The 59,085-nt window shown below is 48.5% G+C and overlaps 1 protein-coding gene across 1 annotated transcript; it reads left to right on the top strand.

The window, feature by feature from the left end:
• The first annotated feature begins 1,891 nt into the window (after positions 1 to 1,891).
• On the top strand, positions 1,892 to 57,590 carry LOC144934144 (very long chain fatty acid elongase 6-like). The gene is made up of 4 exons (XM_078859622.1): positions 1,892 to 2,145; positions 44,655 to 44,786; positions 50,492 to 50,643; positions 53,141 to 57,590. The coding sequence occupies exons 1-4, from the start codon at positions 2,063 to 2,065 to the stop codon at positions 53,563 to 53,565; spliced, it is 792 nt and encodes a 263-aa protein (XP_078715748.1). The 5' UTR covers positions 1,892 to 2,062; the 3' UTR covers positions 53,566 to 57,590.
• The last annotated feature ends 1,495 nt before the right edge of the window (positions 57,591 to 59,085 follow it).

Below are 59,085 nucleotides of genomic sequence, written 5' to 3'. Positions count from 1 at the left end.
ATCGATACATAAGCTCACATCGCAAGCACGCATCGAAAAATCGAATGTTTTCAGTCTCGTGCACGTTATAACACATTCCTGCGGAGGGAGCTGGTAGGAACGTTGGGTTGCTCGGTCAATGGCCAGGGTCAACGGCGGCGTGGTGTATTCCGCAAATATGCCCGACTGTGAGGGCGGGCACAAGCCGGCGTGAGTAGGTTAAACGTTGAGTTTTATAAGGGTACCATGGGGTGACCAGCCCCTCCTCACCCCGCCCCACCCCTCCCACCCCCCACCCAGCCCCACCCTCCCCCACCCAGCCCCACCCCTCCTACCCCCCACCCAGCCCCACCCTCCCCACCCAGCCCCTCCCCACCCTCCCCACCCAGCCCTACCCCTCCCACCACTCCCACCCCCCACCCAGCCCCACCCTCCCCTCTCAACCCAGCCCCACCCCTCCCATTTTTGGATGCACGACGGACGGACGGACACAATAATCCCCCTGTGGGCTGGTGTAACCAGGAGGTTCCTACCAGTATAATGGCTTAATGTGACCAGCACCCACTAGAGGCCGCTACATTCAAACAGCAATGTCATACAACAACAAGAAAATCATTTTTTCGGGTTTAATCCCCAAGTCCGAATTCTTCGCGCATCGCTTAAGGGCGAGATGGAAGGGGTGTCGGGGGGTTGTTGAATACTTTCACCCTGGTGACCAACAGGCTCACACGAACACACGAGCACACACGTGTCTGTGGCGGACGCGATCTTGCGTGGCAGAGCCACACCTCGCCCCGAGCCAAACGAGGCAGCGGCAGCAGCGTGGAGCCGTCCCAAGGCGTGCCCACGTGTAGCAGCAGGAGGAACAGCAGCAGGAGGAACAGCAGCAGGAGGAACAGCAGCAGGAGGAACAGCAGCAGGAGGAACAGCAGCAGGAGGAACAGCAGCAGGAGGAACAGCAGCAGGAGGAACAGCAGCAGGAGGAACAGCAGCAGGAGGAACAGCAGCAGCAGGAGGAACAGCAGCATAAGAGGAGGAACAGCAGCAGCAGGAGCAGCAACAGCAGCAGGAGGAACAGCAGCGGGAGGAACAGCAGCAGGAGGAACAGCAGCAGGAGGAACAGCAGCAGCAGGAGCAGCAGCAGGAACAGCAGCAGGAGCAGCAGGAAGAGGAAGAAGACGCAGAATGTTTTTTTTTCTGTTACTCGACTGTGTCAGACGAGACCAACACGCGGGGCCCGGCAGTGGCTGTGCGGGGTGGGATATGCGTCCGGTTTCCAACCCCCCACCCCCCACGTCTCTCCCCTTCCCCTCATCGATCTTCAAAACGAACCTCGTGTGATGCAAATGAAAGATTCCAACATGTGATTGTGAAATTGAGCCCGTGGATTCATTCGAGTGTCAACCCCGCGTGATATTGTGCAGGGGCGGGATGTTCGAACGTGAACCCCTCCCCCCCGTCACAAGTGCTCGCAATGGTATCGCCCACGAGTATATAAGCAGCGTGCAAGTGGGCGCGCCTCTCGTCCCGTCACTCGAGGGAGGATTTTCTTTGCGGCTTTCTCGAGGAAGCGCGGCCACCACCCCCCCCCTCCTCCACCACTACCCCCCTAACCGAGACATTCACAGCCGCCGCCGCCGCCATCCACCACCCCCTTCTCTCTCTCTCTTGTGCCGTCGACGTTCTTTCGGCTTTCATTTAACACGCAGCAAATACATTTATTTTTATGTCGCTACACTAAAGTCGCCAGGCGATTTCTCATTTGCTGCCTCCCCCCCCCCGCCCCCCAACATTTTTGCTGTTTAAAAATTGTTCGCGAACGCGCACGCGGGAGGGCGGGCGGGCACGTGGCATCGCTTATAGCAGAGAGAAGAATAAGGGGGGGGGGCTGTCGTGCTCGGCGCTTAAAGATTTTTTTTTGGGGGGGGGGGGCAGTTTTTTGTGTTTGTAAATTTAATTTCTTTAACAAAAAAAATTCAAATTTTTTTTTTTTCTTTCAAATTTCAAATCTCACGTCTCTTTTTCTCTGCGTTGGTGACGAAGCGCCCACCCCCCTCCTTCTCCCCACCCGCACGGCGTTACGATGTCAGTCATTTCTCTTCAAGAATACGAGTTCGAAAGGGTCTTCAATGAAGCGGAGGCTATTGAATGGATGCAGGACAACTGGTAAGGAAGAAAGGGGGCTCAACACCATCTTCGTACATTCGCTACCCCAGGACCGTCCGTGCGTTACGAACATTGCTGTATTATCATCCACGCCGCTTGTAGCCCTCTTCATGATACATTCTGTCCTGTCTATACATTTGTAACACTTTGATTAAGTGTGTGTGTATAGACACACCGCTTAATGTATTGTGGTACGTGTCTACACGTTGTGTGAACTCTGTACGTGCCTTGTGTGTGTCAACGCCGGTGACGATTTAACCGAGCCGGGCCTCCCCTAGGTTGACTCGGCCTTAAATTAGCTTGTGCTGTGTGTAAAATGTCAGTATCGGGGGGGGGGGGAGAGAGACAAAGGCGGTCAGGGCGTGGTGCTTTCCACCCAGCCAGCCAGCCCCGGTCTTCATGGTCGCACTTGCCCCTGCAGTCTGTTAGAGGCTACACGGGGGAGCTTTGTCTGAGCCGGTGTATTGTATCCGGTCTCGATGTGATCCCACCACCGGGTTGTGTGTTGTGCATCGTGAGGATGTGATGCGGTGAAACGTCACGCTATAGGCAGCATTGTTTCCGCTGTACACTCTAATCCCCGGTACATTTATGTTTTTGTAAAAAAACTCAAACTCATTGTCTGCAGTTGACGCGTTCAATGTAATCGGCCGGTACGATACTCTGTGTGCGCACTCGACTCGCATACCCCGTACGTGCTGCGCATGCTCTAACAAAACATATTGTGGTAATGGTTGTGCCCTTGCGTTAAGAGCCATTGTAACAACAACAACAACAACCGCGGTGCGTTGTTGCAATGCGACGAGCTACCGGTAACGTGGTGGTGTGTGGCACTGTCTGGAGAACGCACGTGTGTGTGCACATGTGTGTATGTGTGTCTGCACGTGTGTGTGTGTGTACGTACGTATGTGTGTGTGTGTGTCTGCACGTATGTGTGTGTGTGTCTGCACGTATGTGTGTGTGTGTACGTACGGTATGTGTGTGTGTCTGCACGTTATGTGTGTGTGTCTGCACGTTATGTGTGTGTGTCTGCACGTTATGTGTGTGTGTCTGCACGGTATGTGTGTGTGTCTGCACGTTATGTGTGTGTGTGTCTGCACGTTATGTGTGTGTGTGTGTACGTACGTATGTGTGTGTGTCTGCACGGTATGTGTGTGTGTGTCTGCACGGTATGTGTGTGTGTGTCTGCACGGTATGTGTGTGTGTGTGTGTCTGCACGGTATGTGTGTGTGTCTGCACGGTATGTGTGTGTGTCTGCACGGTATGTGTGTGTGTCTGCACGGTATGTGTGTGTGTACGCACGTATGTGTGTGTGTGTACGCACGTATGTGTGTGTGTGTCTGCACATATGTGTGTGTGTGTCTGCACGTATGTGTGTGTGTGTCTGCACGTATGTGTGTGTGTGTACGCACGTATGTGTGTGTGTGTCTGCACATATGTGTGTGTGTGTCTGCACGTATGTGTGTGTGTGTCTGCACGTATGTGTGTGTGTGTCTGCACGTATGTGTGTGTGTGTCTGCACGTTATGTGTGTGTGTCTGCACGTTATGTGTGTGTGTGTCTGCACGTTATGTGTGTGTGTGTCTGCACGTTATGTGTGTGTGTGTCTGCACGTATGTGTGTGTGTGTGTCTGCACGTATGTGTGTGTGTGTCTGCACGTATGTGTGTGTGTGTCTGCACGTATGTGTGTGTGTGTCTGCACGTATGTGTGTGTGTGTCTGCACGTATGTGTGTGTGTGTCTGCACGTATGTGTGTGTGTGTCTGCACGTATGTGTGTGTGTGTCTGCACGTATGTGTGTGTGTGTCTGCACGTATGTGTGTGTGTGTCTGCACGTATGTGTGTGTGTGTCTGCACGTATGTGTGTGTGTGTCTGCACGTATGTGTGTGTGTGTCTGCACGTATGTGTGTGTGTGTCTGCACGTATGTGTGTGTGTGTCTGCACGTATGTGTGTGTGTGTCTGCACGTATGTGTGTGTGTGTGTGTCTGCACGTATGTGTGTGTGTGTGTGTCTGCACGTATGTGTGTGTGTGTGTGTCACGTATGTGTGTGGTGTGTGTGTCTGCACGTATGTGTGTGTGTGTGTGTCTGCACGTATGTGTGTGTGTGTGTGTCTGCACGTATGTGTGTGTGTGTGTGTCTGCACGTATGTGTGTGTGTGTGTCTGCACGTATGTGTGTGTGTGTGTGTCTGCACGTATGTGTGTGTGTGTGTGTCTGCACGTATGTGTGTGTGTGTGTGTCTGCACGTATGTGTGTGTGTGTGTGTCTGCACGTATGTGTGTGTGTGTGTGTCTGCACGTATGTGTGTGTGTGTGTGTCTGCACGTATGTGTGTGTGTGTGTGTCTGCACGTATGTGTGTGTGTGTGTGTCTGCACGTATGTGTGTGTGTGTGTGTGTCTGCACGTATGTGTGTGTGTGTGTCTGCACGTATGTGTGTGTGTGTGTGTCTGCACGTATGTGTGTGTGTCTGTGTCTGCACGTATGTGTGTGTGTCTGTGTCTGCACGTATGTGTGTGTGTCTGTGGGTCTGCACGTATGTGTGTGTGTCTGTGGGTCTGCACGTATGTGTGTGTGTGCACAATATACTAAATGTTAACGCACGTGTGCTATGATTACACGCATAGAAGCACCACACGTCGTATAGTGAGTAGCAGTGCATGCTTTGTTTCCGGTGTAAGGAGATGTGGTGTACGCTGTGTGTGTTTGAGTACAAAGACAAATGTCCCCCGTATAGCCTGTCGGGGCAAGTGCTGCTAGCGAGTAGCACCTATGAAGGCCGGTGACTGGCGAAGCGCCATGCCCGACCGCCTTTGTCGTGCCAGGTACTCATTTGAGGCCGAGTCGACCTAGGGGAGGACCGGCACCGGCTCAGAGAGCCCGTCCTCTGGGGTGTTGGCCGTGAGCGGGAATCGAACAGTGAAGTCGTTCTCGCTCCATCGCATCCTCCAGTACTCGATGCACACACGCACACGTGCAGACTACCGATTATAAAGAATCTATTGTGCCGGTGGCTTCAACATGATGCTGATGTTGTTGTGGAACGCGTGCTGTGCACGTGTGTTTCATTCATGTGTGTGATGGCACTTCGGGTGGCAAGGAGGTGGAGTGGGTGGCGCAGTGTGTTAGCACGTCCCATCCAGCACTGAAGTATGAACAAACATAGTTGTAGCCGGTGCGGTTATTGTATCGAGATGTAACGTGGCAGTGTGTGGGTATCGGTCCTCTAGACGATGGCTATGCATGGAGGCATGTAATGATGCATCAAGAACGTCGGCGGAATTGTGTGTACACTACAACATTGATGTGTGTGTGTGTTTCTGTTAATGCGTACTTCCAGTATAAGCAAAGCTCTCTGGAACGCGTGCCGGTCTTGTCAGATATCCTGAAACTTTGGCAGGTGGGATAGTCCTTGGGTGGTTTGAGCCACAACTCCACAGATGCCCCTGGTCGACAGAGGGCAGTGCGGTGAAAATCCATTGTTGTATTGTACCGCACGCTGCTTCCATGCTCCCAAGTCTTTGACACGTGTGTGTGTGTGTGTGCCACACTTAATTTACCAGCTCGATGAATTGATTGCGGTCGTATAAGCGCTCTGATCCTAACGAGGTGTGATGAGATACACCTCGTCGAGCAGTGGATTGGCAATTGGGGCAAATGTGTACACAGTGCTGCCTGTTACGGCCCTCTTATCATGTGCACTGCAGGATTGTAAACGCGCACACACTACGTACATAGAGATGGCCGTTAATGATAATCGCATAGCCCATTGAAATCGGCAATCTTGCGCTCTCCTCGTTACACGCGATTTTACTCTAGGAATGTGATGTCAATCTCACTGCTGAATGAAGGTGCTCGTAGATTTATTTGAAATCTTATAGATGGACGCTACGTGTAAGACCTTGTGCGAACGCTCATCGTTGCTATTAGCCTACATGAATAAAAAAAAATGGCTCGCGAATAATGACCACATTTCTCATTCAAGGGGCCTTTCATCTGAATTTAGTTATGTCCATTAACATTCCTGGCAGTGTGTGTGTGTATATATATACACACACACTGCCAATTTATATAATTTATATTACTTTTAATGATTGTGTGACCAATTTCATTTACAGCCATTTGTCGTCTTGTCAGCTGTCGTGGCGGTGATTCTTTGACTGACCCATCCCTCTCCATGTTGACCTCTCCACGCTGGTCGGTGCCCTAGACGGTGAAGTGGTCGGTGGGGTTTGGGGGCTATTCACGGCTAACATGAGTGGCGAGAGATCTCTGGTCGGTCCTGGACGCCCTCGCCCCCCACTACGCCAATCGGCACGCACCGGCGTGGTGAAGTATGGTCAAGGAACATCCACAACTGACCTCCAACGGTGGATTGAGAAAGGGCAGAAACATATTTTTTCTCCCCCATTATTGTTATTATATTTCTACACGGTACACACATTCGTTTATAGTAAGACGCACTGTGTGTCCAGCACACGTTCTTTCACAATGTGTCTCAATAAGCGCCCCCTTGCAGGGAGCTCAATGGGGTTATCTGTATGTCACACACACACACATGTGCGTGTGTTTGTGTGATGCATTGCTGTATGTGCATGTAAGATATACGCTATTAACTACTGTATATTATACAGAACTCTTCCCAGTAAGCGAACACATTTTATGTGTACGTGCAGAGTACTGTATACACATTTGCATACATTCAGGCGCCTTTGAGAGAAATATGGGGGGCCCCTTATATGTAATGTTGAATCGGAATCTTTATTTAGACAGGAGGAATCTGATGAGCTATGAAGCTCTTCAATTATTTTTTTTCACAGATTGCCAGGGGCCTTCCCCATTCCCATCCTGTGTCAATGAGAAAATTGAGATTTTTTTTTCTCCAATAAATATTGGGGTGGGGGGGGGGGGGACCCCCATTGATTTTGGTACCACTTGGCCTGCCCCCCCCCCCCCCGGTCATCCACCCCTCTCTCATCAAGCCTTGGCACGCTCACCGTAGTTTAAATCTACAATGGGCACCGCCATACCTATGTTTTATAAACATTCGTGCTCCATCGCAAAACACTGTACCGACTGTTCTTATGTAACCACGCTCACAAGCGACTCCCTCACAAAGAGATTCTAAATCTGGACCGAACGTCTTGGCTCTCTGCATCCCGAGTCCAAAGCAATTATCTTCACACCTAGGTCTCCATTAAAACATTACTGTACCGGATCCCAGCCAGTGAGATGAGAGGCATATACTGAATGTGTAGGCTCGATTTTAAAAATGATACGAGGTTTTTTTTTTTATCCGCTCACGACGTTTCGCCCCACGGTTCTTAGTTGGAGTGGGGGGGGGAATTTTTTTTAATATCTTAGCCCGTCTGTGGCAATATATGTTATGTAGTACTGTACACTCTACAGGCAGCCAATGTCGAATTGCAGAGATTTGCTGCCCCGATCGGTGGACAGAGCTGTGTATGAAGCGTGCATCATTGGCCGAGGCATGCACAGCATAGAGATGGGATCCGGATGGTGTGGGTCATTTGTCCTTTATGCACGAAGGAACAAATCCCGAGGGATGCAGACACGCGTTTACCCATCCCTGCCATCCCACCCAGCCCTGCTACTAGCTTGCCTTCTATCTGCTGCCCCTGCCCTCCCTGCCTATCATCACTCAAACTCCGTCCGTCCCTCCGTAATATTTACTGAATCGTCACGTAAAAAAAGTACGCGTGTTTGCGCATGAGTGGGTGTTGGTGGTCATTTGTAGGAAGTGGTTGTGTAGTGGTTGGCACACTGCTACGAACCCGGCGACCCGAGTTCGGTTTCCGCTTACGGCCAACATCGGTGACGATTATCTAAACCAGTCCCTGGTGCTCTTCTGTCTTAAATGAGTTACCTGGTGGGGTGTATAAACATCGCCACTGGGGAGACAAAGGCAGCCGGGTGTGGTGCTGGCCACCCCTACTCCCGTGTGTGCTATTCCGGCCTTCATAGGTGCTCGCTAACAGCACTTGCCCCAACAGTCGGTTAAGGCTACACGGGGGATCTTTGTCTTTGTAGTGGTCAGTAAATGCAGGGTCAGGTTGCTTTAACAGTCACGCCTTGAATGCGTTTGGTGGCGTTTAGCTCGTGGTTGTGAAATCTGAATATGCACAGCGCCGCTGCGGGATTTCCATGTCACTGGTGTAGCCTTGCCATGTGTACAGTAGTGTAATTCACGCGCTTGGCTGCTGGGGCAGTCTAGTGAAATGCAAGGTGGGAGGATGAGAGAGAGAGTTGTTGAACTCGGCCTAAAAATGCGCTGAACATTTGTACGTTTCCGTGGTCGCGTAGGAACCATTTACACGTGATAAGCCACTACGTTGAGCTATCATTTGTGGCCAAGTCACTTCTGAAAGAGAACTTGTGTGTGTGTATATAGCTCAGTGGGCCTTGCCTGGTAAAATAAAATTGGTCAGCTTTGCAAGCAATAACATAATTGTCAACCATGGATGAAGATATCCCCACATTGGTTTACCCCACATGGTTCTGCGATTCCACAATCCCATCTCCTGCGTATCGGTAGATCTCATCAACTTGTGCTTGGACGGCGATCACCCTCGATGTGGCTTCCCTCCCTTGGCCGCCATTCCACCACAGTCTCGTCCACTTACCACATACTTCTTTCAGCGCTGTGTACACATTGCAATATGACGTCTCTGATTTCCCTTCGTTTTATTAGTCATAAGTTTCCCTTCCTCTTTCTCATGCTGTGTTGCAATGGATGCATGTTGAACTTCTTTCGCACCGTACGTAGACAGCCGTGCTGGTAGGAGGTGCGGGGGAAGGACAACAAACCAACAACACAAATCAGTTTTAAAGAAATTAGTTTTCAATCTAAAGCCCAGCATCTATTTCTCCACGGTTTTCATTCTTATCAGCATTTGATTCATTTTCTGCATCAGAATCTTGCATTATGGATCCATGTCGTAGTTAATTTGTACCGATTGAAAGCGTGCACGCATGCTGTGCGTGTATCGCGTTGCATTTGGTATCTCGTACAGTGTTGAGATTCAAGTTTAAGATTCCGTGTTGGCAGTGATGCACATGCGCAAAAATGTACCAGCTTCGTCACAAATATCGACTTGTAACATCACAACATAACTCAGAGTCTACATCTCTTATCACATGACATGTAGAGTGTTCATATCAATGTTACCCGTGAAAGAATAATTTGATTTTGCATAAATACAGGACGGTGAGTTAAAACGGTCTCTACAGCTGTATAGTTTTTGCCACGTTTCCTAGACGGTTAATCGCGTTCCTCTATTAATAAATATTCTGATTCTGATACATGCAGCGTGCGGAGAGAGAGTTAACACCGTCTCTGTTTTAGAGTGCCGAATTTAAATTTGGAAAGCGTGAATGGCTTTTGGATGGTAGCACGTTCTGTGCGAAATTCGTACCGTGCGTGCCCGACTTGCGTCAACTTGTGTCAACTTGTGCCCGTCGACTTGCGTGCGCCCTCCGGTGTTGCGCCTGCGCTTGCCAGGCTGTTTCGCGACGCTGCCCATGAAAAACACGTGGGTCTTGCACACCAAGGTGCACACGCTGGCTCCACTTGCAGGAAAAAACCGCATCGGGTCGTCATTCCCTCCCCGGGCGATCACTCGGCCGCCACCCCTCATCAATTTCGGGGGCCCTCCCTCGCAATGTCGCACGTGGCTGGCACAGATGGTGGGTGGGTTGTGCTTTGGCAGATACCGTCCAATTTCGTAATGATAAAATTAATAAAAATGTATGAAAAATTTACATCCCGATTGTAAAGCTTTCGTGACTGCAGGGATTCGTCTTCTTGGTTCTTTCAGTAAAGTCACGTAGAATGGAAATAATAAAATAAATATATTATTTTTTTTATTTTATTATGTTTTATTATTTTCTTATTTCCCTTCTACGTGACTTTACCGAAAGAACCAAGAAGATGAATTTACATCCCCTTTTTATTTTGCCAAATCCCCATTTGCTGGATGGCGAGTCTGACCGCACCGTATTGATGATCACGGGAGTTATTTTGACCGTACCTCACCACACCGGTAAGAGGCGGCTGCCCACGGCTCGCATCGGTGGCAAGTTACTTCATCGGTCCTGGACCCCCATTCCCTCTTGAAGGTAAAATTAGGTAGGAGTAACGATGCGTGGATTCTGCGAGTGGTTAGCTCGCGATAACAACGAATAATAGCAACCAAACAGCCCTTGGCTGATCGGCTGATGGATGAAGGACTTCTCCAGTGCGTGTCGGCCACGGTCGTCGTTTTCTATGCATGTTGAACTTCTTTCGCACCATACGTAGCCAAACGGAGTTTGTATATTGAACTTCTTTCTCAACCGTGCTCATACTTCACCACACTCGGTCGTGTGTGGATTTGGTGAAACCGGGGGATGGAGGGGGGGGATGGTTGTGGGGCGTGGTGGGGGGGGGGGTTACCCACGACTGTTTCCTGTATAAGTCGCCCACTGACGGTAGCCGCTGTCGGAAATCGAACTCCGGTCACCGATTTCGCAGCGCAGAGGCGCCATCCGCCACGTCGCTGCCCCGCCGCTCTCCACGCCACTCCCAGATTATTTCCGGTTGTTTAATCGGCTCAGGGGCTGCAGTTAGCCAGCATCTATCGGGCAGCGTGGGTAGCATTTCCCCTGCTAAGCCTCGGGTTAAGCCGCTGTTCGCCCCGTGGACACGGCGCTTACGCTGCCGCTCGCAGCGGTCGCTCCCGTGTCGTTGCTTGACCTGCACACACCTGCACACACAGCTGCACACACACCTGCACACACAGCTGCACACACACCTGCACACACCTGCACACACCTGCACACACCGGGCCCCCGTGCGGCATTAACCGGGGAATTGGTGGCAGAGATGACGGCGGAAGTGAGAATCCCGTGGGAGGAAAGAAAGGCCCAAAAGCTGGTCCTTTCCACTCGCATTTACTGCGTGTCCAATTGCCAGTGCCCTGCTTGGTAGCGGTGGCTAAAGATTCTCAGCAGAGGGAGAAACAACGTCTTCTTAGCCGCTGCTCTTTCCGGAACGGTTGTGTGTGTCGTACAACCCGGGTTGATATATCTGCTTATGTTTTAGAGTCTCTGTTGAATTGACTCCAACATCCGTTCACTGTCGGTCACGTATTTTTGTTAACGTAGAGTGTGTAACTCGGGAGTAAAAACAACAAAAAACTTGATATACTCCCTTTCCAATTGTCACTTAATATTACGAATGGATGTCACTCGTCGCGTCGTTAAATCGGAGCGTGCTTGCAGAACGCGAAGAATCTCCATTGCAACAAAAAAAGGTCCGCGCCCGGTTTTGCACGTCGTAAGCAATTTCTGGCACCGACTTGACACGGGGATGGCAGCCGAGCTTGCAGTAAACTGGGACGCCGGTGAAATCCTGACACTTGTCACCGAGAACACGAGTACACGGTGGGGTCGAGCCTGAGCACGCCGTCGGGATTGAGACAAACTTGTCAAACCTGAAGGGGTGGTACTCCTCTGCAGTTCTTGTTGCCATACCGAGAAAGGCCCTTTTTTGAAGTACTGTAAATTGATACGTTACTGTGCTTTTTTTTTAAGCGAGTGGTGCTGGTGCTGGTGAATTGGCTGATTATATAATTATAGGTGGGGCATTGGTGAACCCAGCCGCACTGAGTTTTTGAGTCCCAGTCACGGCTCATGTCGGTGCAAGGGAGAGCTCTGAACCGGTGCTGGGTTGAAAAGTGTGGCCAAAACAACCGTCGTGACTGACGCAGTGTGGGGAATAGGGGGGGTCTTGAACCAGCAGTGGATTTGTAAATGGCTGCAACGGCAATCGTAAAAGATGTATTTCAAATTGTCCCAAGGGTTGGTAATTACAGTTGAGCGCACGGCTGACAAAAATGGACAGCGAAATTGTCCAAAGATGATTTCCCAACTGCATCGTGGCATGATTCACTATTGCGATTCAAGACTCGGATTGTTTGTCGCGCTTTTAATCCTTGTTTGCATTGTTTCTCATTAATTGTGTGTGTTGCGTGTGGTTGTGTTGCCTCTGTTTAGACCAAGCCTATGGTTTGAATTAATTTACATAAATTCAGAAACCATTTGTCGCAGGCACCTGTACCGTGAGCGAGGGGTTGGATTGAATCTATTCGTAGTTATTGCGCCAAAAGCGCCAGCATTTTGTGACTGATGATAACTTTATCTCGACGTTGATTTGGCCTGAAATTGAAATCATTGCTCCGTCACGGCCTCTGGATCGATTTTTGTAAAAAAAAAATATTTGTGTTATGTACATCCCTTAAACACCCACTGTTTTGAAAGCTTTTCTATCACCTTTTAGACGCGTGGTTTTTTTTCTTTAACCATACTTCACCACACTGGTGAAGGTGTGTGTGGGGGAGGGGGGGCCCAGGACTGGTTCACATCACTTCGTCAGTGGCATCAGCTGTGGCCAGGATTTGGTCTAATACACTGGTCAACTAAAAAATGATTTTTTTTCTGGCCTGGACTTTTGCAGCTGTTTTAGACCAATTTCAGGGTGCCGATTCCAAATCTGATTTCAGATTTGCTCTATCACATCTCATTTGTATGCTATCGGCATACCCCATTTTCATTGATTTTACCCGAAATTAACACCGTCACTTATGATTGCAAGTTGTTGCGAGTCAGTGACTGCTTTAGTGTTAAAATATGGTGCTGTATTTTTAGGATAGTGTGTTTATAATATCCTTTTATGTAGATATCCACATTTATTTAATATTTTTCTTCCGCAGCTTTTATTGAAAATGCAATATTTGATATCTCACAAACCTGATGTGATAGACAAAAACTGATGTCAGATTTGGAATCGGCACCCCAAAATTACATTAGAACCGTTGGAATACCTTATGCCAAAAAAAATGTGACCGGTGATATCTGCCCGGTCACATGGTGCAGGGGTGTTCAACGCACTGCTTCTCTCTTTACTATAAAAGTCTCATCATTTCGGCACCGTTTCCAACCACAATTTCACGCTTATTCTCGCGGTTCTTGAAGAGTGCCGCCTTGTGAAGTTTTTTTGTTCTTGCTGCCACCGAGACCAACGACACAAATCGTCCTGAGAACGATTGTAGAAGGGTGCTTTTTTACATTTAAATTATGATTGTTTACAATTGGTCATCTTGACAAACGAAACCCATTGTTACGTATTGCCATGGCGGTGAATTTACACGGTAGTGGCCACTTAAAAACGGCCCCAATTGCAGACTGTGCTCCATGCCAAGAACATTATCTCGTTCCACTCGTATCCTCCAGTAAAAAAAGAAATTGTCATCGTCCCGTGTTCACAAAGTGGCGCAAAGCTTGGCCGTCAGGATGCTATTTTGGTTGGCGTAGGCGTTATAAGCATTTTCCTTGATCTGGCCCCACAATATAAGTGCTCACGTCACTGTTTCGTTATGGCACAACAAATGAAGCACTCAGATATATCCCCGTGTGTGCATGTGGGGAGCGATTATAGTAGCGGCTAGCACGCTGCCCTATGAATTCAGCGACCCCGAGTTCAATTCCCGCTCACGGCCAACACCAGTGACGATTATCTGAACCGGTTTTAGTCCTCCCCTAGGTCGACCATGAATACCTGGTGCTGGCCACCCACCCCCTCGTGTGCCAGTGCCGGCTTTCAAAGGTGCTGCTCGCTAACAGCACTTGCCCGAAAACTTTTAAGGCTATACGGGGGATCTTTGTCTGTGTGTCAGTGTGTGTGGGATAGTGGGGCGCGGTGGAGTAGCGGTTAGCGCGCTGCGCTATGAACCCGGCGACCCGAGTTCGATTTCCCGCTCACGGCCAACACCAGAGACGATTATCTGAACCGGTCCCGGGCCTCCCCTAGGTCGACTCAGCCTCAAATGAGTACCTGGTGCGGTGTGTAAACATCGCCACTAGGGAGACAAAGGCGGTCGGGCGTGGTGTTGGCCACCCACCCCCTCGTGTACCGTTGCGGCCTTCATATGTGCTCGCTAACAGCACTTGCCCCTACAGTCTGTTAAGGCTATATGGGGGATCTTTGTCTTTATCTTTGTGGGATAGGCGTCATCGTGGTGACAACTGTTGACACGTACCATGCATGCCGGGACTCGTCCGTGGCCGCAATGTGCAGACATGCATGCGACTGGCACGGCCTTTTCTTTAATGTTTGCTTTCAATAAATAAATAAAAGTGTACGTCTAATATATCACCCGAAGTATTACTTTGGCGAGGTCGTGTGTGTGAAAGTATAAACTCGTGAGTGTCACTTTTTTTGTTGTTGAAAAAGGGAAAATAATTCAACAGAAAAAGTAGTAAAAGTTATTTGTCAACTTCCCATATACCACTCTGAAGAAGCACGTTTTGGTTTGTCTGTTGCCAAGAAATCCATTATGATGGGATCTCGGTGGACTCACCCCTCTCTATCTCTCCCCACTTCCCTCCACGTGCTTTTTCAACTCCAGCGAAAAATGTATTTCTGTTGAAGGGCCCCATTCGACCCGGGAGGTGACTCCTCCTCTGCTGCTGTTGCCTCCGTGGTCTGGAACTCCCTTCCCCAAAGCCATCTGTGCTGTCAACTCCCCTGTCTGCCTGCTCAAGTCCAGGCAGAATACCTGTTTTAAACCCCTCTGGCTAACACTGACTGACTCTTTCGGTGAAATGAATGTGTGCCCACGTCATTTTTGAGATGCAGCTGCATTTCGACACTATTTATATCATGCCGAGTATTGCATTGGTATAACAGCCGAATACATATTTTCAAATGTTCACTTCAAAGGCAATGCCCCCTACTGGATCGCCCTGTGCTGTAATTCCCTCTTTGGCTGGCACTTCGTACCCTTTTAAGCGGTGTGTGTGTGTGTTGCAATGGAGGTTTAAGTTGGAAGACCTCGACAATCTGTACACGCCAGTTGGTAATGTACTTTTTGTTCAACTGATAATTGTTGTGACGGCTTTCACATTGCGGTCATTATTTCGTCATGTACCCCTGAAGTAAAAGGCTTGAACCAGTTCCAGCTCAACGCACGCGGCATAAGCCAGCCACCAAATGCAGTTTTAAATGTATACGCGAAATTCCACGGTTTCAAACTTTAGAAAACTTTCCATGTCCTCACGGCGCGGCTGCCGAACATTCGTGAAGCCAAACGTTTCAGAAGCAACACGCGTGCGATTGCGCAATTCGTTAACCACCGTGATTGATCCTGCGGCGAGTGGCTGTAACAGTGCGGCTATGTCGCTACGCTGGTGCACTAACGAGGTAGCCTGGGACTTGGACAGCCACTTCTCTGTACCTTGAACTTTTTTCGCACAGTACATTGCCAACCGCGCAAATCGGAGGTGGGGGGGGGGGGAAGGTCGACAAATTAAATGCAAAAAAGCAGTTTTAAATAAATGAGTTTTCAACCTAGAGACACGTGCTAATGCAGATGATGAAGACTAAGAAGCCAATTGAGGTGTTGCGTTGTAAGGTGGAGTTAACATTTTAATGAGATATTCGCTCAAAATTCAGCCAGGATTAGGATTTTCCATCCTGTAATGTACCCAGTGGCTCCGGGCCACGTGGTGGACAGCAGAGGACAGCGTAGCTAAATCATTAAATTAATTACTCAAATTAATAAATGTGTTCCATTTACGCTCGAATTTCTTTGTTGCAGTGTTTCTGTGGCTCCCCCGTGCATTCACCATCCCTCGCTGACCAGCGAGGGATGAATCGTCACTGATGTGTTTCGGGTTGCTACTACCGCGTGTTATTTGGCACCGATTCTCTCCACGTGCTCGGAGCCTCTTCAGTTCCTGTAGCAGCTCGCGAGCCCGTGGCCTTCGCGCCGAAAGACATGCGGTACAACTCCAAAACGCATCGGAAAGATGTGCAGCACGACCGCTGAAACCTCGACAGTATTACGGCCAAATGACCCTCGAGACCTGCGAAGCGGTGGATTGATTAAAGTGCCTGAACATGCACGTGTGTACCCAGTGGCTCGAGAGTTTTAAACGTGAACTGTTTTTTATTTAACCAGGTAAGGCCCGCTGAGCTATATATAGCAATTTTTTTTAGAAGCTACCTGGCCACAAATGATAGCTCAACAAAAGTGGCTTATCACTTGGAAATTTATAGCAGCCAAAAAATCTAAACGAGAGTGTTATTCATTGCTAGGCCAGCGTGGCCCTTGGTGGCCTTTAGTGCGGCCTCTGACGTGCGGCCTCTGACACGACACAAACACGTGAGAGAACCCCCCTTCGCAGGCGGTGTGGCGGCCCTCGCACCGATGTCCTCTTCGGCGAAAGTGCCCCCCTCCCCACGCACCTCCGTTTGAAAATTAGTGAAGAACAATTCCCTGAATGCGTGACGTTGATTATAAATGCGGTGGGGGGGGGGGGAAACCGGGGAACCCAGAGAAAAATCCACGCTCAAACATTGACCTCAACGTGATGGGGGTCGCTCGGCTATCGAGCGCCGGTGCTCAGCGGGTTGGAACGTATCGGCCGAAACTGCCCCCCCCCCCCCGGCTCGTTTTGTCCGGCGTGCTCTCTGCTTGCTCCCTCCGTGTGCTGGCGCACGGTGCGAGCTCCAACTGGGCGTAGTCCTCCGCCCGGTATCGGATGGCCACCACGCCATGTGCGCGTGCGGTCACCGCCCACCGCCGCCGTCAACCCGCGCGCACGCCGACGACGGTCCAAGGGTCGCGCCTTTGAAGCCTTCGGTTGGACACTGCGGAGGTGTGGCAGGTGCGGGGGGCAGGTGGTTGGGGGGGGGGGTTCGGGTTCGGATGATGGCGCGCTGGTGGGCGGGAGTTGGCTGCTGTCGGGTTTGCACGCACGTGCCTGCAACACGCGCGTGCGTGTATTGCACGAGCGTGCAACGCGCACGTGCGTTTCACCCGTTGGCGGGTTTATGGCGCGGTCTGTGGTTTTGTTGCGCGTCCCCATGCCCAGTTTGCTGTTTATAGATGTACACTTGAAAAGTGTTTGACATTCTTTAAGTCCCAACGTCACCGCAGCAAAGATGACCCTAAATTCACCCGAGCTGATCAGATATGGAAAGCCAAGCAGGGTTTTTAAGCTTGCCTAAGATTTGTATGGGTGTTGAGGCTGCCATGGATCGAGATGAGCATTGAGTGCCACCTTCCCCCCCTCTCCCTCTTACATGCATGGTTGCATTTCTCCTCCCTCCTCATGCCACTTATCAATGGAATTGTCCAAACATCCCAATGCAGGACCCTCCTGAATGAGTCTTGAGGCCTAGTGAGCAGCGAGGCCTTTCCTTCGTGAATAAGTGGCATGTAATACTTATGAGGTCTCGCTCAGTCTCTGGACTTTTCCAGACTGCTACGCTTTGGATGTTTTTAGCCGATTCACATTTGGGTTTTGTTTTGAATAAAAATTTCTCGCACACACATACTGTAGGTCTTATTTCCTTGCGGATGGACGTTCTCTCTCTCTCACTACGAGGCCCCATTTCTGCGTGAACCACAGGGGAACCCACCGCACGCCAGGCTTTTTGCTTTATAGCTTTTGGGCGACCACGTCTCTTCTCGCGGGGTGCGTGTTTATGGCAGCGGTTTGCCGTTGCACGCAAGCGTTTTTAGCCACACGGTTGCGTGGCTACGCTGGCGTGCGATGGCCAGCTTGGGTGGCCACGACCGTCGGTCACCCTTGGCGTGAATAAAACATCAACACGTGAACACTTGGTTTGAACGCATAGGCCTTGGCGACCCAATGCTATTCATAATTAAGGTTTTCGGATTGGTTCGCGTAAATATAAATTGTGTCGTTAACCCACCACCACCCGACCATGGCTAAGTTAGTGAGGTTTGTCACGTGGACAACACGTGCCGATTAGCTATTACTTCAGCACGTCGGTGTGATGGCGAGGTAAACCCACAGCATGAATTGTAAATGTTGTGGGTTTAGCAATTAAGCGTCGGGTGATTGAGTTAACGACACATTTACGCGATCTAAACCAAAGACCTTTATTTTGAATAACATTTGGATCTTTGCCGTGAAATCTCAGAATGAGTCGTCTCCACCTTACACGGCAGCAAAGGTTCAGCCTGGCGTAGTTGCTGTGGTGACCTCGCCATCACTTTGTGCTAAATGGCGATGTTTTTTGTTCTTTATGGTAAGGGGGCACAGTCCAGCAGTTATTTATGGTGTGGGGAGGGGGAAGAACACGTTGGTATGATAGGTGGTCATTTAATATTCACTTTCTAATTTAAAGGTGAGTTTGCGTCATGCTAATGGTTCTCCCGTGTGAGAGAGACGCCCAGTTTAAGAAAGAATTATAACTGCAGCCAAAAAATACGATAAATCATAATGTGCGCTGCAATTAGACTTAAATTGGGATCGAGAGGTGAGAGTACAAACTGTGTGAATCTAAAGAAAATTTAAACAATATTCACATCACTAAACTATTGAATAGTACGACCCGAAATAACGAATGCATTTGTGTGAAAATGTACGTATTCATTAATGCAGACGGTAGCGTTAAAACGTTAAACGTGGTAGCGTTAAAACGTTAAACGTGGTCACTCGAACAACTTGTAATTTCACAGGAATCCCTCATTCATGAGTAAGGAAGATGGATGCGTGCAAGGAGCAATGAATCTTGGTGCTTGGTACATACGGAATGTTACTTCTTATTTTCTTACTACTCTCATTGTGCTGCCACTTCTGGGCTCAAGCCCAATGCACCGACGAATCGTGCGGTGTGGAATGTGCTGTGATGCATTAAATCATCGCCTGCGAGTGCACTTTGAAAAGTGTGGCCTCGTCGTGCAATGTTGCCACGTCGGCTGAAGGTCGCTTGGGACTTTCTCCAGGCACTGTCGACGGCCGCGTTTTTCCGATGTGTTACGACGTGTCGCGTGTGCCGTGCTAGCCAGCTGACGGTTCTGGCTGGCCGACTGATGTGCTGACTAACCGGCTGGCGTGCCGGCTGGCGTGCCGGCTGGCGTGCCGGCTGGCGTGCCGGCTGGCGTGCCGGCTGACCAGATTTGGTCCCTGGTGGGCTGACTGGCCCAGTGTCCTGGTGGGCCCTAGCGAGCCAGCCGGGTTACTCCGAGACAAACGGCTGCACTTGGTAGCCGGTGACACGTGCAGGGATGTCCCCGGTTGCCGCAGTGATGACATCCCCGCCTGACCTCTGCTGATTTCCAGGCAGCCAATCCGCGGGCTCGCTGCGCATGCCTCGCCATGCTTCTGCACGTCGCTGCCTCGCGTGGTGCCTCCTGGTTCGCTGTGAGCCGGCGCTGACTGCTCGTTGGGGAGGTGGGTGGGGTAGGGGGACCCGGCCCGGCCCAGCCAGCATCTGGGAGAGACGAGGAGGCAAACTGGGAGGGAACGAGCGGTGATGTGGGAGGTGGCGCGCGATGGTGTGACCGGCTCTCAAACATTGAAATATTAAAATAGACATGTAAATGACAAGCGTGGCATGGTGTGGAGGGGGCGGGCTGGCGGAAGAGATCGACGGCGTGTGTGGCTTGAAATCTGGTTTGCGGGCGAGCCAGAAATTTCCCGTGCTTTTGTCACTCACCGATAGTAGCCCCCACCCCACCACCACGTGTTCGTGAGCAAGCGGTGTTCCTAGTTTTCGGCCAGACGGCACTCGCTCCCCTGATGTGCTTGACCATGATTGGTAGGCGATTTAACCCCCACGATTATCAATGGAATAGAATGTTTTGTTGAGCTCGCGATACAGCGGTTGATTTACGCCACGCGTGTGCCAATTTATGTATCTACGATTCGTGCATACGGTATCCCAACATTACATTTCCGCTAACGACGCTGAAAAAACTTGTACAAGAGAGAGGCTGGTGGGGGGGGGGAACCCCTTGGCCGTGCGAATCGAGACGGTGAAAAATCGTACGTCGAGGAACCGGTGTATGTACGAATTTAATCGCGGCAACATGAATGGTGACGGTGAGCCGAAAGCTTTTGTCGGGCGAGATGAGAGGGGGGCGATGGTGAATTATCATGGCATACCTCCACGATCGGCACCCACAGCAGCGATTTTAAACGCGTGATTGATTGGTGATGTTGGCGCAGCACGGCTGGCAGTGTCAGCATTTCCCACAAATGTTGTAACTGTACACAGGGCAGTGTGCTATGGTGGATGGGGGTGGGAGGCACCGCAGCCTGTGCGGGTAAGGAGAGTGGCTGACGTGAGAGAGAAAGGTACGACTATGAATCTGGCCCCCACCCCAGATAAAATAATCGCTGACGATGCACCGTATGTTACTTTTTTTTGGCGGGGAGGGGGGGGAATTGCTGTTTGAACGGCCGATTTGCTGTAGAGTGTTGACCCACAGTGACATAGGAGACGATCTGGGTGGCCAGAGGTTTGTGGACTCGCGTCCGGTCTTTCGATGGTATCATTGATCGACAACGCAGACGCAAATAATCAGTTTGGAGGCAAACTGCTGTTGTGCAATAATAATAAGCGGCATAACGTGGCCCTATCTTATCTCCGTGCGTTAAAACTTCAAAGGCCGAGGTTTGAACCGTGTTTGCTTGCGTTGGCATTCCACACTTGAACTCAACCCAAAATAGGCACATGGCGCAATGAAAGTTCTCGTTCGATTTTAAAAGGCGGCCCAGACGCGTGCGTTGCAAAGTTTTTATTCTTTGTCATTTCTATTACTACCATGGTCGTCATCATCGGCCATGGTGAATCCACTGCTGAGTGAAGGCCTCTGACCCAAGCTGTCACCATCTCACACTGCTCGGCGATGTAACAATCCACCCCGCACCTGCACACGAGCTGATTTCATCGCTCCGTCTCCGTGGTGCATGTCCTCTGGGGAACGTCAGAACATTTATCCAGTCGGTTCCATCGTTAGGCTGCCACTCCAATGTGATTCTCGCCTACCGGCACGTCCCCCCTTCTAAAGCGGCATCTCCTGCCCAAGCCCGCCGCTTGTCTCTTTAACGGTCGGTATCTCATCTTGACTTGCGTACGGTTTCCTATTTCACGTGTTACTTCCCTACCCTCTCGTTTATGACTCCAAACACTGCCTTATGAGATTTTTCTGACCGCAAACAAAATCGGGTGGCCAGCCTCTGCGTTTATTCATAAATGGACGGGTTTTCATTAATTGAGTAATTGTGGCTAATGTCACCAAACTTTTCTTCTGGCACGAGCAGTTGTTGCGGCATGCCGTAACGCTTGATCTTTCACACGGAACGGAGGGGCACGGTCATGCGTTTAATGTGCATGTTGCCACAGTACAATGTTCCAGCTTAACCATTTCCCTTTCTGAAACGTCTGCAAGTTGCATTGTTAGGTCCCCGTTCACCACTGAATCTCGGAATGCGCAAGCGCCTTGGCGTTAATTTTATTCATAGGCATAGCGCCGTTGTTTTTGAAGACATTGTACTCGCCGCATAGAACTGTAGTGACACAACCGCACTCAGATAGCTGGTGCCAAATTGTCACACGCCCTCCCGCATGGCCTTGTGGGAGCCCATGGTCTCTTCCGATCTGAAGACGTACCGATAAAGTTATTTTATTTTTTCTTCCGATTTCGTTCCGACGACGTACACGGTACAAACACGTACGTCCATCGGAATGGGAAAGGGTTAAGTTAGCTCGGCCTAAAATGAGTCCGCTTTGTGGTGTGGAATAATGCAAATTCTTGCGCCATATGTGCTTGAAAGAAAAGACCCACGATTCTCTCTACATCTATCTCCTCTTATATATATTTATATTCCTAGCATTTGGGCAATTGCACACGTTTGTCTCTTTACAGGAATCTCTTTGACATTCCACTGCTAGATGAAGGCTTGCCCATGCCGTGTCAAGTCACGGGGTGGGGGGGGTAGTTTGGCCATACTTCACGCTGGTCAGTGCAGGTTGGCGAGGAGGGGGGTGCCCCCCCTGAACCCGTTCGGATCTCGTCCTCGCCGTTGATGTTTTAATCGAACTCTGTCGACCGGGTTCGTGGCGCAGTGCGATTTGCCTGTTCACGTTCACTTGCTCAATAATTAACCAAGCTTACATTGCGCCGGAAATGTTGAACTTCTTTGGCGCGCCGTACGTAGCCAACCGTGCTAATCGGAGGCGCGGGCGGTGCGGGGGGGGGGGCAAGAAACTGAACGCACAACAAAAGCGTTTGCTGCGTCATCACTGCACCGTCAAAGGGGGGGGGGTGTGAAATACATCGCCACAAGTGAAAAAATCACGGGCCTGTTGCGGACAACCAAACAGAAGTGCCGGACAAACAATTTCAAATAATTATTAATTGTGGCTTTTAAAAAGCGGTCTGATTTGCCCGCGCTAACCGCCAACACGGGGATGTGTTGTATATGTTGGGTGTGAAAATTTTGATGTGTTGTATGCGTGCGTGGGTGAAATTATTGTGTTGTATGTGTGGGTTATGAATATTCAGTGAAAATAATAATAATCAATTGAAATTTGGCCAAATGTGTAATTATCCGGAAATATGTTAATTGAGGTAATTATGCACATTTAATTATGCCAATTCGAGAGGTAATCGTAGTAATTATGCGAGTGGGTGGAATTATGATGATGCAAGTCGTTATGATAACCAGACCCCGCCTCGGTGACGAGGGTGGGTTATCGATCGGAATAAGGCAATTAATCGTATGCAGTTATGCAGGTGTGGTGTAAGTATACAAGATTAACTTAGATTAACTCGGCATCGTTGTCTAGGTTCGTCTCATTCTCGCTTATCTTAGGTCCCCGGTTCGCCCCGTTATCGCTTTAACATTTACTGAGTATGTGTTAGTGTGTTTATTAAGGTCACCAAGTTCAGATCTCAACGCAGAAGCAGATCTTATGCATAGACTTCAGGAAAGAATCACACAACCACTTCTGTATTAATCAATTTATTACTAATTCAACCTCAACTATGATATAGTATGCGAACTCTCAATCCCGGAACGTCAACACGGCATCAATACAGTATCATCAATGATTGTCTGATTTCACTTGACAACGGCACATGGATCCCGCGTAACGCGATGGTTGTTAGTGAGAGAGAGAGTCGTTAAAACGTGCAAATACTATGCTAAGAAAACCTTAACGTTAATGAATGAAAGATGCTTGAAAGATTATACGGCGATAAAACACAATCAAAACAGTTATTATTCTTAAAGGCACCAATCTCAACAGATACATCGCAGGTTATCTGACAACAGAGTGGCTCGGCGGAAGGAGGTGCCAAGAATCAATTCGTATTGATGGATCTGTTGGGAATTTATGCGATTAAGAGTACAGTCCACTAAATATTAAAGATAATACTCTTATAAATGACGGATGGCCATCACTCGGTCTCGAGTTTTTCTTCACAGCCACGGATGGCTTATGGGTTCGAGTGGGTTTGAGTGGTAAGAGTTGTCTTCAATAGTCAGTGTTCGGAGTCGGTTCTTTATGTCAAACAACGCCTGGTGGTCGTGTGGTGAGGGGGCGGTGCGCGTCATACGTATTAGTCGCTCCTCTGTCGCCGTGGGGAATTGGTTGGATGCCTGTTGATACGCTGTCGTAGTTCGGAACCCGGTCGGTAGGTGGCGCCCGCAGCTCGCTCGCAGCGCACCGTCGTCCTCTCGTCGCCAGACCGCGACCCTGGCTGCCAGCAGGGGCCTCTGACGCGGCAGGTTGAGCTGTCAAGCGGGTCTTGCCCGCCTGCAGAGGAGACGGGGAGCCGCTCGAGTCGAGCCCCGAGAGCCGGCTGAACTCGGCTGAGTCCCAGAAGCTGAAGAGTCGAGCCGACCCGCTCGGTCGAGCTCGCTCCGGAGCCGACCCGCTGTTCGAACTCGTGATGAGATGACTCCCCTGGTCGAACTCGGCTGATGAGTCGAGCCGACCCTTCCGGTCGAGCTCGCTCATGAGTCGACCCGTTGGTCGCCCTCGTGATGAGTTGACTCTCCTGGTCCAACTGGTTTCCAATGCTCAGGGTCCTTTCTTTTATGCCGAAAAATCCCTTTGGGTCCTGCCCACAAGGCGGGGTTTTCTTTTGATTTACTGTGTCAGGATCTGTCCGTGTGTAGGTGTGTTCATGTGTGTGTCCGTACGTCCGTGTGTCCTTGTGTGCATCACCCATGGTATTTTCCGTTGTCATACTCCCTCCATAAAATCCATGAGCAAACAATCAGATGTTACAATTGCCTCGAAGTCGTCTCTCTGTCTGGGTGCAATATTATCTCTTGTCTGGCCTCCTTCATGAACCAAAACACAGACGTTACAAACCGCCTCACAGGCACCTCTGTCCGTGTTGCACGACCTGGAGGGAGGGGCACACTCCCTCCGATCCTCACAGCACACAAAGACATGGTTAAAAAGTTTTAAATTAACACTTGTCCCTTACCATTTCCCAGTTATGATTCTGTATGTAGCCTAAGGTGTGTCGTTTCCCATCGTGGTGCTTGGCCCAAGTGGAGGTGCCTCCCCGAGCACATACACACTCCCATCCCGCGCTGCGGGGATACAAAGACGGCCGGGATCTCCCTTTCTCTCCGACCCTGGGTTTAACATCGCTCTTTTATTATGTATTTTATTTCGACCTGGTGGTGATTTATCCCGCTATCCTGGCTTTTCATAAGTTTTACTTTTGTCTTTCATGCATAGGCTTGTTATTATTAATTTATTTCCGATATCTTAGGTTAAGGGGTAAGTTTCTTGATCCTAGGAATTCGTATTCCTTGGTGTCTGCATGGTTATATAAGCGGAATATAGTTGACGGTGAATAGCGTTAACATTGATGTTATGTACGATATTATGTATTGTGATGTCATTAACTTAACTTGTTGGTCAGGCTTCACTGACATGAAGTTGCATTTCATAGCCTCGCAGGTTTTTGCCTCACTCTGTCTCTGCTCGCCGGTTGTTGTTGCTGTCCAGCTGACGCCGTTAACTCAAGGCCTCATTAATTTCCGTCACTCCTTGTAGGTGAGGGCGGTTGAACCTTGGAGTCAGTTCTGGTTTTTGTCTGCTTGCTTTTTCTGATGTCCCCTGACCCCGAGAGTTATTATTTCTACTTTTATGGCCTGTCGAAGCCCGACTCGCTGTTGCTGGCTGGTGTCGCTGGGTTGGTGTCGTTCCCGGCTTTTGCTTACGTTTGCAGTTCGCCGCGCTCTTATTGTTCATACCCTCTTCAACCTTATATCGACTATTCGCTCCTGTCTGGGTGCGATTCAATTTTGACTTAGGAAGGTTCTGATTGTCATATGCTTTGGGTCGAGTTGTATATTAAGGTATGGAAATAACATTTCATATTGACTTAATGATGGTGATGGTTCAGTAGGCGTAACTTGTGGCCTGGTTTAATTGGAGTGGGTGTGAATATCAATAACTTTAGCCTACCCTGTTGTTAAATTCTGATTTTAACGTTGCTTTAATAGCAATACAGAATAATTGAGCTTTTCGACTTAACTAGGCGAACACGAACTTTTGGTGACCTCCGCAGCCTTGTTATTCAGCTGAGTCTGCATCCTTGATATACAACGCTCTTATTCGTCTCACTGTGGTCATCCAACCTTCTGCTCTGGGAGTGTTATTCTTAATTTCAGGTCAAAGGCCCCCTCACGGTTCAGCCGGGCAGGGTTGTTAATCAGCTCCCTCCCCTGTGCACACAGCGTTGCTGACCCACTTCATTTGACCACTCACCCTGGATTTAATAATTTAATTCCTTAAAACCATGCAGGATGGTTGGCTTTTTGCCTTAATTATGTCTGGCTGACTCTCCCACTGTCTCTGCCGCCTGCACGGGTGACATATGCCCGTTCATCAGGCCCCCTCCTTCCTTGAAGCAAGGTTGCAAATTCTGTCATCCTAGCCCTCCTCCAGTTCATTACTTAACAACACCTGGTTTTTGCAGCCTGCTGCTTTTTGGGGTGTTTTCATTCATTATATATCAAGTAAAAAGATAATATATAAAAATATCAAGTTTGGAAGAAGGCTTAGGATACAACATTCCGCCCTTTTAAAAATGGCCAGTGGTCAAATGGCCACGGGTTATTTTTGAAAAAATGTATACCCTTCCATCATGAACCATCGATTGTCCTCAAGTTTTGCTGCTATTTCCTTACAACGCGCGCGTACGTGTCACAACTTACATGGTTATATGTGACAAGAGAGGAAAATGTTTTCCTAAAGGAAGGTAAAACGATAAGGAAGGGAGAAATTATTCTATTGACTACGTGTTATAGGAGATATCGTTAAAAATATAGTTTCTACGGTTATTCTTGGGTGGCATCATCAGGCCTTGGCTCCCTTCTAGCTTGGCAAGGTACGTTAGCAGGAGCGTGAGCAGGAGGGCTGCCATTTCCTGGAAAACATGTTACATATTATCGTAGTGTGATATGCCCATTAGTTTAGTTCCCCAGAGATTGGTGTTTTATTCTGAGTTAATTTTTTATGTCCTAAGGTTAAGTGTACTATGCACTTAAGCTTCCTGGAATTCGTATTCTTTAGTTTTTATTTTTTTTGGAAGGTCGTGTAGGTAGGAAACATATAATAATAGAAAAAAAAATATTATTGTTTGTTGGTTAATTATCTTTGTTAAGTTTCTACTTTTCGGTACGGAAAACGTTAAGAAACGCGAAGTTTCAACCGTTATTTATTCTGCCCTTATCTGTATCTCTAGATGTCTTGGGAGGCTAGTCCATACATCTTTTGTCCATTTGGATGTCCATGACCTCTTTGTGACCGAACTCTCAACACTTTAACCGCCCTCCATGTTTCATGGATTCCTGGTGTTCTTGTGAGGAGAAGTGAGTTGTTTTCATTAGTTAATTAAAAAAAAAAAGGTATATATATAAATTAAAAAAAAATATTATATTTTTTTGAATTGTTCTTAATTAAAAAAAAAATAGACACAACAATCCGGCCGTTTGAATAATTATCAGGGGTCGACTTGGCCACTGGCGAATTTCCAAACCAAGTAAATGCCCCTTTTTTGTGTTATGAATCTATAAGCCGCCCTCACTCGGCGGTTATTCTTACGACGCGCGCATATGTATCACCATCGTAACATGGTTACTTTGAAATAAGCAAAAAAAAAAATAAAACACCACGTTAAACATCGGTACTAATCCATAACGCATTCCTTCCAAAGCGCGCATGTATCACAATCTTAACAAGATTACATTTGAAATATCCAAAAAAAAAATACCACAAAACTTGAACATCGATATCACCAGTTACATGGTTCTCATCCCTCATAACTCCGACGGATATTAATTTTTCCCTGTTTTTGTTAAATCCTGGGAAACGCTATGTAGCGGTTTCGAACGCATTTTTGCGTTATTTCCCTCCTGTTACATCCTGGCAATCTTTTTACCAAGTTCTGAGTGTCTGGTTTACCACTTATCACTTTGATCATTCGATCACGGTTTTCCGGTTCGTTTTTGTAATTTCCCCTCTCACTCTCTCGCGTCGTGGGAGTGTGGGGTGTAAAATTGTGCTGCACATAATCAGAATTCGCGCACACAACCAACTTCTCTACTCCGTCATCACTGGCATTCGCTCTCTCTGCGATTACATGCACATTTGCCGAGTCAGTGTGTCGATTTAATTCTGTCCCTCGTAATGTTGCCCTCTTTGTTTTTACGAGTGTGTTGGATTCCAACACCATTCCCGATACGTCATGGACATTCGTCTCCATTTTAGCACTCCGATCCACATAAATTTTGGTTTCCCTTGGATATTTTCCATTCAAAGGCTCATGCCTGCGCTCCTCAGGGCGTGTCCCTGCTGTCGGTTTTTGTACTGTCCGATCACGCTTCAATGCAACCCTGTCCTTGTATTCAATCCGCGCGTCATTTACGGGAGTACTGTCCACGTTTCTGCCCGCCCTGTGACTTGCTGCCTGCCTGTATTCCTCATTGAGCTTCGGGTTTAATACCTCGACAGGTGGGGCGCGTGTTGGCCGCTTGCTCGCGCTCACTGTGGGTAGTTCATCATGTCTTTGGACCGCATTCTGTGTTATTCCTCTATTCCCTCCTGATATAGCCGGTGGAGGAATTGGTCGGAATTGGATCAATTGTGTTTGACCTCCCATCCTGCGATTCCTCTGAATGTTCGCATCCATACCTCCGCGGTCTGTGTAACCCCTTCCCGCTGGATGGTTATCTCGCCATCTCTGTGCGTAATTTTGGCCTCGTGTGTGTCGTGGGATGGGGTGTTGATATGGTTCTGCTCTGAACCTCTCCCCCCTACGATTCTCCTGCATGTTCGCATCCATACCTCCGCAGTCTGTGTACCTTCCCGCTGGATGGTTATCTCGCCATCTTAGTGTGCAACTTTGGCCTCGTGTGTGTCGTGGCATGGGGTGTTGATATGGTTCTGTTCTGAACCTCCCCCCCCTACGATTCTCCTGAATGTTCGGCTTTATGCCGCTCTCATTCTCGTGCCAACCTCTCTCTGGGTTATTTTGCCATGTGTGCGTGTTTGTTTGCTCCGCCCTGCATTGTGGGACTGCTCGGTGATTTTTATTCCTCTCTGAGAGGCTGGGTTCCTTATCCCTCTCCCTGTGTTCTGGATCCGAATTATGATTCTTAGCTCTGTATAACCACGCCATGTACGCCTTGCTCTCTATGCGGCGTAAGGATGCGGTTTCTGGATTCAAAACCATTCTCACCCTTTCTGTAATCTCTGGGCTCAAGGATTCAAAAAACATAATTTTGAACATTTTATCTCCTTCGTGGTATTGATTCACATCGCCTGCGTAATACGCTCTTTTAAATTGTACGAGGTAGTCACGTGGATCTTGGTCCATGCCCTGGGTCATCGATTTTACAGCATAAAACCCCTCAGTGAGTGTCGAATATTCTCCAAACTTCCGAATCACTGCCAGGCTCAGTTGTTTAAAATCATTCCTAACCTTGTGTGGTAGTGACTTTACCCATGTAATAGAATCTTTATTTAAGCTTCGTTTCAACAAACTCGCTTTTTCATCCCGTCTCATCAACCCTCTAATCATTGCCTCCTCTTCCACTGTCGCGATATGTGTGTGGATATCCATGGACTTATTGTGGGGGTCAAAATCGGGAATTCTGACTAGAGCCTTGTCCATCAATTTAAGGGTTTTACTGTTGAAAAAGTATTCCGAAAGTTGATCGCCGTCAGCGTCATCATCAAACAAGTTATCATCAGGCAATCTGTCACTTTTATCTGTTCTGTGTGGGGCGTGATTAAGCGGTGTGCATTTTCTGTGTGCGCGCCCAGTGCCGTGTCGCTCGTGTTGCCATTTCCCTTCAGTTTTTGCCTCTGCCCTTAGCGGAGCACGTCCCGTTAACTTTACTTTAACATTTTGCTTCCCTCTATCTGTGAAGTTGTCAATCTCACATGTTTTTGTTTGCATATGTATCTCTCCATCCCTTCTCTCGAATGAGTGTGATTTAATGTTACTTCCATATTTATTCTGTGGATCCACGTCTGTGAGTTCCGCTGGTGTCGCGAGCCCTGATTTCTCCTCCCTTACGATGGTGTGAGGACATTTTTCCTCGTTTATTAGAGACGATTTCTCTCCTGTTTCCTTTCCGAATTTTCCTTTATTCCACCATCCCTGACTGTATGCCTGTGTGAGGAGGAATGAGTCCTGTCCTGCCTTCTCTGCAGCTTTTGCATCGTGTTCGCCTCTGTTACATTTTATCCAGTCAATTAGTTTCCTCCGAGGTGTGTTCGTGTTATCGATACAGCTCCCTCCCCATATGTCTCTCTGACTGTACTGCTTTGTAACAGATTGGTCGGTACGTTTTAATACGAGCTCCCCGTACCCCGTCACCCATTCAAAAATTATTCTTAATCCTATCATCTCAAGTGGCAGGAGTTACTTTGACATTCCTTTTCAGAGTACTTATACACAATTGTATCACAGGATGCGTCAGTTCAACTCGAGCAAATAATTTCAGCCCAGCTGTCTTTGTTATACTCTGCTACTCTGGTATTTCCCTTCAGAGCGCGTGTATACCCCCGTTTATAATCACAAGGCAACGTTAGTTCACAACACTTTGATTAACACAACAGTGATTCGTTCCTGAATTCATGCATAAACTGTCTGCGAGAAATCCCGGACCCGAGCCCCCATTATGTTGTATATGTTGGGTGTGAAAATTTTGATGTGTTGTATGCGTGCGTGGGTGAAATTATTGTGTTGTATGTGTGGGTTATGAATATTCAGTGAAAATAATAATAATCAATTGAAATTTGGCCAAATGTGTAATTATCCGGAAATATGTTAATTGAGGTAATTATGCACATTTAATTATGCCAATTCGAGAGGTAATCGTAGTAATTATGCGAGTGGGTGGAATTATGATGATGCAAGTCGTTATGATAACCAGACCCCGCCTCGGTGACGAGGGTGGGTTATCGATCGGAATAAGGCAATTAATCGTATGCAGTTATGCAGGTGTGGTGTAAGTATACAAGATTAACTTAGATTAACTCGGCATCGTTGTCTAGGTTCGTCTCATTCTCGCTTATCTTAGGTCCCCGGTTCGCCCCGTTATCGCTTTAACATTTACTGAGTATGTGTTAGTGTGTTTATTAAGGTCACCAAGTTCAGATCTCAACGCAGAAGCAGATCTTATGCATAGACTTCAGGAAAGAATCACACAACCACTTCTGTATTAATCAATTTATTACTAATTCAACCTCAACTATGATATAGTATGCGAACTCTCAATCCCGGAACGTCAACACGGCATCAATACAGTATCATCAATGATTGTCTGATTTCACTTGACAACGGCACATGGATCCCGCGTAACGCGATGGTTGTTAGTGAGAGAGAGAGTCGTTAAAACGTGCAAATACTATGCTAAGAAAACCTTAACGTTAATGAATGAAAGATGCTTGAAAGATTATACGGCGATAAAACACAATCAAAACAGTTATTATTCTTAAAGGCACCAATCTCAACAGATACATCGCAGGTTATCTGACAACAGAGTGGCTCGGCGGAAGGAGGTGCCAAGAATCAATTCGTATTGATGGATCTGTTGGGAATTTATGCGATTAAGAGTACAGTCCACTAAATATTAAAGATAATACTCTTATAAATGACGGATGGCCATCACTCGGTCTCGAGTTTTTCTTCACAGCCACGGATGGCTTATGGGTTCGAGTGGGTTTGAGTGGTAAGAGTTGTCTTCAATAGTCAGTGTTCGGAGTCGGTTCTTTATGTCAAACAACGCCTGGTGGTCGTGTGGTGAGGGGGCGGTGCGCGTCATACGTATTAGTCGCTCCTCTGTCGCCGTGGGGAATTGGTTGGATGCCTGTTGATACGCTGTCGTAGTTCGGAACCCGGTCGGTAGGTGGCGCCCGCAGCTCGCTCGCAGCGCACCGTCGTCCTCTCGTCGCCAGACCGCGACCCTGGCTGCCAGCAGGGGCCTCTGACGCGGCAGGTTGAGCTGTCAAGCGGGTCTTGCCCGCCTGCAGAGGAGACGGGGAGCCGCTCGAGTCGAGCCCCGAGAGCCGGCTGAACTCGGCTGAGTCCCAGAAGCTGAAGAGTCGAGCCGACCCGCTCGGTCGAGCTCGCTCCGGAGCCGACCCGCTGTTCGAACTCGTGATGAGATGACTCCCCTGGTCGAACTCGGCTGATGAGTCGAGCCGACCCTTCCGGTCGAGCTCGCTCATGAGTCGACCCGTTGGTCGCCCTCGTGATGAGTTGACTCTCCTGGTCCAACTGGTTTCCAATGCTCAGGGTCCTTTCTTTTATGCCGAAAAATCCCTTTGGGTCCTGCCCACAAGGCGGGGTTTTCTTTTGATTTACTGTGTCAGGATCTGTCCGTGTGTAGGTGTGTTCATGTGTGTGTCCGTACGTCCGTGTGTCCTTGTGTGCATCACCCATGGTATTTTCCGTTGTCATACTCCCTCCATAAAATCCATGAGCAAACAATCAGATGTTACAATTGCCTCGAAGTCGTCTCTCTGTCTGGGTGCAATATTATCTCTTGTCTGGCCTCCTTCATGAACCAAAACACAGACGTTACAAACCGCCTCACAGGCACCTCTGTCCGTGTTGCACGACCTGGAGGGAGGGGCACACTCCCTCCGATCCTCACAGCACACAAAGACATGGTTAAAAAGTTTTAAATTAACACTTGTCCCTTACCATTTCCCAGTTATGATTCTGTATGTAGCCTAAGGTGTGTCGTTTCCCATCGTGGTGCTTGGCCCAAGTGGAGGTGCCTCCCCGAGCACATACACACTCCCATCCCGCGCTGCGGGGATACAAAGACGGCCGGGATCTCCCTTTCTCTCCGACCCTGGGTTTAACATCGCTCTTTTATTATGTATTTTATTTCGACCTGGTGGTGATTTATCCCGCTATCCTGGCTTTTCATAAGTTTTACTTTTGTCTTTCATGCATAGGCTTGTTATTATTAATTTATTTCCGATATCTTAGGTTAAGGGGTAAGTTTCTTGATCCTAGGAATTCGTATTCCTTGGTGTCTGCATGGTTATATAAGCGGAATATAGTTGACGGTGAATAGCGTTAACATTGATGTTATGTACGATATTATGTATTGTGATGTCATTAACTTAACTTGTTGGTCAGGCTTCACTGACATGAAGTTGCATTTCATAGCCTCGCAGGTTTTTGCCTCACTCTGTCTCTGCTCGCCGGTTGTTGTTGCTGTCCAGCTGACGCCGTTAACTCAAGGCCTCATTAATTTCCGTCACTCCTTGTAGGTGAGGGCGGTTGAACCTTGGAGTCAGTTCTGGTTTTTGTCTGCTTGCTTTTTCTGATGTCCCCTGACCCCGAGAGTTATTATTTCTACTTTTATGGCCTGTCGAAGCCCGACTCGCTGTTGCTGGCTGGTGTCGCTGGGTTGGTGTCGTTCCCGGCTTTTGCTTACGTTTGCAGTTCGCCGCGCTCTTATTGTTCATACCCTCTTCAACCTTATATCGACTATTCGCTCCTGTCTGGGTGCGATTCAATTTTGACTTAGGAAGGTTCTGATTGTCATATGCTTTGGGTCGAGTTGTATATTAAGGTATGGAAATAACATTTCATATTGACTTAATGATGGTGATGGTTCAGTAGGCGTAACTTGTGGCCTGGTTTAATTGGAGTGGGTGTGAATATCAATAACTTTAGCCTACCCTGTTGTTAAATTCTGATTTTAACGTTGCTTTAATAGCAATACAGAATAATTGAGCTTTTCGACTTAACTAGGCGAACACGAACTTTTGGTGACCTCCGCAGCCTTGTTATTCAGCTGAGTCTGCATCCTTGATATACAACGCTCTTATTCGTCTCACTGTGGTCATCCAACCTTCTGCTCTGGGAGTGTTATTCTTAATTTCAGGTCAAAGGCCCCCTCACGGTTCAGCCGGGCAGGGTTGTTAATCAGCTCCCTCCCCTGTGCACACAGCGTTGCTGACCCACTTCATTTGACCACTCACCCTGGATTTAATAATTTAATTCCTTAAAACCATGCAGGATGGTTGGCTTTTTGCCTTAATTATGTCTGGCTGACTCTCCCACTGTCTCTGCCGCCTGCACGGGTGACATATGCCCGTTCATCAGGCCCCCTCCTTCCTTGAAGCAAGGTTGCAAATTCTGTCATCCTAGCCCTCCTCCAGTTCATTACTTAACAACACCTGGTTTTTGCAGCCTGCTGCTTTTTGGGGTGTTTTCATTCATTATATATCAAGTAAAAAGATAATATATAAAAATATCAAGTTTGGAAGAAGGCTTAGGATACAACAGATGGAAGCCCCCCGGGGGGGGCGTGGAAACGCCGACGTCCGAGCTTTGATCGGTCGTCGGTGTTTGTTTGCGACACGCCGCCGGATTTCTCCGCGTGTGCTCGCTCGCTCTGGACTCCTCCCGGGTTGCCGTGTATATAAATTGGTTTGTGCGTCCCCAGCGCGGGCGCGCATCCCCCGTTTTCGACGTGATGGAAAGCCGACGGTGTTTTTGGAACGCAGGGAAGGGATGTAAATAACTCAAAAGTGTACTGCTCTGCATTTGCGCAACCGGTGATATCGTGTGTGGAGGAGGTGGAGAGGGAGTGCAGCGGTTGAGTGTTCCTGGACACGGCTGGCGTCAGTGACCAAGTGATATTGGAGACCATTCTTGACACCCCCTCTTTCGCCAGAGCAGCACTTGACTCGCTCGGTGAAGTATAGTTAAACAACCCCCCGCCATGCCTGACTGCACGAGGAGGCATTCTCCCAGCAGTGGTATTGACCAAGGGGAACCGGTCTTATTATCATAAATAAACGATTACTTTAAGATGAGAAATTGTGCTGCGGTTTCCTGCAATATATGAAGCGGCGATTGTTGCTAATGTTCAGCTCCAATTTGCCATGTTATTGACTTCGGAGGCTTGGCGTAAAACTTGGGAGTGACATATCTTGCGTCCACGTGATGGGGGGGGGGGGTGCCCTTCGAGATGACAAAACGCCCGCTGGACCTCTGTCTCGCAGCCAAACAGAGCAACGTTTTATTAACCCCTTGTTAACAGCTCTGCAGAAATTAACGTTTTATATATGTATAAAAAACCAAGATTAAGCCACGTGTTCGGCCTCTTGGGATATTTAGCTGGGCCCGGTTTTGTCCCTCTAGGTTTTGGTGGGCATGAGGATCGAAGCGAGTGGAACGGCTGAATGTTTCCATTTGGCCAATACGTGAGATGCTATGCATGTGACGACGGTTCGCCTGATTCTCTGGGGAAAATCACCATTAATCGCTGCCTTCTGCCCACTGCAGTGGAAAGACCGTTATAGCACCGAGAAACTAGAAGTAATTCGTACTGTATAATTATTTTGTTAAGGGAATGGTTATTTTATCCTTGAAAAATATATATTTCAGCTCTGTGTACTTATAAATCGTTTTGTTCGTGTAATAAAAATGACAACTCCCTTACATTACCCATTAAAGATTCATAGAGTCTCAAGGCTCCATAATATAGTTTTTTTTGGGTTAGATCGCATAAATATAAATGTATCGTTAAACCCGCCACCACCCGACACAGCCAATATGTTGAAGTTTGCCACGTAAACAGAACGTGGCAATTCGTTACGAGTGCGGCAGACTCGTTTTCAGGAGGTTCCTGCATTGAGATCTTGCACCAATTCCATTCGTGTGAGCTTTCCATGTGGGACAAGACCTTGTACTACTCAGATTGCACGAAGAAAAGTGGTTCCACTCAAAGGTCCCCACAGATTCGATAATAATCTAGGGGTGCTGACATCTCCTGGCCACCTTGCAGTCATTACTGTGTTTTTTTTTATGCAGCCATTAATACCTGCGAGGCTACAGGAAGAAGCCAGGCCCAGTACAGCTGCCATAGTCACATTTTTCAGTAGCCTTGTTACTGGTTTCTGTACATGGTAATTATTAATGCCAAATCCTTACTTGGGGAAAGCCTCTGCGAGTCACAAGACCCTCTGTCAAAGAGGATCCTGCATTTGGGATATTTGGGCAATTTAACGATTGAGCGTTTGGCACGTGGGGAGGGAAACGCGTACCGTGAGAAGCTAACACGCAAGGGCCAGCGAGTTGATGTGTTTCTGTCCCCACGGTATTTCGTGCATCTTTTTCAGTGCGTTATATGTTTGTGCGAACCGCATGACGGTGCTGAAAAAATGACCAGCTTCGGGGTTAACGTTTCGTGATGGGGAGTTTTTTTTACACCTTTCAAAAATGTCTTGAGTGGAAACTTTGTAATTGCGTGCAGCAGTGTGGGGAAAAATGGCACTTTAAATGATTATGCGTCGTTAAAATCCTGGTCAAATTTCCGCTTGCTCGTCGCGCAGTGACTGATGAGAGAGCGCACCAAAAAACGGGTGACGTAGCTTACACTTTGCCATCTCACAGCGTGGGGCGACGTGTGAGTTGCGTCAACCATCCCGTGAAACTTGAACGTGCATGCCCAGTCACGTCAACGATCCTCTTGCGTCCCTCTGTTAGCCGTTGCCAGCATCTTGGCACCCCGATATTCAAAGCGAATCTCGCGTCTCTCGAATATCTGCCTCGCAACAGGAGGGGTTGATGCCTCGGACGGATTTTTTCCATCTTTGGTGATCTTCGGCTGTCTCTCATGGAGAGTCTCAACTGCTCACATTCTCCTCCCAATCGATTCTTCTTCTTTTTCTTCCATTTTGAGAATCATCACATCTCCAGCTTGACTTTCATTGAATGTCCTGCCATGGTAGCAAGATGTTAACTACCTCGCCTGGTATACAGGAGGTCGTGGGTTCGTTCCAGGCTATATTTGGAGTTAGTTTTCATGCCTCTGCGTGGCCACAATGGATTTTTCTACAATTGTTCCAGATTTTCCCTCCGCGTTTAGAATCAACATGCGCTTAGAGCATTTGGCTGCTATAAATTTCCACAAGCCACTTCTTCATTGAGCGATCATTTGTGACCAGATCACTTCTGAAAAGGAGCTATAGAGCTCATCAGACCTTACCTGGTAAAAAAAAAAAATTGCAGTTTTTAAAATTTTTCGTCGTAAATCTGCCACCATCCAATTCCAGACGGAGCCTCTTTCTCGCTCTCTCCGCACTTTCATTCTCCTTCTCGTCACGCCGGCTCTCTCGCCCTCTCCGCTCTTCTCTACCGCCACATCTCGAACTCGAATCGTTCCGCGGCATGAGTTTAATCTGGAGAGCGACCATTTAATGCATATTGCCCCTTCCCCGCGTCCTTGCGCCGTTAATTTGAGGTGGAGGAGGAGGAGGACGAAGAAGGCGGCAGGCAGGCAGGGAGGCCAGCAGGGCGGAGTGTGGGAGAGGCGGTGGGGGCACACGCATCCATGCGATTCCTGGAGGACCATTTTTTTATTGAGTTCTCAAAACAAGGACAAAGTTGATGCGGTGAGGGGGAAAGCCAAGACGGATCGGAGCTCAGGATTGGCGGGGAAATGAAGTTGGGGGTGGAGTAGTGCATCCGCACACAGACCCCCACCGCACACACGTGTGCGCCAGCCCTCGCACGTGCCGTGACCTTGGGGAGTGACGTGCTCGTCTGTGCCTGGCAGCGACGGGGCGGCTGTCGTGGGGGGCCACCCTTGAGGCGCACGCTGGGCACCGCGGCCGGTACAGCGGCGACGCTGCCGCCTCCTGGGGCTGCGTGCGGAGCTCCGGCCCTGACGATGCTAGTGGTTGCTTTTTATTGCTTGCCACTGCAAGCTAAGCACGTGTCCTCGTTGCAGTCATAAATAATAGATTTTTCAGTTTCAATAATTTTTTTTAGGTGGGTGGTTCTCACCCCGCCGCCTCCCCTCCCCCCCGCCCTGATAAATGCTGTATGGTGTTTTTTTGTTGCTATTGTTTTAGGAATTGGAAGGAGATATTCGTCAGGAATGTGTGTACAATGTTTGTAGATCAAATGAGGCATCGTGATTGTGTGTTTTGGTTTGTTAAACAAAAAATAAGACTGCCCAAAGTAAAATCTTGTAAAGAAGAAACATCCCTGTTATCATCAGCTTTGCTTTTAACTAAATTGCACTGGATTATTAATGATACACCTTCGGCAACGTCCTTCTTAATGGGAGCTAGGAATAGATCCACATGGCTTAAGTAAATTGGTACCTGATTTAAAGTGACCTTTTTGCTTCTCAATCGGGCAAGCCTCTTAGACCACGAGGCTGAGATGAGCAGATGGGACGTCGGGTTCAAAGCATAGTGTACTACAATGTGCATAGTGTACTAATCAATGTGCCATCGCTCCACGTACTATTTTTAAAAGCACCACTTGCAACGGTGACGTACCATCTACTTTGGGGCCTCGACAATCACTGAAAAGAAATCCTTAGTAAGATACTAAATAAAAAAAATCGGACATTATAAACAAAAAAAACTAAACTATTTTTTATTTTACCAGGTAAGGCCCACTGAGCTATGTAGCTTTTTTCAGAAGCGACCTGGCCGCAAATGATAGCTCAACGAAGTGGCTTATCATGTAGACATGTCTAGCAGCCAAATGCCCTAAACGCACATTTCTAAATGTGGAGGGAAAATCCCGAGGACCCGGTGAAAACCCCACGGTGACCACGAGGAGAACATGCAAACTCCAAATATACAGCTGTCAGGGTCGGGATCGAACCCACAACCGCCTGCATACCAGGCGAGATGGTTAACATCTTGCCAGCCGAGCGAGGTATTCCAATAACCCCCCCCCCCAACACACTCAAGATCTGCTCCCGCCAGCGCACAGCGTCGATGTCACGAGGGAATGGTGGCATAGCGCACGTGTCAACGTGGCGGGGAGGGGGAGGTCTGTCTGCTTCTTTGCTCTTTGTCTCTGTAGATTGGTAGGGGGGGGCGGGGAGGGAGGGAGGGGGGAGATGTCATCTCTCAAGTGTTTGCGGCGAGGTAGGTTGGTGCCCTGCTTGACCCCTCTATTTTACCACCGGACAGGACCGTGAGGTCGTATCCCCGTTATCCTGCTGGGAGCGAAGGGGTTGATAAGAGTTATCGCCCAGTGTGAAGCGAGCAGGGTAAGCATTAGGCGTGGAACGATGCGCCACCGATTTAATCAATGAAATCGTTTCCTACGCGCGCCAATGCTTTGAGCGGAACATGCAGCCCAGATTTAAATATTTTTGATGCGTGAAATTAATCTACGGGACTGCCCCCCCCATCCCTGCAGCCCAGATCGTTACATTCCTGGTATCAATCTTCAGGTTAAAATCGTTTTGACAAACGCAAATGTAATTTCACGAAGCCAAAACAAACTGGGACATTTGTCGTCGAAAAACTGCCCGAAACCTCCATGGCCGCATGTGCCAGCGGTCATTCATTTTTAACGAGAATCCCACAACGGCAGCATATTGAGGCAATGAGACGCCACTTGAAAATGGAGTTCCCACTCATCATTGTGATGCCGTATTCCACACAGCTCCACAACACCGCCAATGTAATTATCCCTTGATGTTTTGTACTCTGTGAAGAGCGTAGATTTTTAGGTAAACTAATTATAATGTATTTTAACGTATTACGTAGTGTGGCAGGATTACATTATTGCCAAATTCCATTTATAGTGGTTTTTTTGTTGCGTTTTTTCAGCAAGGGACCCAATTAGTTAATTTCTTTCGGTAATAATGGGTCTTGTCTGCTCCAGAGTTGGTCGGTGGCATAGTGAGAACGGCTGCTTTGCAATATCGCAGGGCCACTACGTTGTCTCCGCGTGCCCCCCTATTTGGACGTTCCGATTCCTTTGCCTTGAAGGCGTCCTCCTGTACCATTCGACAAGGGTCACCCACTTCCAGAGCCACCTGCTGTGTCTCGTACAGCAGATGCCACCATCGCCTTCTGCGATAGATTTTTTAAACTATATTTTACCAGGGCCTCCCCTAGGTTGACTCGGCCATAAATGAGTACCTAGCTCTGTGTGTGTGTGTTGGCACCGGGGAGACTAAGGCGGTCCGGGTGTGGTGTTGGCCACCCACCAACACCCCCTTCTATTGTAAGGTGCTCGCTAGCAGCACTTGCCCCAGCAGTTTGTTAAACGCTACATGGGTGAGCTTTGTCCCACGTGAGGTTACGAAAACCTATTAAACTTTTATTTTACCAGGTAAGGCTCACTGAACTATAATGCTCTTTTTCAGAAGCGACCTGGCTGCATATCGTAGCTCAAGGAAGTGGCTAATCACGTGGAAATTTCTAGCAGCCAAATCACTCTAAACGTATGTTGATGCTAAATGTGGAGGGGAAACCGGAGCACCTCGAAAAAAATGCCCGTGACCGCTGGGAATGAGAACAATACAAACTCCAAAATAAAATACCAGTTGTTGGGGTCGGGATCGAACACACAACCTCCTGTATACTGGGAAAGCGGTTAACATCTCGCCACAGCAGCGCGCACCGCCTTACATCTGACCCCCGACGCAGGTTGCTGGAGTGAAGGACGTTGTTGTAAAATGAAAAGAGCAAACGAAAATAATACAAACCTCGATGTTTTTAAACAAGATGACAAGAAATGCAACATTTGAGCTGAATCCTGCTTATTAATCTAACTGTGGGGTGCAGGGAAGGGAGGAGGGGGGGGTAATTGAGGGAGCTGAATTAATCCGAGCGCAAATTACTGGTCACACTGACTGGCTGTGAGATGACCCAAATGGCCCAGCTACTTAAAAGATATTCAACGTAAAAACATCAAAAACATAAAAAAGCAATAAGCAATTCAACGGATTGTCATCGTTTACAGTGCGATTCGATGATAAATGTGTTGATCCACTTTTGTCCCATTCCTTCGGGTGTAGTTTGTAACGCAACCGCTTGTGCATTATTTCTCGTACGTCACATGTATTTTATTCGTAGATTGTAATCGATCGATTTTCACTGGCACGATTTGATTGTCGCGTCGTGAGCGTAAAGAATCGATTCTAGTCGACAATTTGTCGCACGTCCGCCGAATATCCAATCGGCATCTGCTTAAGTGAGCCATTCTTATGCATCGCAGGCGGAGGTCTTGTCATTATAATTGGAGAGACATGTGCGTTGCATCCTTGACACGTCCCATGGAGGCCAAATTCGCAGCTTTTAACTTCTCTATTTTCTGTCTCTTGAAGTTTACCGCATCCTCGGCTCCTCTGCAATCAGTTTTTTTCTTGTTTGGTTTTCCCGTCAATATTTCACCTGGAAAATGTACACTTGAACAACGTCTTTCATTTGTACTCTTAGTTCTTTCGGTAAAGTCACGTAGGTAAAAAATGAAATTAAAATTAATAAAAAATAAAACAATAAAAATCACGACGTTTAGGAGGCAACACAAGTCTCCGTCATCAGGTGGGACCGTCACAGCCAGATTTGCTGCATCAAGTGAAAGCTTCAAATCTAGCCTTTCATTTGGTTTCAAATTTTACCCACGTTTTTTTTGTTCCTTACCCGCTTGATCTCAGAAGCGTTAGACGTGCTTGTGCAGCGTTTTCGCTCGTTCCATTAATCATTTGCGTAAGGAGTTCAATGTCCCCGGCATCCGAAAATCCTACCGGGAGCTCTTTCACCTCCAACACAATTCAAGGTCCTCGTCACTTTAAAAGCGGGGACTTTTAAAGTGGCCGTCCCCTTAAGGCGTTGTCGAGTCATGGTTTCTCATTGCCCTCGAACCAAATGAGGGGCAACATTGGCCTCAAATTGGAGTTTCTGCGTTCAACCGCGGCGGAAAAGTACCAGCGCGGCCACCGATTTAGCACGGTTGGCTACGTACGGTGCGAAAGAAGTTCAACACGCATGCGTACCTAGGTTCAATCGGCGTCTGTGTAAAAACCACCCGGCGGTTGCAGGATCTAGCTGCCCCGAGAATGCTCTCCGGGCCGTTGAGAACTCAAATGGCGGTTTGTTAAATGGCTCCGTTGGTCATGGGCCTCGTTGCTTTCACGATTTAAAATGCGCACCCTCTTTGTTCCGCCGTTCGTGTGACCAATAAGGAAGCATGGTGCAGTGGGGGTGGTGGCCGAGAGTGGCAAAGGTGAATCGAAGGACTCCGTGCTGCCCTTCTTGGAAAAAACCTAACGGTTCTTACGGTTCGTGTTCCGAGGTCACCGGGCCGTGCTTGTGCTGCGGAGAAACATTCGTGGTACAAACGTTCTTCTCTGCCTCCGTGCGTTGGGCTACCCCCGCCTGGCTTAAGGGAGAAGACCGCCTGGGTATCGATCCGACGGGGAAATAAATTAATATATTTTTGTTCCTCTTACGCTTTTGTTTCAAAAGGCTCCGATTGAAGGATTTGTGCATTTCAATAAACGTGCCATCTCGCAAAGAGCAGCGGTGTGCGACGGTTGCAGGAGTTTATGTTTTGATTTTTTTTCTCTCCTGTCTGCCAGCGGTGTGGAGATGATGGCAGGGGCTGTTGAATCGTTTTGCCACAATGTGTGGATGCTGCGCAAGGCATGGAAATAATGCCGACTTTCGTGCCACTGTTTATCCCGTTTATTTATGTATTGGAACGTGCATACAACCGTTGGTGTGTTAGGGTATGATGGCCCACTCTGAAATACATATCACAGAACAACCTCGGATGCTTCAAGTGACCTCTGGTTCACACAGAAGGACTAAGCAGTTTCCAACCCACCTTGCCGCTGGGATCGAACATTGCGTCCGATTCGCTCATGACATTGAAACTGGTGCATTCATATTTAAATACATAATTTTTGCCTAAACCACAGCCTGTGTGCTGAATTGATTCGCTAGCAAAGCCATTGCCTCGAGCCTGTTTGCATTTATCACCCGCAACAATCACATTGTCTAACTTGTCATGGCTAAACAAAAAAAAATTGTCGTAATGAAATTCTTGTTCTTTTGTGCCCTTGACTTTTTTTGTGTTGCCTGTCATCCGGTAACGGATTTGTCTGCAATTAAATTCCCCTCCCCCCCCGCCAACCATTGAACATATAAAAGGGGCATCATGACATCTGGGACGTGTGTGGGAGGTGCGTTATCAAAGCCGGGGGTGGGGGGTAGTGGCGGCAGTGTCGTGCACTGCAGCGTCGTTCTCTGCCAAACACGAGAGCTCCTTCCTTCTTCTAAGTGACGCTGAGTCCGCCTTGACCCAGAAACTCCCACCGCTCTCTCTTCCCCGTGGACTGCTGCGAGGAGGGTTGGCGATGTGTTTCGCCATCCCCGTGTTCTTAGCTTTTTAACCTCCTTGTCTCTGCATTTACGCCTCTGCGCTTTACCGAAGCGCTCCATTTTGAAAGACGAGAAACTTTTAGTCTCTGTGGGCTTGTACGGGATTGTAAATGAAGGTCAGGCACTGGTGTTGTGTAAATGAAGGTCATTTACACCCCTCCTCGCCGCCATTGTGTTCTGTGTCCTCTCATAAAACGGTTGCGATTTATCGTTTTGGAAGCTCCGTGAGTGAATGAGCCTCTGTTACTTGCGTTCAATTATTCAAACACTGCGTTTGTATTGTGCGCTGTTAGAAATGTCTGAATTTGCCACGAGTGTGTATTTTGAAAAGTGTGTGTTGTGCGTCTGTGTGTCTATAAGCCACTGCGTGGGGTATTGAAGTAGTGGTCATTGTACGGCACTGAAATAGCAGCTGCCTGGGTTTATTTGCTGGCAGTCACAACACCAGTGCCTGTTTTTGTCCAGTGTTTATCCGGGCCCCGCCTCTATCTACTCGGCATTAAGCTAGGTGCCAGGTGTGGCGTGAAGGTGGTTCCCTGGTGCTGACCACACACCACCACTATGTACGCGCCTTGCTAGATTGCCATCGGATGACAACGGTACAGATCGTCTGTGTGGACATTTTGAGTATTCTTCTCTTGATATACTTGGGTTTTTGGTTAAATCCACACAAAACACCCCTGAGCAATTTTGTAAATATCTGCATGCAAGGCCTTCCCCAAAGAGTCTTCCAATTACCTCCCAACCTTCTTCTGGTTATTAAATGGCATTATTATTATTACCAGCACTTGCCTCGGCTTGCTATTACCAGGTTATAATTTACTTGATTTGATTAACTGAGTTGCAGTCAATTTATAGGATGTATATAAATGTGTAATGCGTTGTTCCAATAAAACTTAACCTACTTGCCGGCAGAATACGTGTATATCCCTTTCATATTTTGTAAATAAATGCATTTAGTACACAGTCAGTTTAGAGTCCAACTAAGCTAGACATGGTCGGTCAAATCTCATCGCAGGGAGATTTAATCGGTGGTTAGCACCCTGTGGTATGAACCCCGGTAACCCAAGGTGGATTCCTGGCCAAGGCTGATATCGGTGGAAAAAGTGACATTCGAAACTAAAACCATTTTAATTTTACCTGGTAAGCCCCCACTGAGGTCTTAGCTGTTTTTTTTAAAGAAGCGACCTGGCCACAGATGATTGCTCAACGAAGTGGCTTATCTCGTGAAAATTTATAGCAGCCAAATACTCTTAAATGCATATTTCTGAATGTCGAGGGAAAAAACTGAGCACCCGGAGAAAACTCTATGCGACCACGGAGAGAGATGCGCAAACTCCAAATATACTGCAGGCGTAAGGGTCAGGATCGAACCCTCGACCTCCTGTATACCAGGCGAGTTCGTTAACATCTCTCCACCGTGGAAGAGGTCCGACCGCTTCCCCCCACCACCCTTATTAGCAGCCTGCTCTGACCAGCGGGGTGAAGTATGGTGAAAATAATCATCCTCATGACCGACGAGGCATCACAATGAGAATCTTTATTAAGACTGCACGAGGAATCCGATGCGCTATGAAGCACTTTTTTTCACAGATGTCCAGTGGGGGTGGGTCAGAAAGCTACAACAATAAAACTGATGCCAGTGCAAAATATAGGAAGGGTAAACAAGTTACTTAAAAAAAATTAGAAATACAAATTGCAAAAGTGTTTATCACTTCGTGCATGGTGAGGGGGAGGTCTCTGCGTCCATTGGTGGATTGAGATTTTCTCTGATATGAGAAAGCATTGACCTAGAAACCCCTGTTTTGGGATAAATTAGTATTTTGTAACGGTTCTTGCGTCGCGAATGGAACGCGCGCCCGATGGTTTCCCGACCGCTGACCCAAGCTGGTGCACGTGTGTTTCTCTCTCTTTCTGTCCCCCTCTCCTCTCCCTCCCTTCCTGACCGCAGGCGGAAGGCGTTCCTCTTCTCCATCGCGTACCTGGTGCTCATCTTCTGGGGGCAGCATGCCATGAAGCAGCGGCCCAAGTTTGAGCTCCGGAAGCCGCTCATGCTGTGGTCCTTGAGCTTGGCGCTGTTCAGGTGAGAAGCCGGTGCCAGGGAGAGACATCGAAGGGTGGGGGAAGGTGGGCCCTCGCCCATCGGTCATCGTCACCGTCATCACGTTGCTGTCGGTTCTAGCGAAACACGATCATCACGTTGCACGTGTATCTCGAGAACCAAAGGATGAGCAATAGGCCAAATGTCTACAAAATAAATCCCCCGCCCTGCCCTATTCCAAAATGCATGTTTGCAAACATGAACAAGAGATGTTTTCTTGTTCATGTTTTTGTTTTTTTGTTTTTTTGTTGCGGTTGCACCCGATTCAAGAGCCGAATGGCTCACAGGGCTATACCTAATTATTGAAACTTGAAAACTTGTTTTGGGAGGGTGTGACCCAACCCGGAGAGGACAAAAACGTTTAATGGCGGGACTGATCGCTTACGAGTTCTCACGAGATACGCCGGCCGTTCGTCTTCGACACCAAACGATCCGTTACTGCGTCGGGGTCGGCTGCTTGGACTCTCGCTCTCCGTGCAACCTCTACTCTGCTGTGCCTCTTCTCTCGACGTAGTCGCTGTCCCCAGTTATAGCTGACGGGGAGAGAGCGTCATATGAAGTGGAGGTGGGGGGGGGGGGGAGTCGGATTGGATGAGATGGAGGGAACTTTAGCCAGCAGAAAACTCGATTATAACACTATTTATCAGGGTATCTTGTGGGTCATTGTCTTGTCTCCAAAGCAGAGAGAGGGCATGAAAAAGCCAGAATATCATTAAAGGAAATACTTAGATGTGCAATGCCTTTAGTTCCTCCCAGTGTTTTCAGGGCACTGCATTGTGAAGTGATGTAAGGAAAGACCATGGCCTAATACAAAATTAAAATGTCACCAATTCTCAAGACATTTATTTTTAGGAGGGCCCTGCAATGGGAGGAATCCAGATCGCCCAAAAACACAAATAATTCAATACTGATAATCCAATCGCCACATGGTGTACACATGGGTGTTAAGGACAAGGGTGGTGCGTTTTTTGGATTTTTTTGTCTACATTTGTTTTTAAAATTGCTTTATATATTTTATCATCATTATCATCATCTTCTTATTATGTGTTGACTTTTGTTTTCAAACATTATTGTGGCCTAAAACCAACACCTGAAAATGCCAACTTTTAACAATCGATAATTGTGGTCAAAATGCGATTGAGTGGTATCCTTAAAAGGGGTGTGTGGCTACTGATCGCCGTTATAACTCTCCAGCTGGGTGTTATCGGTGTGGTAGCGACATGTACACTTGCTTTTACAAGCCTTCCGAATAAGCTCGGAGGCATGAATGCATATTATGTTGAACTTCTTTCGCGAATTCGTACGTAGCCAACCGTGCTAATCGGGGGTTCGGGGAAGGACAACAAACTTAAACACAAAGCAGTTCTACAGAAGTTAGTTTTCAAGCTAGCATGAATGCATTAACTCAGTCCCATCTGTTTAACAACATGGTCATGAAAATTCTCGTCAAGATGATCCAGTATAGATACAATTTTAGTTTCAAAAAGGTGTTACTATGAAGGACTTGCCCTGTGAAAATGTAAAAATAATTTTACCAAAAAACCAACGGCTCTGGGAATAGTATCCGTGTGGTAGTGCTGGCTTATTGCTTATCCTGTTTGTGTCGGCTCTGTAAAGCAGCAGAGCTATTCCCAATATCCAGTCCACGTGAACCACCATGGTCCACTCTTCCATGATTATCTTGGTCTTCTTTGTCCGAATGCAAATGAAGTAATTGCATGCTGCATGCGCCTGGTGATTGGTAAACAGCCGCTGCATTTTATGCTGAAAGCACTGATTAAAATGTATAGTGCACTTGACCTGGATGTTGCAGTGGTGAGGTGTTAACTACCTCGCCTGGTATGAATGACTTAATGGGTTCGATCCTGACCCTGTGATGCCTGCTATATATTTTCAAGTTTCCATCTTCCCTATCCCCATCGTCGCTTGGATTTTTCTCCGGGTCCTCCGGTTTTGCCCTCCACATTTTAGAAACGTGCGTTTTTAGAGTATTTGGCTGCTAGAAGTTTTCCACCTGATAAGCCACTTAGTTGAGCTATCATTTGTGGCCAGGTCGCTTCTGAAAACGAGCTATATTGCTCGGTGAGCCTTACCGGGTAAAATTTAAAATTATTTTAATTAGCTTAGTTTTTCAACGGGTACGTTTCTTCACTAGCAACCTAAGCTCACGAAAAAATGCGTACACCAGAAAATGTTCAACATTACGGCCGCAACGTGTTAAGACTTCGTTTTGGATGAATAATACACAGACCTCTAATAGCTAATAGCTCAATGGGCCTTACCTGGTAAAATGAAAAATTGTTTAGTTTTTCCTTACTATACCTGGGACAAAGATCCCCCCCATGTAGCATTTAACAAACTGTCGGGGCAATTGCTGTTAGCGAGCACCTACTGACGGCTGGCACGTTATTAAAGGGGGTGGGTGCCCAACACCACGCCCGGACCGCCTTAGTATCCCCAGTGCTGACGTTTACACACCGAACTAAGTGCTCATTTAAGGCCGAGTCAACCTCAGGGAAGCCCAGGACCGATTCAAATGTTCACAACCTAGTCTTGGCCGCAAGCGGGAATAAAACTCTGATCGCCAGGTTCTTAGCGTGGTGCGCTAACCGCCGTGCCAACATGCTCCACCTCTGAGATACGTGCGCATGCATAATACCTCTTTCATAGAATCGGTGCTCTTTGCATGACGTGGTTCACACAATATAATATATTTATTCAAATTAGCACGCTCTTCGTCGTAGGATCATCTGGCGTATGCAGTGTGTGTGACGTCTTAATTAGTATTTTAACGAAGATTTGCTAAGCATGAAACGAAACGCAGGTAATTTTCTGCTCTTCCCACAGGAGAAGAGAAAAAATATGATTGCCGAGTTCAGTGTTTACCGATAGAACTTCCCTCCTAGGTTATTTACGGTCGTGCTGAAATCTCTCCGTGTTTGTCGGTGTTGTTACCGCGTGTTTTTCGGCACGATGTCCGACGTTTTGCTACCGTGTGCTGGGAGTTAAGGAACTGAATACTTTAGCTATAAACTTAACTCTTTTTCGATTTAAAGCTTTTGTGACTGCAGGGATTCATCTTCTTGGTTCTTTCGGTAAAGTCACGTCTACTGGACGGACCTGTTCTCCACCTGAGGACGGCTGCTTGCGTTGTGGCCGAAACGTCGTGAGAATAATTTTATTATGTTTTATTTTTATTATTTTATTACTTCCCTTCTACGTGACTTTACCGAAAAAACCAAGAAGAAGGTTAACTCTTGTTGTTTTACCAGGTGAGGCACACTGAGATTTGTAGCTCTTTTTCAGAAGCGACCTGGCCGCAATGATAGCTCATCGAAGTGGAAATGTATAGCTGGCAAGTACTCTAAACGCATGACATTGATTTAAAATGTGGAGAGAAAAACCGGAGGACCCGCAGGGAAAAGAAAAAAAACAACACAACCACGGGTAGAGAGACACGCAAACTCAAAATATACAGCAGGCTTCAGGTTCGTGATCAAACCCACGACCTCCTGTATACCATGCGAGGTAGTTAACATCTTGCCACTGCGGTGCCCTTGGTGTACAGCTCGACGTTTCTGATGTGGCGCGAATCGTCAGGCACTATGGCGAACAAAGCGCACCGCGGCTTAACGGCGCTTTGAGAGCTGTTCATCTCGGATTCTCCCTCGCTGCGCCTGGCACGCGCTCGCTGGAGTGCGTGTAACCTACGCGTTCCAACCTCGAGCAGTCCTTGGATGTCCAGCGGTCAAGTCTCGCACACGTGCAGGAGCTACTCTGCTGAAATCTAGATCTTGTCGAGGGAAGTTCTCGTGCCAGACCTGCGTCGCTTGACATCGCAACGTATGCGCGCGTGTCAAGGTCTCGCGAAACTCCACCGTAGATGATGTTGTCGCGAGGTCCTAACCTGGTGTCAAGCATGACACGTCGCCGCTCACCTTTCCTGTCTTTTAAATAAAGGAGCGAACAAACCCTGGGCAGGGCAAATATCGCGTGACGGGGGCGGGGGGGGGGCGGCAGATTCGTTGGTTGCGCAGTGACGGTGGCGGCAGGTTCGACGTGCTAAACAATTAAACACGATGCCGTTTTCAAGGCTGCGGGCGGCGGTTGATGGTTGTTCGCGGAATGTTTGCCACAGTTGGGGTTAGGGTTGCCCTCTCGTATTGTGTCGCTGTAGCTTGACCGCCCTTGTTGCTTTTTACGTCTTTGATCCGCCGCCTCTGCGGGAGAGCTCGTGCCGGGTTTGAAAAGCCTTCGCCTTTCGGCAACAGCCACTGCCTTGCTGCGTTTCGAAGGGAATGTTGGCGCGAGTGGGCACAGCTCGGGAGCTCTGCGGCTCTTTGTCGCGCAGTGTAAATATTGAAAGGGATGTTCAGCAGGCAGCACTTGATCCCGCTTCTCTTGCTGCGACGTTGCTAGCTTCTCGGTTTTCACTGCGACGTGGTGTTGAGAGCTGTGTTACGTGCAATGTCGTGGTCCCAGGGCTATGTATGCATGGAAGGCGTGATGAGAGTCGGTGCCTTCCTGCTGTTGGTGAGCACGCCTTTGTGTGTTTAAGATCAAAGTTGTTGACGTAGTTATTCTTGTCTTTATTGCCCTGACTTGTACAACTCCGTCAGTGACTTGGTCCATAAAATGTTTCGAAATCAACCTTGAACCTTGAATACACTACATCGATTTAAACCCAGCTAAGAGCCAATGGATTGATCAACAATTACAATGGAAAGCAACACATTTACATTTTAGACATAATTAGGTGGCTTTGTGGGTACTGCGCTATAACCCCAACGAGCGCAGAGTTCAATCGCCCTGGTCATGGCTCGCGTCACCTGCGAATAATATCTGAACCTACCTTGAACCCGGGCCCTCCTTCTTTGCCAATCCACGCTCGGCAGTACGCCGAGGTATTGACGACCAAAACCTCGTGACCAACAACGGCGTTGGAGGAAGGCCCTCCTCCCCTCACCGGATTGAAAAACGAGTACAAATATTCAAGTTGCATGTTTCTCATAGCTTTCTTCACCGTAGAGTTCTTGGAGTTCTTCTTGATGCGTCTCTCCGTCAAAGGCCACACAAACGGGGATAATTTAGGAAGCTATTGTTGCTTACACTGTGATCATCTTGATTTTGGGTGGTTTTCAGGATGTCCATTATTCCGTTGTGACCAAATTGGAAATCGATGTAATCATCTCACGATAACTGCCCCTCTCACAGAAGCAAGGTGTCAGTTTAAAAAAAAAAAATCCAAGGGGCAATGGTTGTAAAATTAAAAAAATCTATCCTTGGTCTGAGTGTCGGTAAAAATAACTCCTGCTCGTTAGCGCTGATGGGGTGAGCAGCAGCAGCAGCAGCAGGCATGTAACGATCACCCCCCCCCCCCCGCCAGTTTATGGATGGGCCGAGATTCGACTTGAAAATCCGGCTTTTTTTTCTCCCACCTTTTTGTTTGAATTGCATTTTTTTAATTGTTGGTTGCGTCTCATTTGTGCCATTCTTTTTATTCGGTCTATTGTCCAAAAAGCATATACATTTGCAGAATCCATAATTCATATATTCCCGTAAGCTTGAGAATAGATTTAATCCATTTATTAATTAATGCGTTGTTATACCCCTGGTCACGTGTGTGCAAGATCTTGCCAACGCTGACGGTTGCCGCCTCCCTCTCCCCGCGCGCTTTTCTCCTGCAGCATCATCGGCGCCGTGCGAACCGGCGCGTACATGTGGTACATCCTCTCCACCAACGGCCTGCAGCAGTCTGTGTGCGACCAAAGCTTCTACAACGGGCCCGTCAGCAAGTTCTGGGCCTACGCTTTCGTGCTGAGCAAGGCCCCCGAGCTAGGTAAGCCCTGAGGCCTGGGAACCGGGCTGACCTTTTGTGTCACATGTGCTCGCAGGTAAAGATGGAGGGGATTGCCACTGAAGGGACGACCACACAATTCAATTACCGCTGGCACGTCATGGCCATGTTTGGTAGACATTTAGTGATTCCTCTATTACGTGGTTTGTTGAATTGTGACGATTTCTTGGTCACAATTCGATTCGTGGGTTGCTATTTAATTGTTTTTACCGTTATGGTTGAATGCATTGCCTATGGCAATAATAATATGCTTATTATTTACCCAGGAATGCCCTCTTTCAAGAGCCCTGTGTTACAATTTGTGGCCAGTATTATTTACGAGTGTCTGGCATGTGGAAGCGAGCTGAAGTACTTGGAGAAAATACATGCGGGGGGGATCACACTCAAAGCTGCGCACAGGTCAATTCAATCCACAGGCAGACTCAATCCTGGCGCCTTGCAGTCACCAAACCAACAACACCTGCTACGCACTTGTGGTCACCCAATTTTCAAGTAGTAACCAGGCTCATCCCTCCTCACCTTCCGAGATCGTATGAGAACTCGTGCACATTCATGGTGATTTAAACGAAACTGTAAAAAATTTTATTTTACCAGGTTTTTTTTTAGCCCTTTTTCAGAAGCGACCTAGCCACAAATGATAGCTCAAGAAAGTGGCTTATCACGTGGAAATTTATAGCAGCCAAATACTCTAAATATATGCTTCTAAATGTGGGGCGGGCGAAAACCAGAGGACACGGAGAAAAATCCACACGACCACGGGGAGAGAGAGACACGCAGACTCCAAAATATACAGCAGCAGGCGTCAGGGTCGGGATCGAACCCACGACCTCCTGTATACCAGGCGAGGTAGTCGACATCTCGCCACTGTGCTTGTAGGCTAAAACCCCCTCGCTGTGTGAAGTCAAGAGTGGGTTACGCGGTATGCTGACGAAGAGCGGCTGCCCCACCGCGAGAGGTTCCATTTCACGGCACGACACGGGAAGCACCGCTACTGGAACATAACGTTGGGAAAACAAAAATAACCCCACCACCGCAGGGTGCGGGGGGGATGGAAGATAAACGAGCAGAAAAAAAAATGCAGCGCAACGGCGTTGGCAGCCAACTCGGCACGAGCCTCGGCGCTGTCGAGCCCGTGCCGTTTTTTTTTCTTTTTTGCCCTCCGCTCGTGCCAAGCTGGACTGGAGCAGCGGCAATTTTGTGAAACTGCCTCCGTAGGCAGGCTTGCCCTTGTCTCCCGGCTGCCGTGTATCACGCGCCAGCGCTTGTCTGCCAGGAGCGTGTGTACAGGGGGGTAGCCGAGGGCACGAAGCCAACAACCCTGGCAAAGGCGGCATCCCTCCCTGGCCCACCAGCGCGATCAAATATGCAACCGTTACAAAGCGGTGTCATTCGATCCCGACCCTTTGACGCCTTTATATTTGGCGTTTGCGTGTCTCTCTCTCTATGGTCGCGTGGATTTTTTTTTCCCCGGACCCTCCGGTATTTCCCTCCCACATTGAGAATCCGACGTACGTTTAAGAGTATTTGGCTGTTATACGTTTTTCGCACGATAAGTCACTTATTTGGGCTATCATTCGTGGCCAAGATCGCTTCTGAAAAAAAGCTGTAAGGCTCGGTGGGCCATACTTGGTAAAATAAAGAGTTTAAAATGTTTTTTCTTGGCGTCTGGCCACGAGTCGTCTGTCGCGACTGCGCGGACGGCTCGTGAGTCGTCCTGGGGATAACATTTTTTATTTATTTAACCAAACGTAATATTACACATCTATTTTTTACACCCTTCAGCCGCCGATGCGACATGCTTACGCATGCCGTCTAGGAATTAAGCAAAGTAATCCCACGTGATTCAGTTGTGTACGAGGTTTGAAATGTGCATGGAAGGGATATTTAGGTTTGTCTGTCCTTGGGTTATTCAATTCCCCAGCTCGTGCGTGCCGTGCACGCATTGCAATGCGTCGTGGGTGAAGAAGCTGATGAATTTGTCAAACATAACAGTACATCCTGTGCGTTGGCACACGTTGGCACGGTGCATGCGAATCCTGCATTGCGTTTATAGCAGAGCAACTAAATGGGGCCTGATATAATGGGACTAATATTGTAGTTATATTTATTTGGTTTAATATATGTACCAGCTTTGGTTGTTACATTATCACTGCTGCTCTCAACATCCATTTGTTTTCATTCTTGGCACCTCTGCCCCTTTCTCTCCATCTCTCTGCCCATCTGATCATCTGCTCCTTGAACCTCACATCTGGTTTGCCTGCCTCGCTACCTGCCTATTTATCTTTCTATCCCCCCCCCACCCCCCCCCCGTCTCGTTGTGTACATTCCACTCCCTGTCTCGCCGTCCCTCTCCATCTCCCACCCGTGCATCCCATTGCTTCACTCTTTCAACGTCAACCTCTTCCTACCTTCTCCCCAACTCAACGCCTCTCCTTGCCGCCCCCCCCACCTCCACACATTCCCCTGCGCGCGCACGCAGGAGACACCATCTTCATCGTGCTGCGAAAGCAGAAGCTGATCTTCCTGCACTGGTACCACCACGTGACGGTGCTGCTCTACTCCTGGTACTCCTACAAGGACATGGTGGCCGGCGGCGGCTGGTTCATGACGGTCAACTACGGGGTGCACGCCGTCATGTACTCGTACTACGCCATGCGCGCCGCCGGCATGCGAGTGCCTCGCCTGCTCGCCATGCTCATCACGACCACGCAGATCGGGCAGATGGTGCTCGGCTGCTTCGTCAACGTGCTCGTCTACCGCTGGATGCGCCAGGGCCAGTGCTCCTCCTACGTGGAGAACATCGTGTGGTCCTCGCTCATGTACTTCAGCTACCTGCTGCTGTTCTGCCACTTCTTCTACGACGCATACCTCAGGCCGCAGAGGAGAAGCCTCAAGATTGAGTGAGCGTGCCCCGCCCTGCCCCCCCCCCACACCAAGGGAGAGACGGACGGAGGGAGGGAGGGGGATTTGGGTTGAGGCGACTTGGTGAGTCGTTGAGGTCTGTGAGGAGAGAGGCGTTGCCTTCCCATGCCCCCCCACCCACCCCCTGGGTGTCGTGATCCTGCCCGCTTGCTGGTCTGGCCACTCGCCTCACCGGCTCGCCTGCCCACACCTTACACCGCCCCCAACCGTTCTCCCTCCCGTCCGTTCGTCCATCCATCCATCCCAGGCCAGCCTCCCTTACCCCTCCCCTCTCATCCTTCCGGATTGGCATTTTCCCGAAATATTCTCCGGCACCTGGGACGACCGGGCGCATCCATCCTGAGGTTTAAAACGGACAGTAAGCGGAGCAAAGTTCTTCTTCCTATATCACACCAGACGGTTTTACTCACACGCAACGCTTGTAGGACATAATGTACTGTGAAGAGAAGCAAATTTTAAAATGATATATATATAGTTGTTTTGGCGTGTTTTGTTGCCAATTCATCGTGATTTTTTTGTGTTCTGTTTATTTAATTGGATAATCAAACGCATTCCGATCGTTTCCTCTTCAACTTCACCAATTCAACCACCCACCCACCCCCCCACCGGCCCCATTAAACTGCTCGTGCCGATTTCCCCCCCCCGGTGTTGAGCCGCGTCGCCTAAACCTGGCAGCGAGGCTGTGGGTGAGACTCCCCACCCCCCCACCACCGAGCACGCTCGAGCGTGTGCCCCGTCCGTGCTTGGCGCGTGAGAAAGAGTTTGTTGTGTTGCATACTGACCGACTTGGCCAGGCCCACGTGGCCAGTGCGTGGAGGAGGGAGGGAGGGAGGAGGTGGGGGCGGTGGGGGCCCCCTGCACATGCCTCTGGGAACGGCGCGCGGCTCTGGGACAGTCTAAAATGCTCTGACGTGGTACGAACCCAACGCTTGACTTGTTAATGAATCTATCCCCCCCCCCCCCACCTTAGTCCCATGTGCTGATCACGTGTGATAATAGATTCAATGCAATGATGTTTGGTGTACCCGTTGGCGCTCCTTCCCAAACCGTTTTGACTGCTCCGAGTGCACGCGTTTGTCGCAAGACGAGAGAGCCCGCTGACCTTCAGGTGACGGGTGGCTTTTGTGAACCTGGTCCAGACCTCCTCGCCTAGGTCGACTCGACCTAAAATGAACACCTGTTCGTGATTTGGCCCCACCGTGCACCCGCCTATCTATCCCCTCTTGTGCGACGCGCAGGCCTTGATAGGTTATCGCTCGCAGCACGTGCCTGATACAAAGACAAAACACCCCCCCATAGCCTTAACAGACTGTCGGGGCAAGTGCCGTTAGCAAGCAACTATGAAGGCTGGCACGGCACACGAGGGGGTGGGCGGCCAGCACCACGCCCAGCCGCGTCTGTCTTCCTCTTGGAGATGTTTACAAACCGCACCAGGTACTCATTAGAGGCAGTCTACCTAGGGGAGACCCATGACCAGTTCAGATAATCGTTGCTGGTTGGTGTTGGCTGTGGGCGGGAATCACACTCTGGTCTGCCGGGTTCGTAGCGCAACGCGCTAACCGCTGCACTACCGCTCCCCTGTTATATGATTTGGCCCCACCATACCCCTCCCTCTACCTATCCCCTCGTTGTGTGACGTGCTGGCCTTAATAGGTTCTCGCTCTTGGCACGTGCCTGATACGCGCGCGCACACATCCACACTCACACGTGCATACCATGTACAAAGTTTACTGGGGGGGGGGGGGAAAGACAAAGTGCAGAGGTTGCGGCTCTCTTCCATCCTTTACATTTGAGAAGCAGTCGCGGAGCAGTTTGGAGTTGCAGTTTGAACGCCTCCCAACCGCGGCTGCGGGACGCCGACTGCACACTGCCGTGGGGCTGAAGCCCTCCACCCCCCCCCCCCCCAAGTCCACCCTCGATCTCCGACCGCTTCAAGCGGAATTTCAGCACGGGCTCCTCCACCCCATGCGCCGCCCTCCCGTGAACCCGGATGCTCGCTCGCGAACGACGATCTCGTTCGTCCACGCAGCTCGCTCACCGTCACGGTGCCGAAGAAGGAACACCGCTCGCACTCTCGCTCGCTCGGGGGGGGGGGGGGGGGCTGCACTGCGTCAGGGACGCGGTCAATTTATTCCCGTGGTTGTTTTCAATCCCCCTCCGCCTCGTCTCTGAAATGCTTTAATGTACCAAATGTCGATTTGTCCAAATGTGTGATCGGGGGGCTCTGTTTGTTATTGAAATGAGAAGAAATGAAAATGTCCTACGTGTTTTTTTGTTTTTCTCTGCGGAATCGTGAAGATTTGCTTTCGCGGTCTCAACGGTCAAAAGTTGCACTCGCTTCTGCACATCGCGCAGTCACCTCGCAGCGAGGGGTTTCTCGTCCGTGGATTTTTTTAAAAACCAAACATCCATGTTAAAAAAAAAGAATAATGTTAATAAAATAAACTGTCTGTTTTAACCCCCCCCCTGCCGCCCATTCCCCGAAGGAATTTTTTTTTTTACTTTAATTGCATTTAATGTCGGAGCTGGCGAGCGATTTTTTTTTTTTTGGATCCACCTTCCGGCGAGATGAACGGGTCCCCCAACCGAGGCCGAGAGCGGTTGAGGCAAACCGTGCCGCCACTCGCTCGCGGCTCCGGTGCCCCCTTGCGTTGCCCCTCGCCGCACCCTCTACTACGGAAGAGAGCTGGGCCCTACTGCGTGTCATCAGGGGTGACAGCCGGAGGTGGCAATGTTAGATGGGCGGGGGGGGGGGCAGCGAACATTCTTTTGCAGATGCAGTTCCGTTGGTCTCGGTTGCCTTTTGAATGTTTGATTTACATTTTAAGCAGTACCTCCTGTTGTTACAAGGGCTACGGTTGCGCGTCTTCACGTCCGGCGCAGTTATGATTTCATTCGTTTGTTTGCGCTGGCCTGTTTGTGTGTGTGTTACGCGGTGGTGTAGCGGTTAGCGATAAGAACCCGGCGGCCGGAGTTCGATTCCTACTCGCGGCCAACACCGGTGATGATTATCTGAACCGATCCTGGGCCTCCCCTAGGTCGACTCGGCCTCAGGAGTACCTGGTGCGGTGTGTAAAAACATCGCCACTGGGGAGACAAAGGCGGTCGGGCGTGGTGTTGGCCACCCAACCCCTTCGTGTGGGATCTATGTTTTGTTTTTGTGTTGCGCAAGAGCACCTTGGCTCAACATTCACCACAATGCTTGCTTGGTTTCCCCCCGTCTGATGTGTGATTCCCGTTGTGTTTATAATGACAATGACCATTGAACCACCTCTTCCACAGCCCTGCCTGCCACCCCACCACCTATCCCAGAAACAATGCAATATGCTGCCTACAATATCCAACAGTTGTGGCCTCGTAATAGCTGCCAATGCGAGTGTTTGAGATTAACTTTGAATTGCATTATCTTTCAATGTGGAAGGGTGGGGACGAACCATTTTTCATGATTATAGGTTTTTTTTTTGCACAAACCATCTCTGATCATTTGTATTAGTCCCACTTTAATCCTATGGGATTATGGATCAGCCGTAGTCTTGGAAGTCCGATTTGAAAGGGTATTTTTTAAATTTAATATGTACGACACGCATGCGACCAAATGTATCTGCGTGTGCGTATGGCATGGACCTCAAGTTGACCATAAAGTTTCAACATTTGTTCCTGGTGGCTTTGTACGACGAGAATTTGAACTTTGAAACGACGCTTGCTCTTAATTTATTTTCTGCACACATTATTTTGCTTCTACCCCTGGGCGTTTTGTAATTTCCACTTGGGCGGTATTTGTTACGTTCACAAAAATATCTATATATAAATGCCCCCTTGATTTTTTTTGACATACCAGCAAAAGTAAAAACCCCAACATTGTTGGAAATAAAAAAAGAATGTTTAATTTATATTGCGTGCTTCGTAATAAGATGAACATTATCGGCAGGCAGGTGGGGTGGGGGGGGAGGTCCGTACGTTTTTAGAAAGTTTTTTGACGTATTGCATACCTGCTTATAACATTTTAATTTTCCCAATGCGACCGGGACTGGGGGGGGGGGTAGGTCTGTGGAGCCGTTTGGTGATGGGACGGGGGGAGGGGGGCAGCGCCGTGTTTGTTGCGAGCCGCTGGTGTTGAGACCTGGCACCAGAACGCAGGTTAATCGGGCTTCCCGCGGGTCCAAAACTATTTAAAGTTAAAACTAAAACTTTCGTTAAAGTAACGTAGTTAAAAAAAAATGAAATTAAAATTAATAAAAAATAAATAGCTTTTTATTATTTTATGTTTTATTAATTTTAATTTCTATTTTTTACCTACGTGACTTTACCGAAAGAACTAAGAGTATGAATCCTTGCAGACACGAAAGCTTCAAATCTAGAATAAAAACTTAAACGTTGAAGCCTCCAACGCCCAACAGCCAATGATATTCCAAAAATGAATTGCACACCTCTCCTCCGGGCTTTTAATAAAAATGTCAACCACGCGCACAACGCTACGTTTGTGATGGCATCGATGTTGGGCATCTTAACGATTCGCCTGCCTTGAGATTTAGGGGAATTGTCACGATGTTAGATCTCGCTTTGATTTAAGATGTATTTAAAACAAATACATGTTTGCATTGTGTTACATGTGCCCCTTGCTGGCTGGAGGAGTCGCCCTGACTCCATTACCACAGATATGAAATTAACTAAATTGATCATTTTATACACACACACACACGATTCAAAGCATTGTATTGTGAGTGTTAGGCTCAGTTTTAATTAATATGTGGATCATTACACGCCGAATATTTGTGATGGCACGTCGCGGGTGCTGGGACATGGACTGGTGACGACAGGACATGTATATTATATATCGCATCCTTTTTGTTTTAATATCTGGGCCAATATCGAATGTCATCGGCTCGTGAAGTTTCGTTTGCGATTGACTGGATAGGAGGCGTGAGTGCCACTGATTTCCCTGCCCGTTCACTTTCCAAAATTTACTTCACCCACCCCCCCCCCCCCCCCCCCCAAACAAAAAATAAGAATAGTAATACATTTATTTTTTATCAAAGCTCGCCACGAATTCGACCCAGTAACGGGACAGCAGTGAAGCGAGGGTGACAGGGCCCGGCCGTCGTCTTCGTTTGCCTCTCCTCTTGTGAGCGAGCGAGTGTCACGTGACGTGAGGCCGCCACCACCGCCGTCGTCTGCCGATGGCCCGGGACGGACTGTCCACCCCGGGCCCCCATAGCCCGGCCTAGCAGCTCACCACCACCACCACCACCCCCGTTGCGCCGTGGCCAATCTTCCCATCCGTGGGGAAAGCGTTAGTCAGGCAGCGCAAGTTCTCCATTATTTTTTCTAGTTACTGACCAATGACTGAATGAGATCCATCGAGCACGACTCTGATTATAATGGCGACAATCCCCACCTCGACCTAAAGACCCTGAACGTGACTGGTCATGGGAACAAAACCAACGGGTCGGAATGAAGCCTCGGGCTAAGCATAAAGTAAGTAGCGTGATTTGTGTTTTTTAG

This window comes from Lampetra fluviatilis, chromosome 9, assembly GCF_964198595.1.
Source record: "Lampetra fluviatilis chromosome 9, kcLamFluv1.1, whole genome shotgun sequence".
Taxonomy (NCBI): Eukaryota; Metazoa; Chordata; class Hyperoartia; order Petromyzontiformes; family Petromyzontidae; genus Lampetra; species Lampetra fluviatilis.
This window is presented reverse-complemented; position numbering and strand designations above follow the sequence as displayed.

Excerpts from the sequence above, each read along its gene's own strand:
- LOC144934144 (XM_078859622.1), top strand. The coding sequence starts at position 2,063 with ATGTCAGTCATTTCTCTTCAAGAATACGAGTTCGAAAGGGTCTTCAAT. Across the intron at positions 2,146-44,654 it reads GAATGGATGCAGGACAACTG|GCGGAAGGCGTTCCTCTTCT; the intron begins GTAAGGAAGAAA and ends TCCTGACCGCAG. Across the intron at positions 50,644-53,140 it reads GAGCAAGGCCCCCGAGCTAG|GAGACACCATCTTCATCGTG; the intron begins GTAAGCCCTGAG and ends GCGCGCACGCAG.